We start from the raw sequence: 54,634 nt of genomic DNA on the forward strand, positions 1-54,634 counted from the left end.
TCATCTATCAAACCTCCCTTTCTTATTTACTATTTACCGTTTTTGAACGAAGAGGGAAAAGAATTAATTTGGATGGGAAAGCCAACTGCCTTGTGATGGAGACCGATGGGCTGGGAGGGTGCTCAGTTGTATATTTATTTGCTTAGCATGTGAAAGTATGTATGTATGTGCACATATGTGTGTGTGCATTTATATGTTCCTGCCTATGTGTGCACATATGTGTGTGTGCATTTATATGTTCCTGCCTATGTGTGCACATATGTGTGTGTGCATTTATATGTTCCTGCCTATGTGTGCACATATGTGTGTGTGCATTTATATGTTCCTGCCTATGTGTGCACATATGTGTGTGTGCATTTATATGTTCCTGCCTATGTGTGCACATATGTGTGTGTGTGCATTTATATGTTCCTGCCTATGTGCCAGTGCATGTGGAGACCTGTTGTCAGTTTCTGGCATTTTTCTCTATCTTAGGTTTGGAGGTATATTTTAAGGCTTACTTATTTATTTTTTGTATATGAGTATGTTTGGCCTGTGTGCCTGGTGCCCACTGAGGTCAGACGAGGGCATCAGATTTCCTGGGACTGGAATTAACAGATGATTGTGAGCTACCATGTGGGTGCTGGGAATTGAACCTGGGTCCTCTGCAAGAGCAGTAAGTGCTCTTAACCACTGAGTCTACTGAGATATGTTTTAAAGATTTTATTTATTTATTTATTTATTTGTTTTTCGAGACAGGGTTTCTCTGTGGTTTTGGTGCCTGTCCTGGAACTAGCTTTTGTAGACCAGGCTGGTCTCGAACTCACAGAGATCCGCCTGCCTCTGCCTCCCAAGTGCTGGGATTAAAGGCGTGCGCCACCACCGCCCCGCTTTCAAGATTTTATTTATTTTATGCATATGGGCATTTTTCTTGCAAGCAAGTGTGTGCACCGTGTGCACACCTAGTGTTTGAGGAGGTCAGAAAGAGTCTCAGAGCCCCTGGTGCTGCAGCTACAGATGCTTGTGCGCTCCTAGGTAGGTGCTGGGAACCAAGACTGGGTCTTCTGGAAGAAGAAGCCGTGGCTCTGAACCACTGAGCCGTCTCTGCAGCCATCCACGTTTGTCTGATTCATTCTGTTTTGGACAGGGCTGTTTCCCCTGAACCTAGAGCTCACTGATTCAGTTAGACTGGCTCTTCAGCAAGCTCCAAGGCTCCTCCTGTCTCCGCCTCTCCAGTACTGAGATTACAGGCAAATGCCACGATACCCAGCTTCATATGGGTGTTGGGGATCCGAACTCAGATCCTCAGTCTCATGTGGCAAACTCTTTACCAACCGAGCCCTCTCCCTTGCTCCAGTTGCTGCGGGTTCCTATGGACCTGAACAAGCCGTGCAGCCTTTTTCATTCAATGATACACTTATAAAGAATTCAGAAACAGGCACAGGCATGGGAGAAATGCCTTGTTGTTACATAACACGTTTCAGAGTCTGTTGATCATACTTTAAATATGAAACTAAAATCCAGCTTGTCCTTAAATCACCCCTGCAGAACCCTAAAAACGTTACAGGATATAAATCTTGTCGATACAGTCAGGACACACGCATGGACACAAACAGACCCTACTGGACCTGGCTCAACCATCTACATCCTCCAAGTGAGGCCCTGCATCTGTACCCAACTGCTCGGAGTGCAGAAAGGACGAGATGGGCAAGGCTCCTAGCACAGCACCTGGTGATTGTGGAGTGCTTGGTAAAAACTAAGTTCTCATCCTCCCCCTTCCCCCTGCCTCCTCCCCACTTGATGCTAAGCTACTCGCTCTGTTTCTACCCCCTTGTCCTTTTGCTCTGATTCTACACCCCCACTTCTCCACCTCTTGAATCCCTATTCAATCATTCCTCTTTTTTTTTTTAAAAGATTTTTTTTAAATGTGTTTGGCTGTTTTGCCTGCGTGTGTGCCTGTGCACCACATGTAGGTGATTACCTGTGGAGGCCAGAAGAGGGCACCATGTCCTCTGGAACCACAGTCACAGAGAGCCATGTGTTACCACATAGGTGCTGGGACTAGAACCAATCCTCGCAAGAGCAAGTGCTCTTAACTACTAAGCTACGTATGTATTCATTTTCCAAGATTCAGATCATCTACATTGATGGTCTTCTCCAACCTTCAAGAAGTTTAACTTCACAGCTGGACGGTGGTGGCGCACGCCTTTAATCCCAGTACTCGAGAGGCAGAGGCTGGTGGATCTCTGAGTTCGAAGCCAGTCTGGTCTACAAAGTGAGTTCCAGGACAGCCAGGGCTACACAGAGAAACCTTGTGTCAACCAAGAAGAAGAAGAGGAGAAGGAGGAGGAAGAAGGGGAGGAGGAGGAAGGGGAGGAGGAGGAAGGGGAGGAAGAGGAAGTTTTAACTTCTCTGTCCTGTGTGTCCCACTTCCCACAGTTATGGCTCCACTCTCTTTGCAGTATGAAAAGTCAGGCCCATGCCTGCACTTCTAGCGAGAAGGATTTCTTACAATGTCCTAACCTTGTCCTGTGTTTCCCAACTCCACGTGTACCATAGCCTGAGCCTATGGGCATTCGATACATGCTCGGAATTAATAGAATTGCAGCAATCTAAACCGAAGTATGAACAGCTTGATTCCACTGCCACACTGAGCTCTGAGCTCCGCTGCCCAAACTCTGACCCACACGGACAGATCCTAACTTGTCCACAATGCAAACACTTTGTTCCTTTCTTGCAGAAGCTTCTGCGCTGTTGTCATCGTGACCTCCACCCCCGCCCCTGCCACCTTGCCAAACACAAGCAAACACGTTCGCTGCCACGAGATAGAACGCTGGTTTGGCTAGGCCCCTGCCCCGCCCGGTGAGACACAGAGAAGGGAAGATCTCTGGGCCAGACACAGCTTACCTGGAACTCTGAGAACCTCCTGGGTGGGGTTGGGAGTTTTTCACGCGCCCAAATGACAAGTCTAGCTCTGGGGCTGGGCTGGAGCAGGTTGTTTTTCTGTTATTCTCTCAATCTCCTTGGGCAGCACACGGCAGGAGACACTTAATGTTTTGCCGTTTCCCCTCCTCCTACCTCCTCAACGACAGGCTCAGGCAAACACAGGGATAGAATCCAACCCTGAGCAGAATGCTGTTCTGGGGCTTCAGGCAGAGCCCAAGGTCAGAAAGAATCCAGGCCATCCATGCCAGACTTCGTCATCTAATAAAAAAAAAAAAAATCAAAGTCTCCGTCATCAAGGAGGCTCCAACCTAACAACTCAGGCAGGGATAGCAAGTACAGACCTAAGGTCCCCGAGTGACTGTTTGTTTGTTTGTTGAGATAAGATCTCACTATGTAGCTCTGGCTGTCCTGGAACTTGCTATGTAGACCAGGCTGGTCTCAAACTCAAGAAGATCCACCTGCCCCTCCCCAAGTGGCTCTTAAGTTCACATGACCATCCTTGCACCCAGAAAACACCAGTGGACTGTGGGAGGGCTACAGGCATACCCAGGAGTGCCCAGCAGCAACCACTGCGCTGGCTGCTTCTCTCACACGGAGCGTGCCCCGGCTGTCTTCCCCCAGTGACATCTCCCAGGCAGTTCAGTTATCAGGAATGGCAATGTGAAAATGGTACTTTCAAACTGTTCCCTTGAATTTTTCCTAACCCTAACTGGAGTCTTGGCAAGGGATCTCTGTGAGTTCAAGGCCAGCCTGGTCTACATAGCAAACTGCAGGCCAGCTGGGGCTATGTCGGGAAACCTAATTTCTCTTCTCTCCAAAGCTTGTCCCCATCCTCCTTCCTTCTCTCTCTTCCCTGTTTTAGGTCAGAAATACCTGCAGACTGCTCCAATAAATGGGTACCTTTCTTAGAGCACAAAGGAAACCAGTAAACGAATCAATTTTTTAGAACTGAGTAAGCCTTCCTAGAATGTTCTCCAGGGAGCGGGGAGAGGAGGGACACATACTGCTGACGTCGCTCCTGCTTGTGAAATATAGCCCCGTTTACTCCTCACAGCCACCATATAAGGGGGATTCTAACGTCCCTGTTTGATACATGAAAGATTAGGCCTAGCCAGGAACCCTTGGCCAAAGCTCGCCAGGAGCGGAAGTGGGCAGGTGTCTCTACATTTGCCCAGGGAGACAGAACTCGGAGGACACATAGCCCTGTCCCTAGTCCGCATTGCCCCTGGGCATTTGCAGGGAAGAGATGGTGACTCAAAGGCTTGGAGAGAATACTCTAAAGCAAAGCATCCTCCAGGGTGTGGTGACCTCTTCTTAATTCCACAGGATGTGCAAGTGTTTGTGTCTCCACGTCTCCAGGGAGGTAAGGCCCCCAAAGGGAATTCCCTTCGGGCCCGTTTCCTACAGCTCACTGGAGAGCATTCCACATGGAAGCACTCATCCTGAGGAAGGCGGTGAGGTGTCCCCAACATGAAGGAAAGTGTGTACAGTCTCTGTGAAGGTCAGAATGGGCCAGGGGACTCCAGGGGCAGCAGACGATCGGAGAGAACTTACCCTCCGCTCACCAGGATGCTGTTACGGAACGTGCGGCTCTGCCTCCAGTGATCCTGCGTCAGCAACTGAGGCCCAAAGAAGTTTCTGCCCCGTAAGCAAGTCAAGGTCAGGCTACTGATTTTGTGAGATCTCACAGCCAGATGTCCCACCCAGGAATGGTGCCTCAGAGACACTTTGACACCAAGAAACTCAGGTCTCTGGATTTTGGTACCTTGGAGTAGTCCCAAGGGAACTCCTGTTAGTTTGTGTCCTTAGGGCAGGCAAGAGAAGGCTCCAGGTCTCTCTCTGGATTAAAACCATGCCTTCTCTGTGAGGCCGCTTCCACTGATCACCACTCCGTTCTCAGCTATATGAGGTTTATGATCTTTCCAGGGTAACCAGGGTGGTTCTGCCCTGTCCAACTGGTTTTCCTTAGTACCTAGGAGAGGGTTCGAAGCTGCCACCATGCCCTCAGAACCTCCCACGGCCTCTGTGCATCTCTGGGTCCCTGTTGGTCATTGTGTCCCCAGCTCCTGATGTTCCCAGCAATCAGGGATTGTCTTAGAGTGGGCACTTGCTTCTCTGGGGCATCCTCAACCACGGTAGAGGGGGATGGACAGACATGAAAATGTAGTAAGATCAGGAAGGGAGAGAATGGTGTCTCCTGAACGTGCACTCAGGCTGGTAAGAGCCATCCTGGATTGTGTGACGTGAGCAGGCAGCCTGGGGATAAAATGACAGGGTTGCTTCAGATGCCCTTGCAAGTCGCTGGAAACTCTTCTTTTGGCTTGTGACTTCTTACCCTCCCGGAAGGTCTGCTGACCTAAAGCATGCCTGTGAACCTGCTTGGGGAACCAGATGCTAGAGAACAGAATGACAAAATTCACTCCTCTACCCCCAGGGTGGACAGGAAAGGAAAAGACAGCTGGAGACCAGACTCTCTGGGTCCCTAGCAACCCCATCAACTCTTGATCCCAACACAGTCACAGAGGGAGGGCCTGGGCTTCCTGGGTGACATGGGCAGGATGGACTCTGAGGAGAAAACACTCTTCCATGCTGGCCTGTCCCCCACAGCCGAGCCCTTCAGAGTCACAGATAGCCCTCAGTATCAGGGACATGCAGGGGGCAGGAACTGGAGGTCCAACAACCCACCTACATCCGCCAGCCATTCAGCGTTCACATGAAGGCCTCCTGTCAGCAAACACTCCTGGCGGGCTCCTAGGAGCTCCCAACTCCAAAGCTAAGGAGTATCCACATCCCTGGAGAGCTCTCCCACCCCAAAGGGGAGACTCAGACCTTACTCTGGCGGGGTGGGGAGGGGGCGGAGGCATGGCTGTTAGGTTTGCACATTCACAACCTCAGGGCTCCCCTACCAGCCCCTCCTCCAGGGAAGGGTGTGGATCTGCGTGGGAAGGGTGGAGGCTCCATGAGTAATCAGGTTACAGAGGAATGAACTTGCAAGAACTGAGTCAGAGGAGACAGGAGGAAGAAAGGGGGATCCGGTCTGGAAGCCCCTCTCACTGGCCAGGCGACTCAGCGGCTGCCTCAGGTCCTCCAGGTCTCAGGTCTCAGCCCTCAGCCCTGCTACTCTAAGGAATGGTCTTTGCCAGGACATGGGGCATGCCCCCAGGAGTTACACAGAGGTCCCAGCACCAAGTCTCCTGTAAATTTCAGTGGTTGGGGAGACCTTAATGGCGTTTTTTCCAGGGTCCTGTCCTCACTGCTGCATATGAGGGGAGCTTCTCCCGCTAACCTTGTGCCTTTGGCACGTGCAGTCTGAACCTATCTCGGGACTTTGCACTTTCAACCTGTCTGGCTTACCTTAGCTTGTTTTCGCAGACAACCATGGGAGGCAAAGTCCAGCAAGGCCCCGAGGCTCCCTAGGGCAGACTCTTGAGTGTACCCACGGAACACATGACCTCAGGACCTCGCAAAGCCAGTCATGTGCCTGGAACTCCTCCAACACCACCCTGATGCTGCTCCCTCTCTAAGCAACTGCACAGCCCTGGAACCCAGCTCCTCATTCGACCCTTCGTCCTATCTATTAGCCATACTATAGCAAAGGTCTTTTCAAAATACAGGGTCATCGGGGCCTAGTCAAATGTTCTGCTGCTTCCCACTGCTCTTGGGATGAAGCCAAAATGTCTAGTCTGGTGCACAGGGGCTAGCCCCAGGCTACCTCCTTAGCCTCATTTCTTGGGCGTGGGCTCCACTGGGTTTGTTTCAGCCTCTCAAGCAGGTCATCACTGCTCCCGTCTACTTCAGGACCTTTGCACGTGCAGTGACTGCCACCAGCAAGCGCCTCCACATCCTTCTTGGCTTAGCTAACATTTACCGTCTTGAGGGATTTTTGTCTGTTGGTTGGTTTTTGTTTATTGATGGAACCCTCCCTGATCCTCCAGAGTTCATGGTTATTCTGTCGCAGTCAAGCCTCCATCCCTAGGCTCCTCCCTCTCCTACCCAAATAAGCATCAGCTGGAAGTGGACCAAACCCCAGCCCCACGCCTGCCCTCTTCCCTCCAGGAGACTCAGAGCCTGACCCAGGAAGTCCTAGCACCCCAGGAGGATTGGATTTGGGGAGAGAGGTCTTAACCCAGCTAGTCAGCTCTCCTTTGTGCCAGAGATGAAACTGGATGGAGAGGGGAAGAACTAGAGAGCGGAGCCATGGAGCAGAAGTCACCTAGAAAGAGAAAGCCAAAGATTATTTGGGGAGAAAGAGAGATAAGGTGGTCAGAAAACAGGAAATGATCAGCCAGAGCTGTTGGCTGGAGCAGAACGGTTGAGAATTAAGGCCACGGATCAAAGCCACAGGAACCGCCGGGGTTTTCTCAGAAACGGAAGACTCTGATTAAAGTCACTCTTTCCTGTCTGGGCGGGGTAGGCAATTCATTCACAGGTTCACTTAATCATTGGTATTTGAATGTATTAGAGGGTCATTCAACAAACATTGGTTGAGCACCTGTCCGTGTGCCAGGCCCTGTGTGATGCCCCGAGGACACAGCCATGAGTAAAAGTACTCTGACTTCACAAGCATGAGTGTCTAGACAGTTCTCAAGCCGCCATCTGCAGCCCCAGCTGTGAGTCACAGCCAGCATAAAAAAAAAAGAAAAGAAAAAAGGTACAGGGATTAGAGTAGTGGTTCTCAACCTGTGGGTTGCAACCCCTTTGAAGTTGCATATCAGATATCATGCATATCAGATATATACATTGCAATTCGTAACAGCAGCGAAGTTACAGTTATGAAGTAGCAACATAATTTTAAGGTCGGGGGCCACCACCATGAGTAACTGTATTAAAGGGTCGCAGCGTTAAGAGGGTTGGGGACCACTGGACTAGAGAGATGCTCATGGCTAAGAGCATGTACTGCTCTTAGGAAGGACCTGAGCTTGGTTCCCAGCACCTTCATAGGGTGGCTCCCAACTTCCTGTAACTAAGGGATATGAGGCTCTCTTCCGGCCTCCACGGACACCCGCACTTGAATGTGCACAAACCAACACACACACAAGCATATTTTTTATCTCAGTTTTATCTTTTTAATTTGTGTGGATTTTTTTCCTGCATGTATGTTAGTGGACACATTTGTCTGATGCCCTTGGAGACCAGAAGAGTATGTTGGATTCTCTAAGGCTGGAGTTACAGACGGATGTGACCTGCCCTGTGGGTTCTGGGGATCAAACCCAGATCCTCTGGAAGAACAGTCAGTGTTCTTAACCCCTGGGCCAGCTCTGCCACCCTCTGACATTTTCTTAAATGTCTCACCCCATCACCGCCCCCAGACCCTCCCCAAGTGCCCTCTGACACAGCCGAGATAAATTTTCAAAACGCACATCTGATTGGGTGCTGCCCAGCTTGAAATCCCTCACGCCTCCCCACCCCTCTGAGCACAAAGTCCATGGCCCATGAAGATTGGGATTGGTGTGTGCTCTGCCCAGATGACGTAGGATGAGTGACTGCTTCCCATCTAAGACTGGGTTCTTTCCTCTCTAAGCAGACAACTTAAACAACTTAATATTGGGTCCATTCCATCTCAGAACCAGTATGATTCCAGCTGGGTATAATGGTGTGCCCCATAATCTCAGGCGCTTGAGAGGTGGGTGAGAGAATTAGAAATTCAAAGCCTGTGTAAACAATTTAGCAAGATCCATCTTAAAAATCATTTTTTTTTAAGGCCTAGGAATGTTACTAAGAGGTAGAGCGCTTTCCTAGCATGCAAAAGTCCCTGGGTCTCACCTCCTGTAAAAAGGAGGGAAAACAGGAAGGAGGGAGGGAGGGAGGGAGGCAGGAAGGGAAGGAGGGAGGGAGGCAGGCAGGCAGGCAGACTGGGTAATGATAGCTCAGTCAGTAAAGTGGTTGCCTTACAAGCCTGAGGACCTGAGTTCAATACCCCAGAACCCACATTTTTTTTTTATTTTTCGAGACAGGGTTTCTCTGTGGTTTTGGAGCCTGTCCTGGAACTAGCTCTTGTAGACCAGGCTGGCCTCGAACTCACAGAGATCCGCCTGCCTCTGCCTCCCGAGTGCTGGGATTAAAGGCGTGTGCCACCACTGCCCGGCCAGAACCCACATTTTTAAAAATAAAACAAAATTTAAAATACATGGCATGGCAGTGTAATCCCAGCACCGAGAAGCAGGAAACATGCATGATCTTTGAGGGTCACTGGGCAGCCAGCGAAGCCTGCTTGGTGAGTTCCGGGCCAATGAGAGAGAGCTCCTGTGTCAACAACAACAACAGTAAATGGCCCTTGAGGAATAACACCTGAAGTTTGTTCCCTGGACTCCACAACCACTCCCACCCCTATCCCCCCCCCCCCCACGTGTACTTGAACATGCATACATACACACATACACAAGACAGACGGTGGGGGGGAGGATAGAAAGGAGGAAGGAAGAAGGAAAAATAAAAGACAGTCGTGTGGGAAACCATAATTCCAGCTAGAATCCTACCAAGAAACAAGTCTGACACCAAACTGGGGACCAGTGGTTTGTGCAGTAAATGCATAGCATTAGGGGGTGACTGCTCCTCCCAATTTCTGCCCTCAGTGCCTGTTCCTGTCCCCTCACCCCCCCCCCCACCTCGGTTTTCTGTCTGTGAAGAGAAAAGCTATCAGATACGGAAAGTACCTGGAACAGCACTTGCTAAGTTAAGGCCTGCTTCACCCTGAGGAGCCATACTGAGAGCTTCTTAGCTCAGCCTGTGGAGCCTGCAGACTGGCAGGTTTTACCCTTCCCACTCCTCCCATCATCCCTTGTTTTCCTGGCCAAAGTCAGCTCCTCACATGGGTCTGGCTGAGGGCCGAATTGGCCAGGTGAGTATGGTCAGTCACAGAGGTGACCACCCAAGATTCCATGACCAGAGTGGCCAGGGTTGGATCTACGCTGAGGTCTGGGGACCCCGAATCCAAATACCCTTGTCACAAAACAACCAACCCCCTTCCACACACACACAGCACAGGCTGACAGCTTGCGGTCCATTCACGGTCCAGCACTTTATTCTGTTGTCCCCAGGTGACCGGGTTGCATTCCTGTGGTTTGGGGCTTGCTGGAGTTGGTGGCAGTGACTGAGGTCTTGGCGCTCTCCCACTAGGGAGTGGGGAAGGGGTGGGGAGGGGGCTCTGGGGCCAAATTCCCCTACAAATGAGATTCCAGTGGTTTCCTCAGTTGAGGCGTCTGCAGAGTAGAGAACAAACAATGTGAGTTTAAGTTTCTCTGGGAAAATGATCTGCTCTGCTGAAGATCTAAGCCGCCCTTGAGGCCTGCTGCCTCCCCTGGTGCCAAGCCAGACCCCGACCCCCACTCCACCCCCCCCATCCCCGTCTTCCAGACACAGCAGTGAGGCAGCTCCAACTCCCAAGGCCATGCACTCCTCCCCCTGACACCCTCTGTGACCTCAAAAGTGTCACCACAAACAGGCTGTGGCTTTTCCTGACCAGAGAGAACTGGGAACCAGTCTCTGGGACCTCCCAGGACAGGTCTAGGCCAGCTGCGGCTGCTGTTGCTAGTCCGGATGCAGGGTCAGGTTGCTGAGACCAGGAGCTATCATGACACTGACTGTTTCTTGGGGGTCCCCAGGCTTTAGTAGCATAGTCCACTGTGGCAGGTCCCAAAACGCACAGAGCAGAAAGGGACAAAGAGGTAGCATTTATCCGCTGGCTTCTCCTCACCCCCAGCCCAGCACCACCTAAGATGCTAGCATGGTTTAGCCGTGTACTACCATAGCCACAACACAGAGGAGCCTGAGGTCATGCTCAGAGAACACACAAGGCCACACACTGTAGATCCCATTTCCATACGATATCCAGAATAGGTAAAGCCACAAAGATGGGGCATGGATTAGTGATTGTCTAAACAGAGAGTGACTGCTTAATGGAGACATGGCTTTCTTTTAGAGAAAAAAAAAAAAGTTCCAGAATTAGAAAGAAATAGTGTTCACACAACATCATGAATGGACTAAATGTCACTCATGGAGGTTATGACACGTGCATCTACTACAATACATGGAGATATGACAGTCCTTTCCCCCGCGGCCTCAGCTGTAAATGAATCAACAGCTCTGGCCACCCATGGGGATAGGGAGTCCAGGGGTCCAAGTGGACGTGCCCCCCGAGCCGTGGCCCTTCTCCCTAGGTCTCACCTCACGCACGTCCTGGCAGCACTCCTCTCCAATCAGGCAGGAAACCAAAGGCAAACCACACCCTGCTCCCAAGGGCCAGCAGTTTGCAGAGGAGTGGCTGGAATTTGGCTTCTCTGGGATGGGCTACGCACCTTCTGGCCCAAGATGGAAACAGGAATGAGATGATGATAAGAAAAGAAACCGAGACCACAGGCTTGGCCTATGATCCAAGGGGCCAGCCCTCCCCCAGGCAGCCGCCTCCTGGCCCAGAATTCCAAGTCATCAGGGAACTATGACCATGACCCCAGCCTTCGTGGTTATTGTGAAGACATTTGTCACTCCAGATGGGCACAACATACTTTAACAGTGATTAAGTTTGACACGGGACTTTTAAATATTTAAACTTGTGGTTTGGATTAATCTTTCATTACTTTGTAACAACAACAAAAACAACCAAAAAAGAAAACACCAATTCGGTGGCTTAAGCCAATACCCATTTATTTTGTGTGTCAGCATGCTCGTGTGTGTGTACATGTGTGTGATCATGTTAATGTGTGTGCACACTTGTATGAGCATGCTTGTGTATGTGTGGACATGTGTGAAAGCGTGTTCATATGTGTGTAAGCACACGCGTCAGCATGCAGGTGGAAAGACAACCTGAGGGTGTCATTCAGTTACTCGGGAGCCTTCACCTTGTTTACTGAGACTGGTTCTTTCATTGGCCTGGAGCTTGCTGGCAGGCCATGCAGGAACAGAAGGAGTCTCTGCTTCCTCGGGGCTGGCATTATAAATGCGCACCACCATAACAAGATTGCTGATTGGTTTGTTTATTTGGTTTTATACAATGTATTTTGATCATGTCTCCCCTCCCTCTCCTCCTCCCAGATCCTCCCCACCTTCCTCCCCACCCAACTTTATGCTTTATGTTCTTTCTCTCTTTAAAAAAAAATAAATAAATAACTGCAAGGGACTGGAGAGATGGCTCAGCAGTCAAGAGCACTGGTTGCTCTTCCAGAGGACCCAGGTTCAGTTCCCAGCACCCACACGGCGGCTCACAACTGTCTGTAACTTCAGTTCTAGGGGACCCGACACCCTTAGACATGCACACAGGCAAAGTCCCGATGCACATAAAATGCCACAAATGCTGGGGCTCTTTAATCTCAGCAAAGGCAGGCAAATCTGAGTTCAAGGACAGCCTGGTCTATAGAACGAGTTGCAGGACAGCCAGGGCTACACAGAAACCCTGTCTCAGAAAACTGAAGAAAAAAAATAAAAAAAAAACAATCAAAAAAAATTAAACTAACAAAATGGAATTCATTTTGTGTTGGTCACCTATTCCTGGGCATGGGGCATGGTTGTACACCCATGACACTCCACTGGGGAAGACTGGTCACCCCTGGAGTGTGGGTGTACACCCGTGACACTCCACTGGGGAAGACTGATGTTCCCTGGAGTGTAGGTGTACACCCAAAACACTCCACTGGGGAAGACTGGTTTCCCTTTTGCTAGCAGTTATCAATTGCTGTTAGCTTCTTGGTAAAGGGTTTTGGCTTTGGTTTTAACATGGTTTCTAACGAGCAAAACTTCAATCCTCAAGTTTGCAGGGCAAGCATTTTGCCAACTGGACCACCTTCCCAGTCCGACCCTGTTATTAGCTCACACCTGCACAAGACAGAGGTCCATGTGAGCTCAATGAGTTCCTTGCTTGGGGGTCTCACAAAGTTAAACTTGGGTGTCAGCCAATCTAGACTCTTCGTTCAAGACTGTGAGGAAGAACCCACTCCTAGGGCTATTCAGGATGTCCAGTTCCTTCAGTCCGATGGACTAACTCCACCCCTGCAATCCCAGCACTCAGGATGCTGAGACAGGGGATCTTGTCTCAAGTTTAAGTACAGCCTGTTTTCTGAGACAGGGTTTCTCTTTGTAGCAGTCCTGGAACTCGCTCTGTAGTCCAGGCTGATCTTGAACTCAGAGATCTGCTTCCCACTGCTGGGATTAAAGGCATGCGCTGCCACCACCTGACACAAGAGAATGCCTTAATTAATCAGTTAACTTTTTCTTGGAATTCATAATAACATTTAATAAATAAAAACACAATTACTCAACTTCATGTTTAAAGTTCAAACAAAGTTAATTCATTTTTTTCCGCTAATGGTTCCTCATTTGAGGCATAAATAAATCACAATCAGTTAATTTTATGTCATTCATGTCTGGTAGGTACACAGGAACCCAATTCTTCCCATCCCAGCACAGTAAGGCTCCTGACACGCTCTTCGAGATATTCCCCAAGTGACCAGCAGCAGAGAGCCAGTCAAGGCAGATTTTTCTAGAAGCAAACCAGAATATAGCATGGCTTCTAGCCTTTGGGACACATACTGACCGTAACTCAGTCCATGACCTCACCAAACTGCACAGGAAGCAGAGAAGGGCAATCTAGGAGAAAGAAAATCCAAATCTAGTCAGCAGACAGCATGCTTGTTACCATGTTTGCTGCCTGCTGTGATGGCTTAAATCTTAAACATGCTCCACGGTGTATGGGGGCGGGCGTCATACTTTTAACCCTTTATTCTCCACTGAGGGTGCTGCTTTAAGAGTCTGTGACGATTTAGGAATTCAGGTGTAGTTAGCAGAAATCAGTAGAGGCGGATGTTGACGGTTATGAGCATCCCCTGTGACATGAAGTCTCTACCGCAGGCTCTCACCATCATGCAGTAAGCGGCTGCAGTATGACTTCTCTGCCGGGATGGATCAACACCCTCCGAGACCATGAGCCCAAAGAAACTTCTTCCCGCTTATGCTGCTTCTGTTAGATATTATAGAACAATAATCACTCATAGCTCCAGGTGTGTGGTGGGCCACCCCATGCAATGGTGGCAGCGGAGCGGAGATCCCTGCGTGACCTAGAAGGAGCAAGAGCAGTAAACTTTTTTCTTTTTTCCTTTTTTTCTTCTCTCTCTCTCTCTCTTTCTTCTTCCTTCTTTTCTCTTTGTCTTTGTTTTTCATTTGTTTGTTTGTTTCTTTTGTTTTGCTTTGTTTTTAGGACAGACTTTCTCTGTGTAGTCCTGGCTGTCCTGGAACTTGCTCTGTAGACCAGGCTGGCCTCTAATGCACAGAGATCTGCCTGCCTCTGCTGGGGTTAAAGGCTGCGCCTCCACCGAACTCAGCAGAGTACTTTTCCTTTACTTATTGTTTCTTCGCTGTTATTGGGTACACGTGTGTGAGCGCAGACACATGCAGGCCATTACACACATACGGAGGTCAGAAGACAATAGTTCTCTCCTTCCACTGGGGTCGCAGGGATTGACCTCAGGGCTTCAGACGTTCCGGCAATCACTGTTCTCCACTGAGCCATCTCCCTAGCCTTATGGTTTTTTTCCTCCAGTCAGTGGCAACTCAGCAGGAAGACTTGCTCATCTGATGAGCCTAGGGCCACGCAGGATAGCTGCAGGACAGCTCACAGACTGGTCAAGGAAACCCGCTCCTGGCCACCCCTGGGCAGTCAGTCCAGAAGCTTAGGTCACTGCCGCTCCTAGTCGGGAACAGAACACAGGTACAGATGCCCTCAGGACTGTCCCCACGCTTCCTTCAGGAAAACTGAAGAGTCCAAGCAGGGCAGGCCGGAAGATGATAGTGGCATACCCCTACCCGTAACCCCACTGCTATATTTGTGGACACAGTGCCTGGTTTTCCTTTTAGATCTCACTGTAAGAATCAGCAAACTATTTCCCAAAGCCAAACACAAATTCCCTGGTCCAGACAGTGTCTGAGGGATGCTCTCTGAGTCTGTGACTCCTGCCTGTCCATCCTGTGTGGGCAAGGATGAGCAAGAGGAAAGTGTGGACAAGCAGGACTGAGCACACGGGCAGCACACATGCAGCTGCTCTCAGACCCTCCCAGTGCTGCCCTCAGAGAGCACGGCAGAGATGTCAGCGGTCCAGCCCTGGCCCTGCAATGGAGCACGGGTAGATCCCTTTGGCTCCATTCCTGAAGCCACAGGACGATTCTCAGTATAGGTGAAGGAGAGGACATAGGAGCAGAGATCACACCACCCACGGCCCACATCCACACACAGCAGAGAGGATGAAGGGATCACGCCGCCCACGGCCCCACATCCACACACAGCAGAGAGGATGAAGGGATCACACCACCCACAGCCCACATCCACACACAGCAGAGAGGATGAAGGGATCACACCACCCACGGCCCCACATCCACACACAGCAGAGAGGATGAAGGGATCACGCCGCCCACGGCCCCACATCCACACACAGCAGAGAGGATGAAGGGATCACACCACCCACGGCCCCACATCCACACACAGCAGAGAGGATGAAGGGATCACGCCACCCACGGCCCACACCCACACACAGCAGAGAAGATGAAGGGATCACGCCGCCCACGGCCCCACATCCACACACAGCAGAGAGGATGAAGGGATCACACCACCCATGGATCCACATCCGCACACAGCAGAGAGGATGAAGGGATCACGCCACCCATGGCTCCACATCCGCACACAGCAGAGAGGATGAAGGGATCACACCGCCCATGGATCCACATCCGCACACAGCAGAGAAGATGAAGGGATCACACCGCCCATGGCTCCACATCCACACACAGCAGAGAGGATGAAGGGATCACACCATCCACGGCCCACATCCACACACAGAAGAGAGGATGAAGGGATCACACCGCCCACGGTCCCACATCCACACACAGCAGAGAGGATGAAGGGATCACACCACCCACGGATCCACATCCGCACACAGCAGAGAGGATGAAGGGATCACACCACCCACGGCCCCACATCCACACACAGCAGAGAGGATGAAGGGATCACACCACCCACGGCTCCACATCCACACACAGCAGAGAGGATGAAGGGATCACACCGCCCACGGTCCCACATCCACACACAGCAGAGAGGATGAAGGGATCACACCGCCCACGGTCCCACATCCACACACAGCAGAGAGGATGAAGGGATCACACCGCCCACGGTCCCACATCCACACACAGCAGAGAGGATGAAGGGATCACACCGCCCACGGTCCCACATCCACACACAGCAGAGAGGATGAAGGGATCACACCGCCCACGGTCCCACATCCACACACAGCAGAGAGGATGAAGGGATCACACCGCCCACGGTCCCACATCCACACACAGCAGAGAGGATGAAGGGATCACACCACCCATGGCTCCACATCCACACACAGCAGAGAGGATGAAGGGATCACACCACCCATGGCTCCACATCCACACACAGCAGAGAGGATGAAGGGATCACGCCACCCACGGCCCCACATCCACACACAGCAGAGAGGATGAAGGGATCACACCACCCACGGCCCCACATCCACACACAGCAGAGAGGATGAAGGGATCACACCACCCATGGCTCCACATCCACACACAGCAGAGAGGATGAAGGGATCACACCACCCACGGCTCCACATCCACACACAGCAGAGAGGATGAAGGGATCACACCACCCACGGCTCCACATCCACACACAGCAGAGAGGATGAAGGGATCACGCCACCCACGGCCCCACATCCACACACAGCAGAGAGGACCCTAGAAAGGAAGTCCAGTGCTGACTCTGTCACTCAGGTGTCAAAGGGTTCTTTAGCCCCAGTCCCAGCTGACCTGACATTCCAGCAAGATTGTCCTTTGAGCAATGTTGTGCAGAATGTGGGAAAGAAAGTTAGAATTTAATATATATATATATATATTTCTATCCACAAGCAAGAAACTCAAGACTTCTAACATTTGGCATCTAGCCTGACCCACGTCCTCCTGATTGTTGGCCAGTCACATCCCCTGCATGAGTCAGTTTCTGGAAGGAATGAGAATGTTCCATTAGGCTGAGGACTTGACAGACTTATCCTTGCTCTGTTGCTTGCTTTTAATATACTGTGGCCTGCTAATGCTTCCACGTGCCCAGTTCCCAACGAAACCACAGTTTTCAATGTCTGATTAAGCTAAATGAATACTCCTTAAAGAGTAGCCGTTGTAGGGAGTGCTGGCTCATGCCTGGGATTTCAGCCCTCAGGAGGCTGAGGCAGGAGGACCACCTACAAATTCAACATTAGTCTGTCAGTCTGGACTACAGAGTGAAACCTTGCACACGCGCGTGCATGTGCGCGCATACACACACACACACAAAGGTTGGCAAATGGCTGAAAGGGATTTATGTAATAACACAAGAAAACAGCAGCGTCTCCCCGAGTGAAGTTGAGATTTTGTGTGGCAGGGAAAATGAGGTTCTGCCTATCAAGCGGACTGTAGTGGACTTGTTTCTACAGGCTTCTGTGCTTGCCAGCAGGAAGGTGAAGCTGGGAGAGGGTATCGAATTAGCAGCTGTTGGGAAGGGAAGGTAAATACATCGGGGAATTTGGAGAGCAAGTTTAAAAGCATTCTCGTTATTTCATGGTTTTGGTGGCTGAAAACCTCATGCATTTCCAAGATCGTTCATATCTGCCCTTCAAACAAGGAACAGAAAAGAAAAGAAAAATTTTAATTTGCTTAAAAAAAAAACCTTTCTAAATGAAGAGTTTGAGTGGGTTTAAAATCCATTTGCCGGAGGTATTAAAATGCAACGTTATTCCAATTTCTTCGTAAGAACAACTGATTGACATGAGAGAAGATGAGAATTTGCAAGCCAGTTTTGAACAAAACCTCTTCATAATTGGTGGATAAAATTGAAAATTAAAAATTAATGTCACGATTTCTGGAACTGAGCCCCACAATGCACCTCGTCCGTCTGGATCTAGGTGTCTTCGTGAGGCCTGTTTTTCATCCTTGGCAGCCATTAAAAAAACTGAACTTTGAAATAAACCAGATTTTAAATAAGGCATTCGAATCCTGGCCCCGCAAAGTGTAAAACCAAGATTTTTCAAAAATAAACAAGCATATTCAATCACGTTGCTCTCATCGTGAGAGCAAAAAGGGATTTGAGCTAAAGGAAACACCATGAAATCATTTTAAGATATTGTTCATTTTTGTGGTCTCTCTATAGTTTTATGATGTGCATAATATCCTGTATGAACTTATATGTCATGTGTATATTTGATAATGGACATATGTTTTCATAATGTAAGTACGCACGTATGTGGGTAGTTCATGTGTGTTTCTAGAAAAGTTCTGTGTACGCACCTCACACATATAGACGGGAACTGCCGTGACTACTCCACAGTTTTTATTGGTGGTTTATATGAACAATAAACTCTGAATTGAAGGATGTTGGCAGTGCCTGTGTTCCCTCCAGTCCTGGCACTAGAGATGACATGGGTCCTATTCTGCCTTGGGTGTGGACACATGTCGTAAAGATGTCCCTGGACTGGGCCTGGCCTACCCTGCAGGGGCAAGGGGTCAATTAAAGCTTCAGGCATGTGTGTTGTTATAGGTTAGAAGTCACAGGCCTGAAAGAATTAACCAAGGGCAGGAGCTGCCCCCATTGAAAAGAACATGATCTCCCCCCCTAGAAAAAGAGCTAGCTGGACTGGTGGTAGCACATGCCTTTAATCCCAGCACTCAGGAGACAGAGGCAGGCAGATCTCTGTGCCTTTGAGGTCAGCTTGGTCTACAGAGTTAGTTCCAAGATAGCCAGGGCTACATAGAAAAACCCTATCTTGAAAAACCAAACCAAAAAGAAAAAAATCTCTCTCTCCTCTCTCTTCCTCACTCTTCCCCCCACAAGAAGAAAGAGCTAAAGGCTGCCAGTTCAGGCTAAGGGGGACTTCAAAGGACACTAAAAGTCACTGTCTTTTTTTGGTCAGTGCAGCAAGTTGGCAGTGGAGGCTGTGTGAATTCAGACAGCCAGAGACTGGGCCCGTGGCATTTTTCTGCTTGTTATCTGGACCTTAACATGGAATTTGGTCCTTGGTTACCAAGATGATCACACAGTCTCTGCTGGAGAGTCCTTTCTGTTGTTAACTTCTGATTGGCATGCTGCAAATAAAGCCTCTGATGCCCAGGAGGCTAAATACCCAGGGTGGTCTCAAGAACACCTCTCCCCAAAGTCTTAGGTTGGTCACAAGCCAGGCATAATGGCATATGCACGTCATTCCAGCACTTGAGAGGCTAAGGCAGGAGGGTTGTGAGTTTGAGGCCAACCTGGGCTATAATAATGAGACCCTTGTCTCATACAGAGAGAGAGAGAAAGAGAGAGAGAGAGAGAGGCTGCAATTTTGTTACCTGTGGAGTGGCTCAACCTCTCCTGAAGCAAAAAGACTTTCCTGAGGAAAGACTGTGTTGTTCCATTCCATTTCCTCCCTGTGCTTTTTCTGCCCATAGACGTTGTTTCCTGTATTTTCATTACTTACAGCAGAAAATCCAGGCTGCCTAGACAACCTATAATGGCCTATTGTTCTCCATTCCCAGCCCACTGCATTAGTCAGCTACAAGGAAAGGGGTTGTGGATTTGAATGTGAACAATCCTGATATGCTCATGTATTTGAATGCTTAGGCCCCAGTTGGTGGAACTGTTTGGGAAGGACTGGGAGGTGTGGTTTTGTTGAAAAATGTGTGTCACCGAGGTGGCCTTTGAGGCTTTCCCTAGCTGTCTCTGCCTCATGACTGTGTCTCGAGATGTGAGCTCTCAGCTATTGCTTCAACACCACATCTGCCTGCCTATTGCCACGCTCCCCACCATGATAGTCATGAACTCACCCTTCGGAACTGTAAGCCCCAAATAGACACCTTCTTTTCTAAGTTGTCTTGGTTATTGTGTCTTATCACAACAATAGAAAATTAACCAAGACGAGGGCCATTCTAGATAATTTGAACAGAAAGAATTTTATGCCATTATCCTTTGCTAGAGAATACATTGGAAAGGCTGGAGAAGCCAGCTATGTCTGCAGCAGATCCTGGAAGAACATGCTTGAACGAATCCCTGGGGAAGCTGTGCCTCTCTGGTGCTGTTGGGGAGCTTTAAATGAGGAACTACTCAGGGACCATTGACTTCCAGAACCATGCTCATAACTGATCAGGGGATCGATAAGTCATTTCAAAAACTTTGTAGCCACCAAACTGGAGACTGGATACCAGAAGGCAGCTGTGCAAAGTTCCAGTGTCCACACCATGCTGACATCAGAAGAAAGATGCCTCCTGTACCAACTCCTTACCCCCAAGTCTGCATAGCAGACATAACTATGTTAGCAAGATCCTAACAACAAAGGAGTCTGAGGAACGCAGTGTGTAGCACTCCTGCCCCGTAGCTCAGAAAGGCTCACTAGGAGGTTAGGTGGGGGCCACACTGTGCACACATTCCTGCTCAGCAAGTTTGCCAAGCTCACCTGTGTTCCCGCTACAGCGATGATTCCAAGGGATTCTTGGGAATGCCCCTCCAATTCCGTCTGCCCTATTTGAGACCAGGCAGTGATGGTGCACACCTTAAATCCCAGCACTGGGAGGCAGAGGCAGGCAGATCTCTGTGAGTTCGAGGCCAGCCTGGTTTACAGAGTGAGTTTCGGGACAGCCGGGACTACATGGAGAAACCCAGTCCTGAAAAACAAAACCAACAACAATAACAACAAAAAGAAACAAAACAAACCCTCTGCTCTTTGTGAATCTATGACACTTTCCCTGGGCTTTTTGGGTTAGTATGGACTGAAGTTGCTCCGTAGAAATATAATGCAAGCCACACATAGAGTAGGTTGGCTAACAAGCATCCAAAGATATCAAGTATATCAGGTCCTACCCTCTAGCACCTTTAAATGGTAAATAAATTGTGGGAGATGGGGACGGACCTTTGCAGATGCAATTAAGGATGTCAGGGTGAGGAGGGTCACCCTGATTATTCATGATCCCATAGTTGCCTTCTCAAGTGGCCTTGTACCAGATGGACAGAAGGGATTGAGACTAGCATGAGAGGAGATGGGAGGGATGCAGTCACAAATTCAAGGACTCTGGGCAGCTCCCAAAAGCTGCAAGAGGCAGGAAGTGGATCCTCCCCTCTAAGCCTACAAAAGCAACGTGTCCTAGCCGGATTTGGGGCGCATGACTGCGAGACAACGTATTCTGGTCGTTTAAAGTCACTGGGTTTGTGGTCATTTGATACAGATGAAATTAATTTTAATCATCTACTTTATTTAACCCAAGAGTCACAAAGCATCATCGTCTCAACACAGCACTGAGATAAAAGATTATGAGTAAGAGGTGCTAATGAGAGGGCTCCACAGAGGGGAAAGGCCCTCGTTGCCAAGCCCTAAGCCTGAGGTTGGTCTTCGGTACTCGTGTGGTGGAGGAAAGAACTGATTCCCACAAATTGTCTTCTGACCCCCACACGCATATAGTGGCACAAAGTCCCCCGTTCCACCTCACACAGCAAATAGATAAACTTTTAATTATGACTACTACAGCTTACATCCTTCATGCTAAGCTAGTAACATCTAAATTGCCTTTTATTTTATCCCAAAGCTCTCTCAGTGTGGATTAACCCAAAAGCTGTACCTGACTGAAGGCTGCCAGGTAGGATAGTGGAGCTCCGGTCTTTGGGAGACCAGCACCAGGCTGAGACTGAAACCTTTCCTCCTCATACACAGTGAGCTCCTCGGAGTCGGCAATCTTGTCCCTTCATTTCTGTATCCTGTGCCGTAATGCAAGATGCTCAGTAAGTGTGTTTGAGTGAACGGTGGAGTTCTCTGAGACCAGGGCTGTTACTTGGTCAGTGAAATGCCTGCCAATAAAACTCGAAGACCTGAGTTCAGCTTCTGACACCCACATAAAAAAACAGGGTGCAAAGGCATGACCTTGTAATCCCAGTGCTGAGGGGCAATGACACAGGGATTCTTGAGGCTTGCTGGCCAGCTAGCCTGCACTAATTGGTCCCATTCAGAGACCCTGTCTCAAAAGTAAAAACAAACACGGGTAGATGGCTCCTCACGATAGACACCTGAAGTTGATCTCTCGCCCACACACACTCACACACACACACACATACTCAACGCGCACACACACCACATACATATACATGCACAACTCTCTCACACACACATGCATGCACACACATACACACACACTCACACACACCACACACACACATGCACACAGACAAGCACGCACACTCTCGCACACACACACTCACATACATGCACAACTCTCTCACACACGCGCATGCGCGCACATACACGCACACACCACACACATTCTCACACACGCACACACACTCTCTCACATACGTGTGTGCGCGCACACATACACACACACACACACACACACACACATGTTTGCTTTCTGTTACTGTAATAAAAGCACTCTGACCGAAAGCCACTTAGGGGAGGAAAGGGTTTGTTTCTTCTTACACATCTGTCAGAAGGGAAGGCAGGGCAGGAACCTAAGTAGAAAACACGAAGGAATGTGCTTGCTGGCCGGCTCGCTGGCTTCCTCACAGGATACGCTTAGCTCATTTTCTTCTCCAGTAGCTCAGGACCACCTGCCCTAGAAGGGGCACCACCTATAGTGGACTGGGCCTTCCTACATCAATTAAGACAATATCTCATAGACTTGTTCATGAACCAACCTGATAAAGTCAATTATTACTCAGTTGAGACTTGTTTTCTCCACGTGATTCAAGGCTGTGTCAAGTTGACAGTCACTCACTTGGACACACCCAGGCAGAGACAAATATATAAATGCACACGAAGCAGAGCTCCTACAAGGAAGAAAAAACTATCAGAAATAGCACTTTTTGCTTTTTTACTTAATCAGTTTTCCCTCTTCTTTCCTGAGGAAAGTGAAGGATTTTTTTTTTTTTTTTTGGTTTTTCGAGACAGGGTTTCTCTGTGGCTTTGGAGCCTGTCCTGGAACTAGCTCTGTAGACCAGGCTGGCCTCGAACTCACAGAGATCCGCCTGCCTCTGCCTCCTGAGTGCTGGGATTAAAGGCGTGCGCCACCATCGCCTGGCAGAGGAAAGTGAAGGAAACATGAAAAAAAAAAAAGGAAAGTTTTTGTTTTGTTTTTTAAATGTTTCTTTAAACATTCTGCTGAGGGGATCCCTTCTCTTAGAAAGATTAATGCAGAGCCGAAGCCAGAGAAATAATGTAGTTGAGGCTGAAGAAAGAGATGCTACAAAGCAGGCTATGTCGATTCGTGCCTATAATCCCAGCTCTCTGGAGGCTGAGGCAGGAGGTTGTGGGTTTCAAGTCAACCTGGTCTGTGTAGTGAGACTCAGTTAAAGAAAGAACGAGGAGGGAGAGTGGAAACCACGCCAGTTCTCCACCTCACTTTCAGAGGACAGCACAAGAGGGGTCTTTCTTGACTCCATTTATTAATCAGGCATTACCCTAATGCCAAAACCAAAGATATCACAAGCAGAAAACAGTGGCAGAACAAGAGCCCTCATGAGTGCCAAATCCTTCACCAAAATATCATCAAATCCAAAGAGACTTAAGCAGCATAACAAGAGATTCACCCCAGCATAACAAGAGCTTCACCCCAGGTGTGCTGATGGAAGACCACCAGGGCAGCAGCGTGTGGAAGACAGTCCTAACGGCACATATACAAAGACGTGTCTTCCCCTTCAGAATGCTACTTGTGTCCAACGCCGGGGTGGGCAGAGGAACTGGGCAAGGTCTGCAGGGGCGCTGAAACTGAAATCAGGGTTCTGAGCCAGCTAAGCTGAAGGAAGCGGCTGCATGTGAAACAGAGAGAAATTGCAGAGAGGAAAAAAAAATCAAACCGAGGGCTTCCTACATGCTAGGCAAGCAATGTCTCAACTGAGCTACAGTCCAGGGCCATTTCTCCTCCGTGTAGCCCAACCCTTCCACCCAAAAGGCTCAGCAGTTGGTCCTCCCACCTGCCAACTAAGCCAAAGCCTACAGACTAAGGCTGCCTTGGCTTGCAGCTAGCCAGATTCTTCATACAAAGCTACACCTGTATTCACCAAGGCCGGCGTCTGGGGGACCACAGGGATCCTCGAGGATTCCTTTCCATGCTGCTCTCAAGAAGAGAAGCCTTGGACCACTTTGGACCTTTTTGTGGCGGGCACACTGGCTCAACATGGTTCTGCAAAACCACAGGGCATCAGAAAGCAATCCAGAAAGCAGGCTGCAGAAGCTAATAGAGACGCTGGGCAGCCCACTCTCCACATCAGCCTGCTGGTGTCGTCAGGCTGAAAACCTGCCCGATGGGGCCCTACCACTCATCCTGGCTGGACACTTGCTCACAACGTCCTGAGGACCCCTGGCAGGGAGGGAGTTTTTGTCCTGGAGAAGGAAGGGGTGACTTCCGCCCTCCACCTAGCAGAGCTTCTTGGGAGAGTGAATCACCAAGCGGGCCAGCGAGCACTCTTGATAGAGCCCTCCAGGGCCTTCCAGCTTCCTCACTGGCGACAGAAGCCTCATTCCCTGGCTAGAGAGGTGGCCTTGTAACAGGACAGAAGGTTAGAAAAGACAACACGTGGACCCAACAAGGGCATCCAGATCCACGGGATAGGTCTAGGGAAGGGTCTTTAGTAGAAGCTCCCCTTCTCACTGTCTCGTCAACTCATTGTTTCCTCCTACCACGCAAGGTGAAAGGAAGCCCGCAGCACACCTTGGTCTGGGCATCCTCCTGACCACGTGGTACACGGGAAGGGCCAAGCTGGGAGCTTGGGGGCCCCTTACACACACCCTAACCGGCGCCTGCCAGGCCAGCCCGCCATTCAACTCCCCCCCACCCTACCCCGCCCACCTCCGTAACACACACAGACCCCTCCCAGCCTGCGGCTGCCCCACCTGGACTGTTGGAACACCTCTGGGGCGGGGCCGGCCGCTGTCAAGGCCACGTGTAGGGCCTCAGGGGTGGAGGGAGACGGACGGTCGGAGGGCGGGCTGTTCTTAAAGGCGGGTCCTGAGGTTTGCTGGCGCCTGCTGTCCTGACTTACCTGAGTTCAGCACAGTTTGATCCTGGGAGCCGTGTAAGTGAGTGCAGCGGGGGCCGTGAACAGGTAGGTGCCTTTACTCATTGGGGTGTGGGTGGGGGAGCTCAGTCCAGAGCCTAAAGAGATCTAAGGCCTCAGCCAAGGTGCAGGGGTCTCGGTCTTGGCCAGGGGTCTTGGACACCTGATTAGCGCCTGGACAGACCCAGGCGTCCTGACTCCCAGGCAGAGCTCTGAGACTGGCGGGACTAGGAGACTGCCCGCTGTCCCGCAGGCCCCGCCTGCTGCCCCAGGTGAGGCTTTCTGGATCTTGGGGAGGCAAAGGACAATGAGGAGGTAGGTTCAAATGATAGGGGTCCTGGGGTTGTGCTTTGGGGAGACTGGGATTTCATCCTCTGCTTTCCCTACCTGTGCTTATATGAGGGCCATGATAAGGAAGAAAGAGCTCAGCAAAGGAAGATCATAGGACTTTCCCAGTGCCCCAGGAGGTCCTTGCCCCAGAGTTTTGGGGAGGAGAAGAGAAAGAAACAGAGTTAGAATCTGAAGAGGAGAAGGTAGGAGGGAGCTGTAAATAGGGCAGAGCTAACTGAAATCCTTCCTAAGACACAGGCGGTGTGTGTGTGTGTGTGTGTGTGTGTGTGTGTGCGCGCGCGCGCGCACCCAGGCACTCCTTCCTAAGAGCTGAAAGGAACCAGCTAGAGAGGTGCACTGGGATGGGAGGACCTGGGCTGTGTAGCAACATCCCAGAGGAGCAGAGGAGCCTGTGTCTGGGACCAGGGGTAACTTGGGAAGGATAAATGAGAACTTGCTGAAGGGCTTCCTGCCCTCGGTGTCTCCTTGGATTCTCAGTACCAGTTGGTTCCAGAATCCCAAAAGGGGCCATGGTAGGGGAGATCTTACGCCTGTGGGAAGAGCACAGGGTGATCGTGGAGGACTGTCAGAGGCAAGAATACCCACCATGAACTCCCAGACACACACTTGTAGCCTGGGCAAGTCCCTCAGCCTTGCCAGTACTCCCCCCTCACAACTGTTGGGAAATAGAAGAAGTGTCAAGGGTCTTATTATCAAGTCACCATCAGATGGGAAAACCACTGCGATCTGTCTGGAGAGGCACAGGGACAGCCTGGGGATGAGCATGTGGGTAATCTCGAGTCCTGGTCGTGGGGGATACTCAGGTTCCAGTGCACTCTGCTCAGTGTCCCCAGCTTCCTCTGTAGGCCTGGCAGTGAACCCTGCAAGCTGCGCCTGCTCCCTGGACTCTTGGAGACTATGTGGGAAAAGCTGTGTCTTGCTTGGGCTCTGTGTCCTCAGCTGCCCCCAAGGAAGGAGCTCAGGCCAGCTCCCTTCCACTGCCATTTATAGATATGCTTCCCCACATGGCATCCCCACCCCTGGACCCAGCCAAGAAGTCAGATAACAAAGCCATAGGAGCCTGGGGTGAGGAGCTGGCCAGGCGGGTTGCAGAGAGGCCAGGCTTTTTGTCATTCAGCATATCAGGGCCCCCTCTCTGTGTCCCCTCTGCCTTTGAACTCCATGTGGCTGAAGGAGTTAAGATTGCCAAGGTCCAAAGCCTAGATTTGAATCCCAGATCTGAACCCTCTATTGGTTCCTTTCAGGATTTTGTTGTTTATTCGGTTGGTTGATTGGGTGGGGGGGTGGGGGGGATTGAGACAGGGTCTCATGTGTCTCCAGCTGGCTGTGAACTCTCTGTGTAGCTCCTCATCCTCCTGCCTCTACCTCTCTCTTGCTTGGATCACAGGTGTGTACACCACGCCCGATCCCTAAAACTTTATGGACTTTTGTGAGTCTGGGTATCTTCAGGGGCAGAATGGACGGAGGGCAGAGGCTCTGGCTGGAATGCCAAGAACAGCTGTACACGGCATGTTGGCCAGTACCTGGCACCTGATGGGGGTGCTCTGTAGCTGGGAGCCCCTTACGAGGGTGTCATACTCCGTAAGCCCCAATTTCTAGCTCATCTCCGGAACTGTCCAATGGTTTCCCATGCATCACCTTGTGGCTTCACGCTCTGACATGGGGAGGGAGGCAGCAAGGCTCAGGCTGCCAGAAGGACTAAGGTCAACACGTTCTTGTCCCACCCAGTTTTCTCACTGGTCTGTCCTAGGACCTTTTACCTCCTCCCCTACACACCACCTGTGAGAAACAAGTATGTAGCATCAAGGTTAGACAACAGGAAGAACTTTTCACAGGAAGGAGATAGCAAGTTAGGGCATTTCTTTTACTGCATGAGCCCCGGGGGGAGTGACTGTCATCTGATCCTATCACTCCCCAGTGTCTCTCTCTTACCTCTTGAGTTTCAGCAGAGTCTAGCTAGCCCACCTGCCCCACCCTGCCTGTCCAGCCCAAGCGCCTCTGTTTCCTGGATACCTTTGACTTCCCATCTGGCCGCTGGGCCTTTGCACACGCCAAACGGGCCTTTGCACATGCCACACGCCGCTTTGAACACTACCTTGCCTCCTCATTCTTACCCGCCATGCTCAGCTAGCTTCCTCTTTTCTGCTTCGTACGTCTCCTTCCTTCTCCACAGAAGTCCTCCCTGGCCTTCTCAGCGGGACCACGGAATCTCCTTCGTGTCCCCTCCCCCTGTATCTCTGCTCTTTTCATTGCAAAATGGGACAATAGTGGTACCTACCTCATCAGGTTGTTACAGCAACTTGAAGGGGCTTTTTGTATGACTCTTGGAGCCTCTGAACTTAGTGGTTCCTCATACACATCAGCTCACATCTGTTTAGAAATACACGCACGACATGGTAAGTAAGTGATTGGCAATCATCCCTTTCAGTCACTTAACCGTCACTTGCATAGGCTTAGATCTACCAGACATTGTCCTAAGCATATGATTAATTCTAGCTCATTTGTCAAATGAAGAAACTAAGACGGGGAAAAAATTACTTCCTTTGTCCAAACTTACACAGTGAGTGTCAGAGCCAAGAAACCAACTGGGCCTTTAACTGAATGAGATGCTTTGTTCTTCACTAAGGACCCAGGCAAAGGCTTCACCTACAGATGGCACTCAGATCCCACCCTCCTCTTTCAGGTCCTTGGAACTCTTGGGAGCAGGATATAACTCTGGGGTAGAAGTGAGGCTGAACAGAAGAAGCCAGAGGTAAACCGCTGGACTCACGGACGCATCATGTCCAGCTCCCTGCTGGCTGGAAGTCATGTGGTCAGCTTGACTCCCCACGAAGAATCCAGGATGGCCCTGCACCCAAGCTCAAACCCCAGCCTCCCGGCACTGTGTCCCTACTACACCACAGAGAGCTGGGGAACCCAGCCTCTGATGGCCCCCACACTCTGCAAAGGCACCTCCAGCAGGTTCCAGCCTGCTCAGCAAGCAGAAGCCAAAGCTCACTGCCCCCTGCAGCACCCTAAGGAGCAGGCCTCAGGGACCTCACAGGACCTCGACTCCTGCATTGACTTCTCACTGGAGACCCTCAACCAGATGATCCTGGAACTAGACCCCACCTTCCAGTTGCTTCCCTCTGGGACTGCTGGTCCCCAGGCTGAGCAGGCCAGCAGCATCACTTCAAAGAGCAAGAAGGAGGAACCAGAAGCCTTAGGTAAGGATTTGGGAGCACAAGCAAGAAGGGAACTGGGAGACAGAACTCGAATGAATAGGGGCTCTTCTATGAAATTTGAGGGGCAGGGGTTCTTGTCCTGTGGGGAATACAATGAGCCCTACACAAACTTCTGACCTTTCAGATTTCTCCACTGCACAAAAGGTATAAGTACAGATTTCCCTCACCAACCAACTCTGCCTGGTCCCTGAGTTTGGAAACTGGTAGACTCCAGTTTCAGGTGGTTTTTATGAGAACTCAGATGTGCTAGTCCAGGTAAGCAGCTTCCACAATGAGGTGCACATAGTTAGAGCTTCCTAAATGCAGAGTCCCTGGACCTTACTTAAGCTCTTGATGTTTCTCTTTAGAGCCGAAATTTGGTCCCCTAAAATTATCATAGGATTTCTAGATGTCCCCTGATCCCTGCTTAGGGGAACATCTCTTGAGAAAGGCCCAAGATGGATGGGATGAGAGAGAGGCAGAATGCAAGAAGTAGGGTGTAGGATGCTGATTCCCTGGTTGGGAAATACAAGTCCCAGTCTGAAGCTTCTGCCCATTTCCACGGTGTAAATTCTCCCAATTCTGAGCTACTGACAGGACGTCACCGAGCGTACGACTGAAAGTGAAGTAGTCCTGCTCTGTAGAACGGCCCTACACATCAGAGGCCATAGTGGCACACACCTGGACGCTCACTCAGCACGGAGGAGGGAGATCGGGAGTTCTAGGCTAGCCTGCACTACATAGCAAGGCCCTGTCTCCAAATTGGCGGGGAGGGAGTTTTTAAAGTAGGAGGGTTTTTTTTTTTTTTAAAGCTGGGAATGTAAGTCAGTGATAACCTAAACTGCCCTCAGCACAAAAGAAATAAAATCTCACTGTACCAATACAATAACCATAAAATCTCAGAGCCTGCATTATAGTAAGATGTGTGGGTTTTGGGTGTGTCTGACCTTCCGTATTACACACATATATTTTCATTTTTTTATTCTTTTAAATCTTCTGGAGACAAGAGTCTGTGTAGCCCAGCCTAGTTCTTACCACTCCACCTCCCCTCCTGAACACTGCAACTGGTCAGCTTTCGTTTTGAATGTAAGCTATTTCAGTATCAGTTTGCGGAATGCAGCTGTTAATAATGACCGAGTTCGGCAACCAGCTAGACGACATCAGAAGCCTGCAGTCTCCAGCTCGTAACAAGCTAGTACAAGCTGACACCAGCCACACAGCCAAGGGAATCTGGGAAGCCCTGGGTGTTGATTTGGTTCCCCACACTTGAAACATCTCGAGGGTGTTCTGGGAGTGAGGGAGCAGCAGAGGCATCCATCAAGCAGATGGAAATGTCAGGTCCCCGGGGTTCAGATAGCAGGAATCGGGGGTGCACACAGAAGCCAGGCTAGCATCCACTTCCTAAGCATTTGCTGCCTGCTAGGCCCTGTCTCTCTGCTGAGTGCCTTCTACAGGAGCTCATGTAGCCCAGGCTGACCTCAACATGCTAGGTAGCCCAGGATAACCTTAAATTTCTCATATCCTCCTGCCTCCTCTTCCCAAGCGCTAGGATTACAGGTGTGTACCGCCGGGATTGACTTGTATGGAATTCTTCTATCCTACCCCACTGAGAGGAGAATTTGACTCCATTGTACAGATGAAAAACTAAGTTAACATGGGCTTGAATAAGGAACCTGTTTAGCCTGACCCCTGGGTTCAGGCTGACCTGATGCAAGCTATTGACGTCACCTCTATGCCTTTTATTCCTCATCTATAAAATGGACAAAATAAAGAGTTCCTACCTCCAAGAGTACAGTGATTAAGAGAAAGGATTTGTTGCCTGTTTGTCACAAGTCTTGGTGAGCCATGGTAGAGTGGGGGATTGCCTGTACAGCCAGCCCCAGGGCAGTTTAGATTCTGAGATAGAAGTCGGCACAACACCCAAGCCCTCTGGCACCCATCAGGGGATCCTGGCCCCCGCTGCTTCCCCTCTTCCTGCCAAGCCTATTACAGGAGCTGTCTTCTCCTGCAGCAGCCTTCTGCTGCTGAAGGCCAGTCATGGGCACAGCACTGCGGGGAAGTGCTTTAGCCCTAATTACCGTTGGCAGGAGCCAGCACAGGGTTTTAATGTTCATGCCCCAAGGCAGGGATTCCACACGGCCAAGACCAGTTGGGGCAAGATCAGTATTAGGAGTCCACATGTAGAGGGTGGAGTGCAGGGTAGACAACAACCATCCCTTCCTCCGCTGAAGGCTTGGTGAAGAGCAGATGACTGTCAAGGCAGTGGTCCCTATCCTCAGATTGTCCAAGGACAGCCCGCCACCCAAAGCATGGGTCCATCCAACTCTGGGGAACAAAGAGTACAGAAAGATTGGCAGTGGCCAGAAGGTCCTTATTGCCCTCTGCCATGCCACTGCCGCCTCCTCCTCCTTTTTTTTAAAAAAAAAAAAAGTCTTGCTCTTTAGTCCAGGCTAACCAGCATCCAGGCAGCCTCCTACCCCAGCCTCTTTCTAGAGTTCTGGACCACAGGCACCCTCATCTCCAACCCCTACTCACATACCTCAGAAATCCTTCCTCCTAAAACATCAGGGCGAGGTCAGCACCCCCTCAAGGGGCTGGTCTTCCCTTACCAAGAGTGGCAGATGCCACACCACAGGCCCACTTTGCCCATCTCAGCCTCCCCAAACCCTTCTGTGGGCCACTGTTGCTGGCGAGAAGGATTTCACGGTCCAGGACACTGCTGAGAATTCTGGGTGAGATCCCTTATATCTTCACATCCTCAGAGTGGATTCTATCCCCCCAACTCGCCCACACCTCCTGGTGCCATCCCATGCATCCATCCTCCGAGGCACCCTATCATCAGGAAGCAGCGGAGGCTTGCCTCCCTGCCTGGTAAAGCTGGGGACTTTACTAGACACAGCTGAATAGATTGTTCGTGGACATAAGCTTCTAGGATGCAGAGTCCCTGCAGCTGCCCTGAAGGAAATCACAGGGATCTTTTTTATCCATGTGTTAGCTGAGGATGAGGAAGGAAGCCCTGGTCCTACCAAGTGGCAGATCAGGCTGTTTCGAATCCTTAAAGCCCTTGTTTCTGTCTGTCTCCTTAAACTGGAGTTTGTTTAGAGGAAGCCGACAGGCTTCTCCTCTGAAACGCACCCCTCCTCCCCGCACCTCTCTGAAACTCTGTCAGTGCTCCCCTTCCTTGCCTCCTGTTCCCCTCTCTTTATACTCGTCCTTCAGAGTCACCACCCCAGAGGGATCCTGGCTCCTAGACCCAAACACCATCTCCCTTATCCTCTCTACGACCTCCCACCCCATCCTTGGATCAGGTCCCCACATTTCATTTTCCAGCAGTTTCTGCCAGGCAAGGCTGTTTGCCAGTCCCAAGGGCAGGCTGTTTAATAACTGTCTCTCCTCCCCCCACCCACATGCCCTCCCTTCACCGGCCAGGCCTGCGGCTGGCGCCTGCATCCACCCTACACTGCCGGGACTTGCCCCACAGGCCCGTAAACAGCGGCTGCACCCCAGGGATGGGGTGGGAGCTTCCACCTCCCCAACCATATCCACCTCAGGACAAGGAGTGGGGGGTGAGTCACAACACAGGCCCCTCCCACCCTGCTCAGCTCCCAGGCAAGGTCTTAGATATTTTTATGACCCATGAAGTTGTGGGCTAGGACCCTCACCAGGTCAGGAGACACACACCAGAGCAGACAAACACCAGGAAGGCCTTAGAATGGGATCCCAAAGAGTTCCTCTTGTCCTAGAAGAGGCCACAAACACAGCTCAGGGGAAGAAATTGGGGCTTTCCACTCCTTTAGTTCTGTGGCATTGGACAACTCAGCCTAGCTGAACCTTGAGTTCTTATTGGTTACACAGGGGTCAATAGCATTTTAATAGAGCTGCCGTAACAGGACAGGATATGCTATGTTCCATGCTAGCAATTGCCTGTCTTTGGCAAAAGTGATGCAAGAAACCTCAACTCCTACTTCCACTTAATCTCCAACCCAACCTGTTACCTCCTCTGTAAAACCAATGTCTGGCCTACCCAAGGGCCATGCTGAGGGTTAGCGGTGGTTATGGGCATAAACGGTATAAAGTCTTTATAAAGATAGAAGCTAACCAGGTGGTGGTGGTGCACCTAGTGAGTTCTAGGACAGCCAGGACTGTTACACAGAGAAGCCCTGTCTCAAAAAAAAATCAATCAATTAATAAATAAATACAAAAATAGAAGCTGGGGCGGAGGTGCAGCTCAGTAAAAGGCCTTGCCTAGCATTCATGAAGCCCTGGGTTCTATCCCCAGTACTCCAGGTGACACATAAAAACTAGATGCTGTGGCTTCTACCTGTGCTCACTGAGAAAGTAGAGACAAGATTATCAGAATCAGCTCAAGGCTATCCTGGGGTACGGAAAGAGTTTGGGGCTAGATTGTATCTCAAAAGGTTTTGGTTCGGTTTGGTTTTCAAGACAGGGTTTCTCTGTGTAACAGCCTTGGCTATCCTGGAACTCGGGTTTGTAGACCAGGCTGGCTTTGAACTCAGAGGAATCTATCTGCCTCTGCCTCCCAAGTGCTGGGATTAAAAGGGTGCATCATCAACACCATCCAACAATTTTTTTTTTTTTTTTTAGTTTTTTCGAGACAGGGTTTCTCTGTAGCTTTGGAGCCTGTCCTGGCACTAGCTCTTGTAGACCAGGCTGGCCTCGAACTCACAGAGATCCACCTGCCTCTGCCTCCCGAGTGCTGGGATTAAAGGCGCCACCACCGCCCGGCCTCCAACAATTTTTTTAAGTGAAGGAAAGGAACTTGCTGGCCTCCTGAAAAAAAAATCTATGTCACCCTCACAGCCCTCTGAGAGCCTACCGTGCAGTTCCCCGTGTCTCCTCTGTCACTCAATTCTCTTAAGCCAAAGATCCCCATTTCAGCTAGTGAGGGGCTTCCACTGAGGGGTTCCCAAGAGCAGCTGGTAGGGAAAGCTCTTTCCATGAGGAGTTCTGCCACGAATCAGGCTCCATTCATCTGTTTGCTCCTTGGCACCACCCTAGAGGGCTGGGTCTAGATCTCCGCTTTGCAGATAAGGAAACTGAGGCCAAGAGAGGTCTGGAAAGTTACTCAGTGCCGCCTGGCTAGAAAGAGATAACGTCAAGATTCCCGCCCAAGTTTGTGTGGCTACAAAGCCAGGCTGTCTCTGCATTCCCTGAACCAGCAAGCCCGAGTCAGCCCACCAGCCCTGTGCATCTGATAGAATGCCCACTTCCACCCAGGACCCCGGGTTCAGGCACCATGGGCTCATGGGAAGGAGCCATGAGTACCCAGGGCAGGCTGGCCTCCAGAGTTCTGAACAGGGGAGGGATGAGCTGTTTTTAGTAAACTGAGTGCTCTCCAGGGCCCTACCCTAATTTCCAGCCTGGGAAACCATGGATAGGATTCATGACCCTCTGGGGGGGACAGCTTGTGCACCCCCAGTTTCCACCACCTTTGCCAGATAGCGCTCCACCCATCGATTCTCTCTGACTCCTGGCTCTCACCAATGCTTTCTTTCTCCCCCCTCCCCCAACAAAGATATAAAGTACATCGAAGTGACCTCTACCAGATCAAGATGCTTCGACGGTCCCCAACGCTGCTCCAGCCCGTGTGTCACTCCACCCTTTGGCTCCCCACGCAACGGCAGCCTCCTTTTCTCCAGAGACATTCCCCGAGAGACTCGAAGCAGCAGCGAGAGCCTCATCTTCTCTGGGAACCAGGGCAGGGGTCCCTCTCCCTACACCCCATCTTCCCTTAGCAGTTCCAGCTCTGGCCAGGAAAGCAGGGCCTCAGGCTCCCCACTGGCCACTCCTCCAGGTTGGGAGAAAGGGCCACGGGCCCCACAGCGGGGCAGCAGGGTCTCTGTGTTGTCAGCCAGCCCCACGTCAGATGTCAGCTATGTATTTGGAAGGTAAGTCCATGACGTTGCGTGCATGGTGACACACATGGCCACAGACACACACACAACAGAAGGGCACTCTGTTCTGTGAGCAAAATGTACAGGCATCAAGAATAGAAGAATACACGTTGTCTGGGCAGTGGTGGTACACTCCTTTAATCCCAACACTTAGAAGGCATGGATCTCTGTGAGTTCAAGGCCAGCCTGATTTACAGAGCTAGTTCCAAGACAGCCAGGGCTACACAGAGAAACCCTGTCTAGGAAAAGAAAAAAAAGAATACATGTCTTTTCTACCATCATAGCCATTTCTATCTCAAATTCCCCTCAAAGCATTTAGATAATAATTCAGTGTCCTGAACTCATGGCTTCCACTGACCTTTTGAGAATAGAGTACTACATTGATGAGACCTGTCTTCTTCCCATCCCCCACATGACCCATCTGGAGGAAGGGTCATTAAAATTCGGGGGTGGGACTTGGAGAGGGACCTCAATGGTTAAGAGCACTGCCTGCTCAGGCTTAGGACCCGGGTTCAGTTCCCAGCCCCCACACCACAGCTCACAGTCATCTGTTACTCCGGTCCTGGGAGATCCAGTGCCCTCCTCTGACCCCCCACAATCACTGTCCACACACAGCACACAGGTGCACACACAGGCGAGACCCTCGCACACGTAAAATAAGTAATTATTGAAAAAATAATAAATCAATCTCAGGAGTATAAACAGACTTGGGGGCCTGAGATGAAACATCTTGGAATGAAAGCCCCTTTCCCCACTCCCTGTGCCACTGACAAAACTAGGTAAGAGGCTTCAACCCCCTGGGCAGGGATCCCTGGTCACTGATCTTAGGCCTCCCAGTCGAATCGCACAACAGCCCATCCTGCTCCAGGATAACCAAACCACAGGACCTCAATCCCACACACCAACTCCAAAGGCATTGGCCATGGTGGTCCCAGGCATAGGAACCAGGGATCCACCACCATGCTTGCTGGCCTAGCGGTGTTAGTCTCCTCCAGCTAGAGCCTTGCTCCGCGCCAGCCACAGGCATGTCCGGCCCAGGTACAGCGGCCTCTCTGCCGGCCTTTTGAGAGTGCTGGGGCATGGAGATCCTCCTGTGTGTGATGGTTCTGTCAGATCAGCCTGACTGGGAAAGCAGGGGAAACCCAGGCCAACGGAACTGCTGGAGGTTAAACCCACCGGTCAGCTTAAGTGACAAAAAGTCCCCCGGTTCTAGGAAGGTTCTGTACCCTGCTGCACCCTTGAAATTCAGATAGGGTACTCTTTGCTCTGGGTTTGGGGTGAGAGTATATGCAGTGCTCTATTTGACCCCAGATAGGGCCCCCAGATGGCTAGATTCCAGAACACAGCGCTGGTCCCCAGTCACCACCCGACACCCTAATATTCCGTCTGCTTTCTTCTGCAGCAGCCAGTCCCTCCCACACTCAAGCCTCTCCAGTTATCAGTCATCTTCGCGATCCTTGGTGAGTCCAGCCAGCTCCTCTTCCAGCCTTCACAGCCTGGACCGAGGGTCCCCGTGTGTGAGACCTGGTGATGCCCAGGCTCCCAGCAACCCAATACCGAACATGGGCCAGCCCCAAGCAGCCTACTGTCCTCCAGTCGCCAAGGAGCAGGCCAGCAGTTGCCCCGCTTCTATCACCAACTCCATGGTGGACGTACCCATTGTGCTAATCAATGGGTGCCCAGAACCACAGTCTCCCCCAGCCCGGCAGACACCAGGACACCAGGGCTCTGTCCAGCCTCGGGCTGCATCTCCCAGCCACCCCTGTCGGGCTCTAGAGAGCCACAGCCAGACTCTGCCAGATGGTCCTGTCGCTGCATCTCCAGACGGTACGTTGTAATCCAACACCTTTAGCATCGGAGGATTTAGTTAAGAGGACTAGTCAAAGACCAAGGGGACTGGGCAACAGGCAGTTAACACTTTTATCAACTACCCACTTTTAATGACTACCGCAATGTTGGTGCACCAAGCATTGTGCCAGGGTGTGAAGATACACAGATGGGTACAGTCTAGAAAGAGTGACCCAACCCAAGACCTCCCGTAGAGTATAGACGCTTCATAGGTGACAGATGAAGGAGTGGATTAGGCAGCTTGGAGCCTGGAGGAGGTGACACTGAAGCTAGCCAGCACCCAGAGGAAGGGATAAAAGGCATTCCTTGCAGGGATAGCTGTGACCTCATAGCTAGGGCAATGTGCCCGCACAGCACTGCGAGGAAACTTGTGGGATGTTAGGTGCAGGTCACTGGGAATAGTGGCAGATTGTGGCAGAGTGGCAGAGGCCAAACTAAAAAGTGGGTTGTACTCTTTTGACAACAAGGGCCATTTTACTCTTTAGACAATAAGAAACGGAAGCAGGGGTCAGCAGTGCAAACGCAATGGTTCACCATGGAATCTGCCTGGCAGGAGGGTTATGAGACTGGAACCAGGGCTGGGCAGCTGGGGTAAGGGAGGAAACAGAACCTGAGGCAATCTGAACAAGATGTGTGGTAACTAACTGGCTAACCCAAGGAGAGACGAGAGTATATCAGTCCTCGCTCTGACGTTCATGGATGACAAGACCATACAGGGGCAAGCAGGGAATGGAACCAAGGCATTCCAACACAGATGGCTGAAAACCACAAAATAGCAAACACCCTTCTTCCCGGAGCCTGTGACTATAGACATCCAAAGAACCCAAAGCAGTAAACACAAGTTCAGCTGGAGCACCCTTGGGGTACGCACCTCCCATGAGCAGAGACCCAAGGACTTAGTCCCAGACTCTCCTCCCTCAGCTAACAGGAGAAAATGGCACCTCAGGCAGGCCTTTCAAACAGCAAACTCATCTACTACTGGGGGGAGGGGCATGTGCCACAAAACACATGTGAAGCTCAAAGTACTTTTTTAAGTGGGTCGACTCCTTCCATCTTTATGTGAGTCCAGGGGATCAAACTCAGGTTGTCAGGCCCTCATGCCAAGAGGTATGACCCGCTGAGCCATCCTGCCAACTCTATTTCCAGCCTTTGTGATAGGGTTTAATTCTGTAGCCAAGCTGGCTTACCCCAATGCAATCCTCCTGCCTCAGCTTCCCAACTTCTGGGATGACAGCCATGAACCACCACCTGGCTTTATGGGGTGTTAGGGATCGAACCCAAGGCTTCATGTGCGCTAGGCAAGCACTCTACCCACTAAGCCACGGCTCCGGTGGGGTTTTCCTCTTTAGGCTATTTAGAGAGACCCTAAAGGATCCCTGGGAAGAGGAGCAGGACAGGTCTCCAGCATTCTCCCCTGTTGCCTCTCAGCCACCCTCTACCCAGTTGATAGGGTGCCCTTCTCTGTCTGTCTCCAGGTGCTGTCAAGAGCATGCAGCCCACCATGAAGTTCGTGATGGACACATCCAAATACTGGTTTAAGCCAAGCATTACCCGAGAGCAAGGTAAGGCCAGCATTGTATTTTAGGGGACAAGTGTCCCCGTAACTATGTCTGGCGAGTACTATGCAGCAGGGAGATGGGACCTTGGGTCACGGTGGTTAGGAAGGTGGCAAATAGCAGCCCGTGGAAGGGTGGGTGACCTGCTAGTCTTATTAGGAATTGGGAAGTAAGCAAAACCTGCAGAAAGTAGACAGGAGCAAGGACTTCCTGGGGACAGAAGGTTGTGTGACTTCTCTGGGAGGACTCTGTGGGGAGGGGCAGAGAGAGTGTCTGTGCAGAGTGAATCAGCCTCTAACCAAACACTGTTCCAGCAATTGATCTGCTGAGGAAGGAGAAGCCAGGTGCTTTCGTCATCAGGGACAGTTCCTCCTACCGGGGCTCCTTTGGCCTTGCCCTGAAGGTACAGGAGACGCCAGCTTCTGCCCCAAACCGACCAGGTACGTACCTTTCTCTTGATCACCTCAGGTCCTCACCATGGTGGACTCTGTCCCAGTTTGACAGTGACGATCAGGATGACTCCCAGGAAGAGAGTCCTGGCTCTCCCAGCTGCCCTCCAACACCTAGGCACCATGAAGAGCATCTCTAAATGCCTGAGATGCCCTGCCTCCTCAAATTCCCTGTTCCACCCTTTAAGGATGGAGGAGGAGAAAGGTCCCAGCCTCTCCTCAGGCTGCTGTCTTCCGAGCACTTCTGTCTAGCCTGGATTTATCTCCAGGAGCCTAATATGACTAATGCATGTGTGGGCTTATCACACTCCCAATATCTTAACGTTCTTGTAATAACTCACCACGTGTTCAATAGCTCATCCTGCTGGGCGGTGCCCTTTGATCCCAGCTCTCAGGAGGCAGAGGCAGGCAGATCTCTGTGAGTTCGAGGACAGCCTGGTCTACAGAGCGAGTTCTAGGACAGCCAGGGCTACACAGAAACTCTGTCTTGTTAAAAAAAAAAAAAAAACAAATAGCCCATCCTGCGTGAGAGAGCTTATCACATGTGTAACTGCTAATCACATGTGTGTGATAGCGTGTTTGCTATCCTATGACCTCATGGGCTTATCTGGTAACTCAGCACACACATCTCTGAGGGGTCTACCACATGCCAGACCCTGTGTAAGAACTAGGCATGGCGGGGACTCACTCCCCTGCAGAAGCCACCTCATTGGGGAGTTCAGGTGAGAACAAAGAATGACCATGCTACAGGTCCCAGGGTAACAGTCCCCTCTCTTAAGCCTAAGGGTGAGGCTCAGGAAGTGAATGACACCCCCCAAGGAATTAAGACATAGAATGAGGATGGACTACCCAACCTTGGGTAGTTGGGCGGGGGGGGGGGGGGTTGGCTCAGTGGTAGAGTCCTAATAAGGGTTACAGCCACAGCAGGGGTGAGGAGTGGGGGGGGGCAATCAGCCACCTCTGGGGCAGGTGTTGGTTTTCAAGGAAGCTTTTCAAAGAGCCTCCCAAGAGCCCAAATGGAGGAGGAATCTGTGGTTGGTGAGGTCAAAGGGCACTCTGCTGCCTGTCAAAGCCAGCCTTGTTCCTGCAGGGAGGAGCTGATGGGAAACAATGGCACCTGGGATGGGCTGGGCTGAGCGAAGGCGCTGCCACTTTGAAGCCCATGAACACGGGCTTCCTAGGTGCAGCCTCACAGGGAGGCAGAGGCTCCTGTGAACCTCAGAAGGATCTGGAAGAAGTGGGCGGGGTCCTGCGGGCCAGGCTTTGGCTAACATGGAGCTCTGAAACAAAATCCTTTCTTCTTTGTTCAGGTGAGGACAGCACTGACCTTATACGTCACTTCCTGGTGGAGTCTTCAGCCAAAGGGGTGCATCTGAAAGGAGCAGATGAGGAGCCCTACTTTGGTAAGCCTCCCCAGCCTCCCCCACCTCCCCAGCCTCTGCAGCCTCCAGGCCTCTCCAACCTCCCTAGTCTCTGCAGCCTCCACAGCGTCCATAGCCTCCACAGCTTCCCTAGCCTCCCCAGACTCCCTCCCCTACCTCCCCAGCCTCCCCAGCCTCCACCCTCCCCAGCCTCCAGGCCTCCCTACCCTTTCCAGCCTCCAGGCCTCCCCAACTTCCCTAGTCTCTGCAGCCTCCACAGCTTCCCTAGCCTCCCCAGCCTCTCTCCCATCTCTCCCCAGCCTCCCTACCCTTCACAGCCTCCCCAGCCTCTACCCTCCCTACCCTCCCTAGCTTCCCCAGACTCTGCAGCTTCCACCCTCCCCAGCCTCCACCTTCTCCAGCCTCCCCAGCCACCCCAGCCTCCAGGCCTCCAGGACACGGTCTCCTGCACTGTGAAGGAAGGGGGCTGGGAAAGCCCTATTTACTTACTCAGGGCTTCCTGCTTCTTTGCAGGGAGCCTCTCTGCCTTTGTGTGTCAACACTCCATCATGGCCCTGGCCCTGCCCTGCAAACTCACCATCCCACACAAAGGTAGGTGCTGGGTCAGCCCTATGGGCTCTTACTAAAAGTGGCTACCGAAGTGGCCACTTCAACCTTGTTTATGACTTATTTTAGGGTCAGTATGACAAGTGCCTGATCTGGACTAGGTCCATGTCTCTCGATTTCCCGTTTATGTCTGCTCCTCTGAGCCCCCCAGTGCCCACCACACACACACACACAAATAAGAACTTGTTTTTGTTTTTGTTTGTTTGTTAGGGTTTGCGTTTTTGTTGTTGTTGTTTTGGTTTTTTGTTTTGTTATTGTTGTTTTTTTTTTTCGAGACAGGGTTTCTCTGTGTAGCCTTGGCTGTCCTGGAACTCACTTTGTAGACCAGGCTGGCCTCTACTCACAGAGATCCGCCTGCCTCTGCCTCTGCCTCCCGAGTGCTGGGATTAAAGGCATGTGCCACCCCTGCCCTTCAAGAACAACCATCTTTTAGACATACCCAAAGTGTCAGCACCCAGATTCAATGAGATTGTTCAGGCCACAGTGCCTGGCCCGGAACAGACCTCAGAGCAGCGGTTCTTACCTGTGGGTCATGACCCCTGCAGGGGTGAGGAGGGGTCAGATGAACCTTTCACAGGGGTTGCATGCCAGATATTTACATTATGATTTATTACAGTAGCAAAATTACAGTTACGAAATAGCAATAAAAATAATGTTATGGTTGGGGGTCACCACAACATAAGAAACTGTATTAAAGGGTCACAGCATTAGTAAGGTGGCATTAGGTCACTGGCTTAGAAGGCAATCTAACAGTCTGGGTGAACAAATCTGGTATTATTCCCCCACACATACCGCCACCACCCTTATAACCTATAGGTAAGCAATGAGGCTGTGGTCTTTCCCTGTAGCTCCAGCACTTGGGAGGCCGAGGCAAGGTGACCAGGGACTTGAGACTACACAGTGAGTTCCGGTCCAGTCAGCACTATGTAATAAGACTGATTTAAAAAAAAAAGGCAGAAAGGAAAAGAGGAAAGGGTGGGGGAGAGTCCACAGGCCCACAGCTCAGTTCAGCAGCCTCAACCACAGCCTGCAGCCCCCTAGGAGCTCCCAGACCCAGGGGGTCATCTCAGTTGTGCAGGAGGAAGGTGGAGCAGGTGCAGGAAGAGCCCTAAACAAGCGATGGAGACACAGCACCCCTACTCTGCAAAGAAGAGGATGGGGGGCGGGGTCCAAAAAAGAGGTCAGGGGCTTGTGGGGACAGGGTCAGAGCAGCAGGCCCAGACTTGGGAGCCTGGCAGGGAGAGGTGGGAAGGGATCAAAAGGCTCGCAAGCTAGGCAGAGCAGCGGTCCTCGTGGCTCTAATTGAGGCAATCACACCTGGCTTCCCAGCCTGTCACTTCCTGGAGGTGGGGGCGGCTGTGGGAGGTGTTCAAAGGGATTCTTGCCGGCTGCTCCCCTGAGATCCACTCGTTCTTCCCTCTCCCCTGGGGCGCCTCTGTTCAGAACTGGGAGGCGCAGAACCAGCGCTGGACTCCCCCACGCATGGCCAGACCTCTTGCCTGAAGATATCGGCTGGTGAGTGGTATAGGGGAGGTACCGCGTTCACCGCACCCTGGAGACCACTTCCCAACCCCATGAACACACACGCACACAGACTCACACAAGCCCACACATGCTTCCCATTACTGCTTTGTTTCTGCAGCCTTAACAGCCCACGGCACAGCCCCTCCTTGGCCTCATAAACCAAGGAGATGAGAGGCTGCCGCTGTGGGCCAGTGGGGAGGAAAGAGGACTGGGCACTGGGGAGGGGGAGGGAGGCAGGGGAGGGTTCTGGTAAGCCAACACTCATGTACATATTGCACACATATCTGTAATAGTGTCTCTCTGTGTTTGAGATTCCTGCCCTGGGGGTGGTCTCCAGGTCTGGATCCTCTGTTGGGGGGTGGGGTGGGGGGTGAGGTCTGAATCTTAAGGGTTTCAATGCTCCCTACTTCCAGGGCCAAGCATCCATTAGCACTCAGTGGCGGCTCCTACTTTGTGACCGCCTCCCCCTAAACACTGGCTCCCCTCCTCCTGTTCTTTTTCTCTCTCCCTGTTCTCACCAAAGGGTGGCTGGGAGGATCATAGGTAGAGGAAAAGAAGTTCTGGTTACCCTCTGACTCCTAGTCTGTTTGGTGGCTCTGAGGGTCCCTCTGGATTCCTAAAGAAGAGAGGCATTCCCTCTGCCCTGTTCCTGTCCCTGGACCCGAGCCCAGCGATTGTAAGACCCTGGCTACAGACCCCTCTCATATCTGCATCCCATAGGCTGCCACACCCTGTACCTGAGCTCGGTGAGCGTGGAGACCCTGAGCGGAGCCCTGGCTGTGCAGAAGGCCATCTCAGTCACCTTGGAGAGGGATGTCCTCCCCACACCTACCGTGGTCCATTTCAAAGTCACTGAACAGGGCATCACTCTGACAGATGTCCAGAGAAAGTAAGGGCCTCTTCTAGCTCCTGGGCTGCAAGGCTAACAGAGCAGCATTGGAGGGAAGGCGTGGGACAGGGGTCAGCACCCCAGATGGGAAGGACTAGCAAATGCTGGGTGATACCAGACAAGGTCCCTGCCTTCCCTAGGCCTCCGTCATTGGAACCAACAGGGTTTAAGTTAGGCAGTTTTCATTGCGTGCTGATTAAATCTGTGAATAGACCAGACACTAATGACTCCTCAGACGGTGCAATGAGCTCGCCCCAGGACTTGGAGACTCAACCTATCCAAAGCGTTCCCTAATTTAACCAAGCAAGAGTAGACCAAGCTGTAACTCCTGGCCTCACAAAATGAATGCCATGGGGGTGGGTGGCAGAAGACCCCAGTAGAAGAGCATGAGGCAGATCTATTCCATAGGAGGAGAAAGTGAAGGAGAAACCATGACGGGTTGTAAGAACCCTACTAGGACAGGACGTCTGAGCTTTGGGGGACCCAGAAATGCTGAAATGGGGTTCACGGCGTAGGAATAGACCCTCATCAGCCTGACTTTTCTTCCTGCATCCACCCAGGTTGTTTTTCCGACGCCACTACCCACTCGCCACCCTCCGCTTCTGCGGAATGGACCCTGAGCAACGGAAGTAAGTTCAAGGCTGAGTTAAGCTAAGAAGGCCGCTCCAGGCCTAGCTGCCTTCCACAGTACCTGGATTGAAATAGCAGAGGTGGCCTGTGAACCCTAAGAGGTCGGGGATCAGGCCAGGTCGGGCATGGCAGAGTGGAGACATGACTCCCACTGTTCATTAGAGTCCTGAGGAGCCGGGCAGAGCCCCATCACTCACTCCTTTTGTGTCCCTTTCTTTCAGGTGGCAAAAGTACTGCAAAGCTTCCAGGTAAGCCCCTCCCACCACTCAGTGGCTCTAAGAGGTGGCCCTGTGCCAGGGTTCCAGACCTGACAGAAAGAGGGCAGGCCAGGTTTGGCAGCACACACCTGTAATCCCAGAATTTAGGAGTCTGAGGCAGGAGGATTACTATGAATTCGAGGCTAGTTCCAGCTAGCCTCGTCTATGTAGTCAGTTCCAGGCTATACATAATGAGATCCTATTGTAGGCAGAGGAGGTTTCTGTCCTGCCAGCCAGCTCCCAAATAACCACACAGAGACTTATTATTAACTGCAAATGCTCGGCCAATAGCTTAGGCTTGTTACTAACTAGCTCTCACAATTTAAATTAGCCCATATTTATTAATTCACATGCTGCCACATGGCTCATGGCTTGTTACCTCATTCTCTACACATCTTGCTTCCTCTGCCTCTGGCTGGTAACTCCACCCTTCTTCCCAGCATTCTCCCAGCTTGACTCTCCCACTTAACCTCTTCCTGCCTAGCTATTGGCCAGTGAACTCTTTATTAAATCAATGAGAACAACACATCTTCACAGTGTACAAGAGGATTATTCCACAGTGCCATATCTCAATAGAAATAAAGGAAGGAGGGGAGGGAGGGAGGGAAGAAGAGAGGAAGGAAGGAAGGAAGGGAGGAAGGGAGGGAGGGAAGGAGGGAGGGAGGGAGGGAGGGAGGGAGGAAGGAAAGAATAGTGTTTCATCTTGGTCTTAGGAGCCAGTGTGGTATGGCTCTTATGAGATCCCCCAGTCTGGAGCCTGAGATGTTATACCAGAGGCACAGGTTGTATCTCAGAGCTGTAGGGATGATTATCAAGTACATTCTTGTCCTAATGGAGCTTCCCAGTCTTGTCCTCAGGAAGCCCCATTCAAAATGGAGACCCAGAGTCTGAAATAAGTGCTTGCCCAGTTGGACAAGGGAGGCCCTTCTTCCTTTAGCTGCCTCATTAATAGGAGGTACTAAAGTGTCGGGGAGGTGACCCAGTGAGGAAAGTGTCTGTCACCCAAGCATGAGGACATGAGGTCAGAGCCCCAAAACCCATATGAAAAGCCAACCGGTATGTCTATAACTCCAGTGCTGGGGAGGCAGAGCAAGCGGATTCCTGGTGCTCATTGGCTGGCCAGCCTAGCCAATGGGTGAGCTCTAGATTCAGTGAGAAACCTTGTCTCAAAATTAGTAGAGAGCAATTGAAGAAGACATCCAACACCAACCTCCACACACATGCATGGACACATGCCATGTCCCCGCAAACAAGTACATACCACACGCACACAAGACGCAGTACACAAGATACTGCAGCCGGCTGGCTTGGGGAGAAGCAGTGAGGCGCAAGCTGAGTGTCCTCCCCTTCCAACACCTCCCTCAGCTTGATGCCTCTCCTCCCTAGCCCACATCCCCACAGACTGTCTTCTCTCACCAGGATCTTTGGGTTTGTGGCCAAGAGCCAGACGGAGACACAAGAGAACGTGTGTCACCTCTTCGCAGAGTACGAAGCAGTCCAGCCAGCTCTCCAGGTCATCAGCCTGGTGACTGCCCTGATCCAGGATGCAGACAGGGTGTAGGAGAAGGGAGCTGCCTATGGACCTTCCCTGACATCTCAAGAGACTTTCCCTGGCCGTGCCGCTGTGGTCACATCGACAGACCTGACTGTCGGACCTGAGGACAGAGCAAGTTGAAGCTTTTGAGCCTGCTGTGACATTAGCAGTAACCTTCACCCAATTCTTGGGCCTCAGGCTCTTCAATTATATATTATAAAGAGACCCATCCGCAAGAAAAACGGTCCCTCGGAGACTCAGCTGGGAATCTTCAGTGTGTTCTTTCAAGCTGCTGAAGCCCACCCACATCCAAGACTCCCTGTGTAAAAATTGTCTGCAACGACGCTCTGTCTTCGTCAGCTTGAACTCTCCCTACGTGGCAGATTGAGCCAGAGACCTATGACCCCTGCAAACAGCAAACAGCAGGTGCTGGGTCAGAACTTGTAGGCTCCCTGGCTGGAAGCTGGTGATGGTGGGTGCAGTTTGGGGACAGGTTCGATTTCCCTCACACCTGTCCCTTCCCTGCTGGCCCAGGATTCTTTTGTTTTCAAGACATGGAACGGTTTGGGGGTTGTGAATGTAACTCAGTTGCTAGACGGTTTGCCTGACAAGGACAAGGGCTGTGGTGAGTGCTGGAAATTCCAGCACTTGAAGGGGCAGGAAGATCAGAGGTTCGGGGTCATTCTTAGCTACATAATGAATTTAGGTCAGTCTATGCTATATGAGACCTTGTTGAGGGAAAGAGAAAGAAGAAGAAGAAGAAGAAGAAGAAGAGAGAGAGAGAGAGAGAGAGAGAGAGAGAGAGAGAGAGGAGAGAGAGCGAAAGAGAGAGAGGGAGGGAGGGGGAAAGAGGGAGAGAGGAGAGAGAGATTAAAGTTTTCACAGATCTCACCGATGAGCGTCACAGCCTTCACCTGCAAACACCACACTCCCAATTCGGGTCTGGGGGGTACCACTCCAAGAAGGAGCTGCTGTGGGAAGAGGGTTTCAAAATGGGCAGGTGCCTGCAAGGTCCAAAATCTATGATGGAGAGGAGACAGGGTCAAGAGCCTCAGCCAGAGCAGACCTGTCAGCACAGTGCATGTACCCTATAACGCAACCCATTTCAGCTTGCTTTGGGGGACCCATCAAATGCTGTCAGAGTCAAGTCTGAGCACAGAACGGGAGTGAGTTTTCGTACCCCTTGCTTCTTCCGCTTTGCGATCAAGGTTCTGTCAGCGTCGCCTTCTCTAATGCAGTATTTAAAAACGTTCTCACATCTGGAGATCTGGGCATTGCAGTCTGATCAATTCCTAGCCATCTGGTGGAACTTTCTGGATTCCTCTGATTTTAGGTATCATTTGCCAAGGCCTTGGGATCTTTTCCCCAAGAGCAGGCTAGGAAAGTCCCTGGCCACTGCAGTTACAAACGTGGGCTATTGTCTCTAGTTGGTCAACTGCTCTGTGAGGTTGGCCCAGGATTCTGAAGGCTAGCTTGGCTGTGCCTGTGGGGCTAGCTTAGTAGAAGACCCTTGTCCCCACGGTCAGTAAAGTCTCCGCAGTGCTCACATTCTTAATGTCTAATCCGTCCTTCCCAATATATTACAGATGAATATCACCCCCCCCCCATCTTTGCTTTCAATTTCTTGATAAGCACGTGCCCCAAAAGAGGTATCACCGCTGCCTGGCATTGCTCTCATAACCTACATCTGGTGGATGGGAAAGAGAGACCCTGTTGCTATAGTACAGATAGAGGTGCATTTCCCTGCCCCAACTCCATTCTTGCTGGGTCCTCCAGTTCCAACACACACACTATGTGGAGTCACCAGCCTTACAAACACAAGGGGGCAGCAGAGAGTCAAGAATACAAAGAGGCAGCGTCTCGAGCTGGTTGAAGAAGTTGGGCTCTTTCCCTCCCACATTCAAGACGGGCCTGCAAAAACTGTTGCTCTTCTTCCAGCCTGCCGGCCTCCTTAGGAGACTATGCCATGGCATGCAAGGGGACACTCACAGAAGCCCGCTGTAACTCAGCGTGGAGCAAGTGTCTATCCCCTCCTGTCGTCAGCCTACCGGGCACCATTGTCATTGGCCAAGGTCAGACCTGAGGGATTATGGTTTCAACTCAGGAAAAGCAAATCAGATGGGGAATGTAGGGGTGGAGTGGGGAGGATGCTAGGCTCGCATTGCAGGCTAAGACTGGCCCTTCCAGCATTAGATCGGGCTCGTTCCACCCATTCTAGGCTTAGTGGGAAGAGTCCCCATACATCCTGTGTACTTCGTGGAAAATAAAGTTTCTTTGTACAATAGCCGGTTCTGGACATCCAGAGCTATCTCCTGAGTGCTGAGCTGAGAAGGGCACCCAGCAGAACAGAGTGTGACCATATGTCTGCATTGCCCACCGAGGCCAGAAGAGGGTGCTGAAACTCCCCTGGAGTTAGATGGTTGTGAGCCACTGTGTAGTGCTGGAAATTGAACCCAGGTCCTAATCACTGACTGAGTCGTCTCTCCAGCCTGCAGGGTAGTGGATTTTTTTTCTGTTTTTGTGGTCATTGTTAGCATGTGTACACGCATGCCATCGTGTATGTATGGAGGTAAAAGGACAATCTTGGATGTCCATCCCCACCTCCTACCTTGTTTGAGACAGGATCTGTTGTTCATGGTTGTGCACACCAAGCTAACTATTCTGAAGCTTCCAGAGATCTCCTAGTCTTTGCTTTCCCATCTCCCCAAGCCATGCTGGGATTCCAGATATGTACTACTACTGTGTCTGTCTTTGTGTGGATTCTGGGAATCCAGATTCTAGTCTTCAATGTTACATAATGAGGGCTTTACCGACTAAGCTGTCTCCCCAGCCCCGTTATTGTTTAATTTTATTTTGTTTTGGAGATAGGGTCTCTCTCTATTGCCCAGGATGGTCTGAAACTCATGGCAGTCTTCCTGCCTCAGCTTTCTTGTGCTGGGATGGAAGGGCATGAGCCATCACACCCAGCTGCGAGAAACCACTTTTTCATGACAGGTTTTCTCTTTGTGACTCTGGCTGTCCTGGAACTCTGTAGACCAGGCTGGCCTCAAACTCATAGAGATCCACCTGCCTATGCCTCTGGAGGGCTGGAGAGCTGGGATTAAAGGCATACGTCACCACCACCCTTCAAGAAATCACCTTTTACTGAAGGGCTCCTATGTGTTCATTGCCATGAGGAGTGAGTTTTATGTTTAATCCCATTCTTCAGATTAGGAAACCGAGGCTTGGAGGTCACTTGTTGGGCAGGTGAACAAACGTATGCATGAAGCACAGAAGTGTGGAAAGATGTGATATATTCCATGTGTCTGCCTATAAAGTTCCCCAAGGAGCAGATGAAAGAGATATCAGGGCCACCAGAACTTTCAGCGTGTGATCAAAAAAATCTAGAAAATTATTTTTTTCCCCCTTTTAAAGAATGACTCGACAATTAAGAACACTGGGTACTTTTACAGAAGACCCAAGTCAGCAACTTACAACCACAAATAACTCCAGTCCCAGGGCATCTGACATCCTCTTCAGGCCTCCATAGGCACCAGGCATGCATGCAGTACACTTACACACACGGGCCAAAAAAAAAGTAATTGCCCTTGATGGAAAAACCTTTTAATGTCTCCCTATTACCTCTAGGGTGAAGTCCAAGAGCGTGGCCGTGATGCCTGTACATTGCACAACCTTTTGACCAGCACACAGTGGTCCTGAGGCTAACCTCATTTTTTGTTTTTTAAGATTTACTATGTGTTCTGTGCTTTAGAAGCATGGCTGTGGGGCAGGAGACAGGATCTGAGGCTGGGGCTGGGAGGAGTGTGAGCGGGTAATGGATCTGTGTGAATTTGGAGTTCACAGCAGGACAAAGAAATGCCTAGAAGAAACTCTCTGGCCTTGCTTGGTCTGGGCCTAGGTTCCTGGTTCTCCGTGAATTTAGGAGGACCATGTGGGAAAAGCCAGACTGGGGGCCCTATCACCTTCAGCACAGGTTACTAGGACAAATAACCACGTTGAGAGGCCTCAGCCGTTAGATACTGACTTCCGTAACCCTGGAAGCAAGATGCAGAGGTCAGGATACAGGATGACCAGGCTCCGCCGGACACCCCATCCCCCTGCCTCACTGATGGCCACCTCCTCACCGGATGCTCACATAGGTCATTACAAGGAGAGGGAAGAATTCACATTTCTTAGAAAGCATTAGTCCCGCCGGGTAGCACACACGGTTCAGTGGGTAAAACACTGGGGGAGGAAGAAGCAGGAGGATCAATGCCAGCTCATAGCCAGCTAGCCTACCGGGGCTACAGAGTGAGACCCTGTCTCGCCAAGCAAAGGTTAAAAACCACTGTGTGCTGAGCTGTAGTGTAAGGAGTGAAGACATGGGGACCCTGGGGACAGCCCCTGTCTGTCTCCAGCCTCAAGCTGCTGGGAACATTCAAAAAGCCCACCCCTTCTATTTCTACTTGCAAACTGGTACCTCTCCCCCTCAGCCACTCCAGGAACCCTTCAGACATCGGGTATGACTCCCTAGGGAAGCACACTCCCGCCACCACCACTGCTGCAACTGTCCTTGAGACCCAGCAGGGCCAGGACAGGAGATGGGAGGACAAGAATCCCCTGGTCCCACTGTCTTTGCCCCACCTGTCTGCTTTTGCTCAGCTGTCTCCTTCATTGTTCATTTATTCACTCAGCAAACACTCACTGAGCATCTACTGTGTGCCAGGCTCAGGAGAGCCAAAGGGAAACAAATAAGAACATGTGTGTTTTAGGTAACCAGAGAAGCAAATGTTCTGGAAAAGCCCAGTGAGCAAAACACGCACACATTAAATAGGAAGGTGGAAGAGCCGTGCGGGCACAGTGGCTGATGCCGAGAACCAGCACTCAGGAGTCCAAAGGAAGAGGAGTATCACTAGTTCAGGGCCAGCCTGGGCTACCTAGGAAGTTCCAGACCAGCCTGAGCTACAGAGTGAGACCTTGTCAAAGGAGGAAAGGAAGGGAAAAGAAGGAAGGAATAAAATAAAAGTGGGGGGAGGCTATAAATAGGACGACAGAGGAGCTGCCAAAGGACGTAACACTGGGCTGAAGGTTGAAAAGTCAACCTTGTAAAGAAGGGATTCGGGCTGAGGGAACAGCATGTGCGAAGGTCCTGAGGCTGGCGTGGGTGATGGTTAAGAGGCTGGGGAACAGTGTATGAGAAGCCCAGGGCACCCGGGAGGAGGCTCCTGAGGCTGTAAAACAGGGTCCTTCCCACTGCCCTCCCTGCCCCAGAGCCCAGTGTACCAGAGCAGGATCAATCCCTACATTTGTGACCCCAGACACCTCGCAGGTCCTCACATATCCACGCCTTTCACACGGGGTCACGGCTCCTCTTCAGCAGTGACGTGCCTCTCCTTCCATCTCCCCACGTGACTCCTCCTGACAGCGCTGCCTTCCAGATGTGAGTGTCCCTGTCTACCCAGGTGCCCAAAGTTCCCCTCTCCAGCCACCATCTGCCCTCACTGCTTCTGCCACCAGCTTATCTGTGGCTCAGACAAGCAGGTGTCTATGCCTGTCTCAGCCCCACCCCCACCCATCTTCATACTGGCTCAGCTTAGCTACCAAACAAGACTGCTCATACAGGCTGCTGCTCCCTGTCCTGCTCTTTCTGGCTACCAAGTCAGACAGAGCTGGCCCTGCTCCGTCTGCCCACACTTGGCTCTCTCTTGTCGGACGTGACACTTCCCTGCTCTCCCCGAAGTTGCCAGTGTCCCCACAACAAGTTCATCATCTGTACAGATTAGGATTAGAAGTGACCCCGCCTCAGCCTGCGTAGTCTTTTTCCTTCTTAGAGCCCCAAGAACAATCTCCATGTTTTTCTACAAGGGCCCTTTGCATTCTGGGAGCAGTCTTGCCTTCCCGCTCATTTTCGGTATTTTCAAGGCCCTAATTTATAGAGATTTTTATTTGTTTGTTTTAGTTTTTCCAGCTAGGATCTCACTATGTAGCTCTGGCTATCCTGGAACCTGCTATGTAGACCAGGCTGGCCTTGAACTCACAGAGATCCACCTGCCTCTGCCTCCTGAGTCCTGGGACTAAAGGCGTCCACCACTATATAAACCCCTCTGTGCCTGGCATTTAGCATTCACCAGCTTCTAAACTTACTCTTTCTTTTGGGGACAAGCAGCTGGGGCAGCCTGCAGAGGCTCCTATAGACCCCACTGTAGGATTCTTGAGAAAAAGGGGGGGTCACAGACCCAGGGAGCACAGGTTCCAGTTGGCCTGGCCTGACCCCTGGCACAGCCACAAACCAGGCCAGGGTCTCTAAGCAGTCGCATGTCACATTGAATGAGATGCCTTCAGCTATGGCTGAGAAATGAAGTCGGAAAACAGCTTGGCGAAAAGCGATTGAACTCTCTCTTTATTAAAAACAAAACAAAAACAATAAAAAACAACAAAAAAACACCCTATTGTCCAACTAACCTTCGACGGTGCTGGGAAAATTGCACTGATTTCCTGAACAGTCTGGTCTAATTTCCCCTGGGTGGAGAAAGGCTCGTTTTCCCTTCCCTCTGAGTTCCTCTGGTTTGGAAATTCTAGTTCAAACACCAGGAGGAAGAAGAGGAAGCAACCCAAAGTTCCCCCAGCTAGCCCCATCTGCCAGCACCTAAGCTTGCCTTGGGCAGCCCCCTGCAGCTGCTGTGGGCCTGGGCAGCTGTTTTACAACTTCATCTCATTCTTTCAGCAACCTGAGGGCACTGAGCAGCTTGACTTAGCTTGTCCATGCCCAGCTGGGTCACCTCAGACTCAAGGTCCCATGGGCAAGCAGATAGAAGGAGCCACAACTCTGAAACGTTGGTGTCGCTGCCAGGCTTCTGAGAGAACCTCTGCAGTGGGGGAAGCCACCAGGCTCCAGATCTCTCGCCCCAGCGCCCTGTATAAGAATCTTTCTGCCAGAGCCAAGGAGGCCAAAGGTGAGGAGACTGACATTGGAGTCACGCCAGGGAAGCAGTGGTCAGCCCCTGCTTAGCAACCCGCGGCTGAGCTCTACCCCCACAAAGAGTGATGCTCCCATAGGGTAGGGACTGCTCATCCAAGCCAAGAGTAGATGTTTATAGCTGCACCCCCTCCTCCAACACCACTGTCCACCACTTAACCCTGTCCATTCCAGGCCCCCAGGGAGAGGGAAGTACTATGCCCCTGCTTCCCTTAGGTGTCCCCTACCTTTCCTGGGTTGGGAGTACTGACTTTTTAGACAGGTCTCCAGTCCCAGTCACAAGTGACTTCTGATTCTGATAGGGAGAACAGGGTCTCATGTCACAGAGGTTGGAGCTGGGAAGCTTAAGGGGGGAAAAATTAAGAATGGACTCAATAAAAGCTCAAGGACAATTTTATTAGTTTCAAAGAAAACTGCTGCTCAGATAATGGAGGAGAGAAGGAAAAAAGCCTTGCCATTTAGCCCAGCGTGGAGGTCCGCCACAAGACAGACAAGCAGACACGTGATGGGAAAGGAGACTTCAGAGAAAGAGTAAAGAAGCCCAGTGTTAAAGGAAAGCAAGCTGAGAAAGGAGATACAATAAAGAAAAGAAGTTACTCAAAAAGCAGGCAGACTTGAGAGAGGACACAGTTACAGCGCGTGGCCGACAATCGCGGCCCTGGGGCGGGCTTTCTGGGAAGGACATGCGCAGTATCTCACTAAAGGACTTATTATTCTACCCTGCGTTGGCTTGAGACTGGTGAGTCTCAGCATGAGCTAGCGCTAAAGTGGCCTCAAATTTCCGATCCTCCTGTTTCAGCTTCCCCAGGATTAAAGGGCAGGGCTTCCATGTCCAGTGTGACTTTATTTCAGTTCTGACAACGTCCTCCCGTGTCTCTGAACAACATTCTCGGAAGGCATTGCTGATTAACCACCCGGTTTGTTCTCTCTTTGTCCCATGCTGTCAGGAAAGGATTCATCCTGGTTGGTCCGATAGAATCCCAGACTGGGGGATGGGTAAGTGGTAAGAGTCAAGGAGTTAGTGCTAGTAAACCCTTTAGGATTAACTTAAGCAACTGGAATAGATATGACCACACATAGGTCAGACATTCCTCTTGTCTTCTGGGTACTGTTCTAAATCTCAAAAATGTTCGTGCTTCTTTGCCAGAAGCCATACGTCTGTAGAATGTTACAGACTGTGTGGTTACATGTTTTTACAATGCCAATAGTTAGCCCCTGCTTCTGAGTGCTGGGATTTAATGTGTGCACCACCACACCTGGCCAGAAGCTATTTCTAAAGCAAAATTTGGAATGTTTGACTTTGAAGAATAAATCTATAGTTCTGTCTTGGTTAGAGTTACTATTATTGTGTGAAACACCAGGACCAAAGCAACTTAGCTGGGAAAGGGTTTCTCCAACTTAGGTTTCCACATCACAGTTCATCATTAAAGGAAGTCAGGGCAGGAATCTGGAGGCAGGAGCTGATGCAGAGGCCATGGAGGAATATTGCTTACTGGCTTGCTCAACCTGCTTTCTTATAGAACCCAGGAACTCAGCCCAGAAACGGCCCCACCCGTAATAGGCTGGGTCCTCTCCCATCAACCACTAATTTAAAAAAAAAATGGCTTATAGGAAAACTGGGCATTGGTGACTGCACGCCTTTAATCCCAGCAGAGGCAAAGTGGATATTTGTGAGTTCGAGGCCAACCTGGTCTACAAGAGCTAGTTCCAGGACAGGCTCAAAGCTACAAAGAAACCCTGTCTCGAAAAACCAAAATAAAATAAAATAAAATTTAAAAAATGCCCTACGGGCCTGCCTGCAGCCAGATCTTATGGAGGTGTTTTCTTAATTTAGGCAGGCTTCCTCCACTCTGATGTCTCTAGCTTGAAACCAACAGGTCCAATAGCCAGCAATGAAACTCTGAAGTCCCTTCTGAACTTAGGGAACACTGCTGGCTATTGTAAGCAGACTCTGGACCAGTATCTTACACATGCGTTACACACGCGTTAACAAAAAGCTCGTTTGTCAGAGGAAACAGGTGAACAAGCCACTGATACCGCTGACGTGGAAAGAGGAAAAAATGTCCCTGAAGTAAAACGGCTCGAGACGGAAGCTCCCTTCTTTCTTCTCCACCCTGGGTCAGCCCACTTCCAGTGGTAGATATCCCAAAACTGTGTCTCTGACGTCCCTTTGTGGTTGCCAAACTTGGGGGTCACAACTTATGTTCTCACTGCCTGTCCTCAATAAGCCAGGAAGAGGGACAAAGAGGTACAGAGGGCACCCCCAAGTCTGTCTTCCAGGGGCCTTAAGTGAGATCACAGTTTCAGTAGAGACCAAAGATAGGCATCTGAAAAGAGTCCTGGCCGAGGTGTGGTTCTGCCCACCAGCGAGCCACCCTTGGCTGGACTTCTGTCTCATTCTATAAGGTGTTCTGCCAAGTCATTGTGTGAAGTCTCTTCTGCCAAGACCCCCCCCTTCTGACTGGCGCCTTTTCTCTCCGCATATTCTGGAAGAATCTCCCTTTTCTTTGGGGTCCATGATACCCAATAGTCCAACTGAGAGCCACAAGTGTCTCCTTAGAATCCCTTCATTTCTGCCGGCTA

The 54,634-nt window shown here is 50.9% G+C and overlaps 1 protein-coding gene and 2 long non-coding RNA genes across 3 annotated transcripts; 1 reads left to right on the top strand and 2 right to left on the bottom strand.

Annotated features, from left to right (window-relative positions):
• Nucleotides 1–9,953: 9,953 nt before the first annotated feature.
• LOC142831824 (uncharacterized) lies at nt 9,954–11,220 on the bottom strand. The gene is made up of 3 exons (XR_012907076.1): nt 11,089–11,220; nt 10,385–10,836; nt 9,954–10,124 (listed from the first exon to the last, which is right to left on the bottom strand). It is a non-coding gene; the product is annotated as an uncharacterized LOC142831824 (long non-coding RNA).
• Nucleotides 11,221–13,217: 1,997 nt separating this feature from the next.
• LOC142831825 (uncharacterized) lies at nt 13,218–21,743 on the bottom strand. The gene is made up of 3 exons (XR_012907077.1): nt 21,526–21,743; nt 20,370–20,577; nt 13,218–14,596 (listed from the first exon to the last, which is right to left on the bottom strand). It is a non-coding gene; the product is annotated as an uncharacterized LOC142831825 (long non-coding RNA).
• Nucleotides 21,744–24,840: 3,097 nt separating this feature from the next.
• On the top strand, nt 24,841–47,503 carry Tns4 (tensin 4). The gene is made up of 13 exons (XM_075990794.1): nt 24,841–25,000; nt 27,987–28,509; nt 34,043–34,415; nt 35,824–36,248; nt 37,745–37,831; nt 38,140–38,265; nt 39,585–39,677; nt 40,170–40,247; nt 41,706–41,777; nt 42,507–42,675; nt 43,236–43,304; nt 43,527–43,553; nt 44,982–47,503. The coding sequence occupies exons 2-13, from the start codon at nt 28,083–28,085 to the stop codon at nt 45,121–45,123; spliced, it is 2,088 nt and encodes a 695-aa protein (XP_075846909.1). The 5' UTR covers nt 24,841–25,000; nt 27,987–28,082; the 3' UTR covers nt 45,124–47,503.
• The last annotated feature ends 7,131 nt before the right edge of the window (nt 47,504–54,634 follow it).

This window comes from Microtus pennsylvanicus, chromosome 11 (assembly GCF_037038515.1).
Source record: "Microtus pennsylvanicus isolate mMicPen1 chromosome 11, mMicPen1.hap1, whole genome shotgun sequence".
NCBI classification, from domain to species: Eukaryota; Metazoa; Chordata; class Mammalia; order Rodentia; family Cricetidae; genus Microtus; species Microtus pennsylvanicus.

Bases quoted from the DNA above. Each gene is read 5' to 3' on its own strand.
- Tns4 (XM_075990794.1), top strand. From the start codon at position 28,083: ATGTCCAGCTCCCTGCTGGCTGGAAGTCATGTGGTCAGCTTGACTCCC. The intron at 34,416-35,823 runs GTAAGTCCATGA...TTTCTTCTGCAG, and splicing joins GTCAGCTATGTATTTGGAAG to CAGCCAGTCCCTCCCACACT. The intron at 41,778-42,506 runs GTGAGTGGTATA...TGCATCCCATAG, and splicing joins TTGCCTGAAGATATCGGCTG to GCTGCCACACCCTGTACCTG.